The sequence below is a fragment of the Prunus mume genome, linkage group LG1 (assembly GCF_029339155.1).
Source record: "Prunus mume cultivar Tortuosa linkage group LG1, ASM2933915v1, whole genome shotgun sequence".
Lineage (NCBI taxonomy): Eukaryota > Viridiplantae > Streptophyta > Magnoliopsida > Rosales > Rosaceae > Prunus > Prunus mume.
In genome coordinates this window covers 20,021,188-20,092,202 of record NC_142698.1, presented here as the reverse complement: position 1 = coordinate 20,092,202, position 71,015 = coordinate 20,021,188, and the positions used below count along the sequence as shown (strand labels likewise).

The following is a 71,015-nucleotide window of genomic DNA, read 5'->3' as shown; positions in this document are numbered from 1 at the left end:
AGGTGAAATGTCTTTCATCCCTAATATGGTAGTACCTTTGGTCGGCCGGTTTGGATTGGATTGGAGTTGAGTTCAAGCGAGTTCTTATGAGTCTCATCCCTCTACATGGAACTTGTAAGATAATACATTGGACTCTTATTCATTTTAACAAGTTCAGTCCTAGCGCACCAAACAACAACTAAGGCTCTTGTTAATTTTAATTGAAATAGTCTAATCCAGTCCTAGCCACCAAACACGGTGTTAAGTTATTCCATCTGCAATCAATTATAGACTCGGTCGCGTATCAATCACATGAACCCAAAAAAAAAAAAAAACTATATCATTTGTTTGTCCATCGCAAATCTCGCTGCTTGGTGCTCCGGGCCTAGGGGATGCGCGTCAACACGTGACGTCCTTCTTTTGGATGCGGTGCGATTGTGAGCGGGCGTGCCAGCACGGTTTACCGTACGTCGAGATGATGATGAAGTTCGGGTAGAAGATGGTTTAAATGTTGCGCTTGTTTTGCATTCGACTCCTAATCAAACGATTGTGGCCGAGTGAGGAACGAATCTCGGCCGTCAGGTTCATGGCCTGAGCTACAAGGCCATTTAGTGATGGTGTTGGTGGCGGGTTTTAGGTGGTGCTCCGGCGCGTTACTCAGAGAGCGACGATCGTATGATATATGAGGTAAGTGAGGCGATAACAGAGATGGTGCTCCGGCGCTTTGAAAATCAAGGGTCGTATGATATATTGATGGATGAATTTTCCTTACAGTCTACTACTACTCTTAAGAAAGCAAATAAAGGTATTGAAAGTGCATTACAGGAAAATATAATTTGCTCCGTGGGAGGCTTTTGGTTTTGGTGTTTGAACCCTTTGAACGTAGTCCTGAGCTTAGTATTTATAGGAGTCTTGGAGGGACATTCGAGGCTGACAAGACCTGCGTGGTGGAGCCTGACCGGGACAAGTGGGTAGTCAAATCGGTATTTGGGATCGTGAAGTATGGTGGTCTGGGGTTGAGAAGCATGGTGGTGTGACCCCCATAAATCTCGGCAAATCTCGGCCACCGCCTTGATCGTGGGTTCTGCCCACTTGGCCGTGGGAACGCATTTAATGCCCTGGGTGGTGGTTGATGATCTGACCCTAAGTCGTAAGATTACTTGTGAGAATGTCTGCGCCTAACCACCCTGATTTCCATCACCAAATCCTGACTTCACTACTCCTCGTGCATTGAATGCTTCTAGTGGGTTTTGCTGCTAAGTCGAGGCATTACTTCATTAAATGGAGCGTGGGGCCCTGAGGCCACGTGGCGATTCAACCACAGCTTTTTCAGACCGTGTTTTTGCGGCCTTCGACCTCGGTCTTCAAAACTGCGATTGCGAGGCGGAGAGGATTTTCCCTTTGCAGCTTTTCTTTTGCTCTTACGAGGGTGAAATGCTTGACGAAACGCTAGGCGCCAGGGCCGAAGGGAAGTCCTTTCAATCAGTTCATGACCGTGTTTTATTAGGCATAAACATCATTTTAAAATACTAAAATATAACAAATTGAATTGAAAAATAAAATAAATGGATTTTGAAAATTACAAATAAAAACTAAAAAACACTAAATTTCTAAAATACTTTATTTCAAACGAAGAAAATAAATTTTAAAATGCATTCTTCTACCCTCTTTCTATTTTCAGCATTGCGTGAGTAAATGCCCAAGAGAACAATTAAATCATTACTCAAATTTATTTATTTTGTCAAAATCAAGTTTTAATAAATAAAAGACCGAAGCCAGTTACACAAAGGTAAACTCAATGTTCAACTAAATGCAACACAAAAAGGCATAGAGCCAACTACATTCATAAAACCAATGAGTGTGTTAGTTGGATTGTCCCATGCTTTTGGTGTGCTTCCAAATGGTCTCATGAATTCAAACTTCCATAGTATACACATGTGTAAGTTTCCTCACTCCCCGAGTTCCCGTTCCTAACTTTGTGTCACGAAAAAACTACACTCATAAAACTCACCAAAGGCACGATGCCTACGTAAAGGCACAAAGCCTGAACAATTAAATCCTACAAGTTCGGGACAAGTATTTGTGTGGAGGGCCCTAGAGAATACAGCCACCCCAGCCTATACTTAAATGTCTTTTTTTTCTTTCAATTGAAAGGTGTAGTTTAGACAAACAACCGAGATTGCAAGAGGCTTGTAACACAATTGGTTAAGAACATTTACCCATGCATCCTAGATTTGATTATCCCTCCCTCTAATATCGCTTTGTATAAAGGAAAAAAAAGAGGACAAACTACAGTTTACCTCTCAACCTATAGGATCATTTACAAGTTCATACCCGATTTTAGGGATATTTACCAGTAAATACTCAACGTCGTGGAAAACCTACAAATTGGCCTCTCCATTAGTCAAACCGTTAATGAATCTATTAAATGCTGACATGTCAAAAGTTGATGATGTGGACTTCCATGTGGACCAAAAATTAATAAAAAACAAGTTTACTGTTTAAATTATTTAAATTAATTTTAAAATCTCTCTCTCTCTCTCTCTCTCTCTCTCTCTCTCTCTCTCTCTCAACACCCAAAAAAGCAACAACTCGAAGACCTTGAACACTTCCAGAAGCACGTCGCCGATTGATTCTCTGACTTCTTATCTCTCTCGAAAGACTTCCTCCGACCCAATGCTCAATTGCATGGGTCCGGAAGCGCTCGACGTTTTCTCTCTGCGAGGCCAAGTTCAAGGTCGTTGATGGGTCGAGACCCATCCCAGATTTGAAGTGCCTAACATCAATCGCAAGAGTTTTTTTTATTTAAATGTTTTGCTTTATTGAAAATCCCTTAATAACGTTGAACTCTAGGCGCACATTAGCTCAAGTTTTTAGATTATTTTGCAACAATTGAAATTTGGGAAGATCAATCTCTGGTTTAAGTTGTGAAGGGGATTTGCAATGAGGAAAAAGCGTTGGACATTTGCAATGCGGTCTCGCATGGGTCGATTCAGTGGCTGAGATTGATGTCTCTGCTCTGGAGCAAAGATCAATTGGGGACAGCCCGGATCTTGGACCCAGAGGTGAGTTGGTGGGGAAGGGGAGGGTTTTGGTGTTAGGAGAGGTGGGAAGAGCAGATCTGATTAGCAAGCTTTGGTGATGCTGCAAAAGCGAGGTCTTGTTATTGGAGATTTGTTTTGCTACAATTGTCTGTCCTGCGAGCTGAAATTTTATCAGATGAAGTTGGAGGAGAGATAACATAAATCGAGGTTGTCCTGGAAGAAGCAGCTGAACTTGTTAATGAATCTGAACAAAAGAACCCAAGTTATTACAAGTGAGTTGAATTTATGATGTGTATTTAATGAAGAATCTGTATTTGAGTATTAAATTTTAGGATTAACTACACTTTAGTCCCTAGAGGTTTAGTGTCAGTATCAAAATGGGCCCCAAGGTTTCATTTTCATCAATTTCGTACCCAACATTTCGAAATATTACCAATTGACACCAGTCGTTACATTGACCGTCAAAGTCAGCCATTAAATGCTGACGTGGTAATCGTGGGACCCACCTCATAACCAAACAGCAATTAGAAAGAGACGAGACGATGGGCAATTTCGGAAAAAAAAAACACACACACGCATTCAAAGGCTTTGATTACCAGGTTTTGAAAAATCGAACAAAATCAGATTGATTGGATTCGTGTTTTCGGGAGCAAAAGAGCGAGGAACAAAGTGAAGGGAAACTGACGAAGAGGATCTGATTGGCTGGGCGAAATGAATGAAGAGGTGCCGATGTGTTGGTGCGGAAAGGCTGCTACAATTCGAACCTCTTGGACAGATTCGAATCTTGAGAGGCGATTTTCCGTGTGTGCAGCAAAGGTACGTGAGACTAAGAAGGGTTTTAAGGGCTATCAATTCTGGGCATGGTTTGATCCGGCCATGTGAACAGTGAGAAGGCGTGATTCTGAGCTTCTAAAATCGCGGAATAAGCTGGAGAAGTCAGTGGCAAAGGCAAGACAAAGAGAAAAGGTCGTTTGGGTGTTGTTGGTGGCTTCATGGGTTCTATTTGCAAGCATCATTTTGGGAGGGATGTCTGGATGTGGAGTGAACAAAAAGGGGAGCTTGGAATTAGCTTCTGCCATTGAATGAATGTATTTTTTGTGGGTTGGTTAGGGTATTTTCTGTGATTTAGCAAGTGTTGGGTTGTTAGTAGCATTTTGTAATGGTTTAATTGTTATGTAAGTGTTTAGGGTTATAGGGTTTTAGGGTTTTAGGGGTAAGGCTTAAGGGCTTAATTGCTGATTTTTTGTAAGTTGATGAAGTGAATGGAATGGCAAAATTTGTAGAAAATGGAATGGCAAAAACAATGTAGCAGGGAAAGCCAATTGTAGAAAATGTGTGAAGGTAAAATTTTTTCTATTCATGCCAATTGTACAAAAATGGATGCACCTGGAACAAAAAAATGGAATGGCAAAAATAATTCAATTCATCTACATACAAACAAAAATGGATGCACCTGGAACAGCCTGCTAGAATGACCAAAATAATGAAGCCAAGTGGCTGTAAAACTCAGAAAATTCTGCATTCAAAATGGGCTCAAAATAGCCAGATAATAACATTGCATATCGTATATATTTCATGTCCATTCAAATTCATTCCAAAACATCATCTTCAGTGGATGTATTTGCATTCACAGTGGTTGAGACTTATGTGAATGCCATTACATCCATACAAAAAAGTCAGCACTTAAGTTATACAAGAACTGCCAGTCTAACAGATCAAACCAAAATAAAAAACCTATTTATCAAAAACAAAAACCTCCTAATCACAAACTGCCAGTCTAACAAATCAAACCAAAATCATCAAATAGCTCTTTCAGTCAGCTTCAATGCACAACATTTGATCCTACAGTTGAAACAGAAGTTGATGCATGAGGACATGAAGGGAAGGTTGGTTGTGCTGCAGAAGTAGCATGTCCTTTCTTACTTGGTTTTGGCTTCCCTTTTTGCACACGCGTTGGAGGCTTGGATATTTGCTTTAAGGTGCTTGGACCACCAGCTAGAGTGGATGTGTCAGATGGAGTGGTCTACAACATAAAAACTACATGAGTTTGCAACAAAAGCTTAAGGTTATTAAGGGATAGAATTGAACAAGATTGAGTTGCTATACCTGGGTATTTTCAGTACCCCTCTTCCTCTTAGTTGCAGGTTCGGCTTTTGGGGGAAGATTCCTATGGCAAGTCTTCTTATTATGCCTTTTTTTACCACATTGGCCACATTTGAGAGAGTCCTGTGTGTTGGGAATGCAAGACAATGTAGTTTCAGATTGGTTGTTTGATGCCCTCATCTTCATCTTGCCCTTGTACTCTTCATGCTCTTTGTTTCTACATTTTCTTGGCCTTCCAGGCTGTTTAGAGTAAGAAGAAGGAAGACATGGAGGAAAGTCACTCCTATCCCACATATCCATCCCATTCATAGGCAGTATGAGATTCTCATATGTCTTCAAGTAAGTTGTTTTCAAATAGTAGTAATCCACAAAATCCATGACATTAAGACCCCCTTTCTAATTTATGGCTGCAATAGCATGAACACAAGGCCATCCCTGCAAATCCCAAGCTCTACAAGAACAAGTTCTCAATTCCAAGTCCATAATATATTGTGCATGGCCACCAGCTGACACTTGGAATTTACCTCCACCTGACCACATTGCCACACAAGCACCTGCCTTGGCTTTATTTCCCTCCACCTTCTTAAATATCCTTGGGCAGATAGGCTTGTTCCATTTCAGCATTTTGTCCATTCTTCCTTGTATTCTCCTCATCAACTTACATCTAATATACTCAAACATTGACAGAATTGGTCTATCCCTACATTCCAATATGGTAGCATTGAAAGACTAGCAAAGATTATTCAACAACATGTCACACTTCAAATGAGTGTTGTAGTGTGACTTGGACCAATGCCTTGGAGGTTTATCTGGACTGGTTAGCCATTCATATGCATCCTCTGACAGTTTTTTCAGGTCTTCCATGGCCCTTGTAAAGTGGGGGACAGTGGTTGCATATGATGCTTCCCAAAACTTGTCTCTGAGACTTTTTGCTTTGAAAAGCAGCATATAGTTGGAAAACAGTGTCTTGCACAGAACCGGTGGTCACAATTAGGGACCACTTCTGAAAAGCAAGCAGTAAACCTTTTTGTTTGTCGGATATAAAGGTGAAGCCAAATTGATTCACAATCTCACAGTCCTTAACCAATAGCTCCAGAAACCAAATCCAAGATTCCTTGCACTCTGATTCCACAACTGCATAAGCAATTACCTAGGTTTCATTATTGGCATTTATGCCCACAGCAGTTAACAGTTGCCCTGCATAAACACTCTTCAAAAAGCACCCATCTAAACCTATAATAGGCATGCACCCAGCTTTGAAGCCTTCCTTTGCAGCTCCTAAACAAATATACAACCTTTGAAACTTTGGTTGCCCCAGCTGTTGTTGGAAATCACACTTAACCATTGCTGTGGTTCCTGGGTTACTCTTCCTTAATTCCTCACAGTAATCCCAAATTCTTGAATATTGTTCATTGAAACTGCCCTCAATCAGCTTTAGTGCCTTATGTTTTGCCCTATACACTTGTTGTCTTGACACCCCTGTATTATAATCCTTCTCAACAGCCTGCTTGAATGACCTGACCGCCACTGGGATTAGCTTTCAAACTGTCAACATATTTCTTGCTTATCCATGTTGACTTCACAGTAAGGTTCTCCCATACCTGTGTATATGTGTGCTCACCTACATATGTCTTCACTTGCAATGTGTTGTCATGTTGCATTTTTGAATCATATATCATCCACCCACAATCTGGGTCCCCACAAACTGCCTTCAGCTTCAAAGCCTCATTCCTAATAAATACTACATCCCTATTCTGCAATATGAAGTATTCTCTGACAGCTGCCCTAAACACCTTACAATCACTAAACAACATCCCAATCTCAAACTTTGGATCTGCCATGTCAGTTGCAGCATTGAACTCTGGCCAATTCTTATCAACTTCCTCGTCAGAATTATACTTGGCATAATCCCTGCACTTTCAGAATCTTGAATCCAATTCAACATCCAGTAGGCCAATCAGGAGCAGCCTCATTCCCAGTTTCTTTAACCCCTGTCCATTCAGTTTGGTCATCCATCTATTCATCAAAATAAACATCATCTTCATCTTCACTGAAGTTTTTGGGAATCATATAATCTGAGTCCTCACTATCACTATCACAAGCATCATCATCTTCATCTTCAAAGTCTGCAGCATTTGTCATTCTTCTTCCACTTCTCAACATCATGGAATGCCTTTGAACCTTGGTCCTGACGCCATCAACCCTTCCTTCCACAACTTTGTCTTTATGGTGAACAGTCTTTGTCCTCCTCAAACTACCGCATTTTTTTTTTACCAAATGCACGCTTCACCCTATGTGACATCTCTTTATCCTTGCCTTTGCCTTTATCAGAACAACCTTGACTTGGCTTTTCTTGGCCCTTGTCAGAATTCTCCTTATTATTCACAGTGGCAGTTTCTTTGCCTTGTTTAGAAGCTTCATCAATCAACCCATCTTCATTCAGCCCTTCTTCATTCAGCCTTTCTTCATTCAGCCCTTCTTCATTCAACTCTTTTCCTTCTCCACCTGCTTCTTCATTCAACTCTTCTATTACAACACTTGTTTTTTTTCACCTTTTGCACCTTACCAACTCCCCCACCCACTGGAACAATGGCACCATAATTGTCATCAAGCTCTTGTAAAACTACCCCAGTATTGGTCCCCAAATCATTATCCAAATTTATAAATATGTTTGAACCCACTTGACTGTAAAACTGCTCTTGACTGCATGCCAAGACATATTCTAGGAATATATTTATCACCCTAGTGTCTGGCACAAATACTAGCATGTCTAAGACATCTATATCCTCACTCAGCTTAATTAGGCCACCAACAAAACTATCACCTAGAATACTGTACCAGTAGTTAATCAAACCTTCGTGCCCTAACTCCTTCACCATGGCATCTATCTCAGTCATTGACATTCTATCCTTATCACAATAATCAAACCAATCCACAGACCCATTCACATAATAGTTACCTCTTATTTCACCATTGTGGTACATTTGAATAGAAAATCCTGCCTCATCCCCTGCAGGTCGAAAGCCACACATAAATTTTACCAATTTTACCCAAAAATAATACATGTACTCCTGTTTACAAATACACACATACAAATACACATACAAATACAAATACATATACATATATACAAATGCATATATACAAACAGACAAATACAAACACACATATACAAATGTAGGTTTCTATGTCAGTCCACACATAAACAAAAGGTAAGATTCATAGTGGTTGTAGGACCACATACAAAAGCCAAAGTTTACTTCCGCATACCACCTACCATTCACACCATTCCATCCACCAATTAAATAGACAAAGTGATACCAACACCTAACTCGAAACTCACAATCCATTATAAAAGCGAAACTTTTAGTCGACACCAAACTCGAAACTGACTCTGTTTGAACAGTAAGCCATACGTACCGTAGAAAGGTTCTCCATATCCTTCCGGACGAAGTCCCCAACTCATATTCTTCAGATCTTTCAGAAACCTCCGATTCAGTATGTTTTTTGCAGTCTATTTCAAATTTCTGCACTCCAAAACACGAACAAACCATCAAACCTTCAAACCTTCTCCTCTATGTCATGTCTGTCTCAGACACGAACACAACTCGAAACCGAGTTTCTTCGATTTTCCAATCGTAATGGAAGCACGCCTTGGAACGCGTGTGTGTGTGTGTTTTTTTTTTCAAAATTGCCCATCGTCTCGTCTCTTTCTAATTGCTGTTTGGTTATGAGGTGGGTCCCACGATTGCCACGTCAGCATTTAACGGCTGACTTTGACGGTCAATGTAACGGCTGGTGTCAATTGGTAATATTTCGAAAGGTTGGGTACGAAATTGATGAAAATGAAACCTTAGGGCCTATTTCGATACTGACACTAAACCTCCAAGGACTAAAGTGTAGTTAATCCTAAATTTTGGGTTGCATGTTTTTAATGTTAAATTTGATATTTGACTTCTTTTTTCTTGGACTAATTGCAACACATATAAAATTTGGTATGTTCTAAGAAGGCAAGCAGATGGTTCATTAAGGTTCTGTGAAGGGGAAGTGCAAACACCATCATAACATTAGCCTAGTTACTGGAATGCATGAACCATTGTCTCTGCTCTAGAGCAGAGGCCGATTGGGGACAGCCGGATCTTAGACCCAGAGGTGAGGTGGTGGGGAATGGGGAGGCTGCTGGGTTTTGGTGTTAGGGGAGGTGGGAAGGGAGATGCAGATTGATGAGGACAGAGATCTTGTCCTTGGTTCTATACAACGACAACGAGGTCGGTGGCGATGGCTTTGAAGGCGGTGTATGCGGAGGAAGGTGGGTTGGTGGGGTGTGGGAAGAGGCGATCGGGTGGGTTTGTTGACGAAGGCTATGGAGGAAGAGAGAGAGAGAAAGCGTGTGTGTTGGGTCTGGGTTTTGATAGAAAAAGAGAGAGAGAGAGAGAGAGAGAGAGAGAGAGAGAGAGAGAGAGAGATTTTTTCAAATTAATTTAAATAGTAAAATTATTTTTTATTAATTTTTGGTCCACATCATCAAAAAAAAAGGGGTCCCACTTTTGACATGTCAGACTTAATGATTCACTAACAGTTTGGCTAACGAATGGGCAATTTGTAGGTTTTCCGCGACGTTGAGTATGTACTAGTAAATGTCCCTAAAATCGGGTATGAACTCATAAATGACTCTATAGGTTGGGGGGTTTATTGTAGTTTGTCCAACAACAAAAAAAAGACATTAATACCATTTAGGGCATGTTTACGTATCAGTAATGGAGAAAGTAAGAAATCAGAGAATTTAGGAATCGGAGAACTACTGAATCGATATGGGAAGAATCATTCCCATTAAACTGTTTACTAAACATATAGAATTAGCAAAGGAATAGGGTTGATTCCTATGTTATTGTATACTAATTTTCTTGAATCAGAATCCAAATTAATTTGATTACTAAAATGTCATGCACATTTTCACCACAACACATATATAATTCTCAAATTGGCTAAGAAAACCAAACTAATCCTGCAGCAAACCAGTAAAGCGGTGCAAACATGAGGAATCAATATGATGAACAAGATGAACAGCAAGAGCCCAGTTCAATGATAATGTTAATAACACCTTTGTCCAGAGCCAATTTCAAACGAAAAAATAAACTCCAATAAATATATATATCTTTCACTTACGTAACTAGTAAACAATTAAATAATAATAACCTGCATAATCTTCATACATTAAATACATGGAACTTCTTGGAAATGAGTTTTTATTTTTTTTTAGGGTTTGGGTTGTTTTGGAATTATGGTAAAGTGGTAATGGTATTTTTGGAAATTATTAAGGAAAACAGGAATAGGAATCGTATCGACTACTCCCCCGTAGTTGATCTGATACCTAAATATGAGGGATGTGATTACGGATTTTGAGATTGGGCCCATTTATTTTTTTCATTCATGATTGCAATTAAACACAGAGGAAGTCGAGTGAAAATCATTCTCTTTCCTCCCATACCATTACTGATACATAAACGTGCCCTTAATTTGATGTTCCCGTACCGCACCCAAGGCTTTACCCACTTATAAAAGGAAAGTTTTAGGTCACGTTCTGAAGGCTGGCGATCTAGGGTTTCGGTGCATGAGGGAGGTAGATAGAATCCGAACAAAGAAAGCTAATGAAACAAGAATTTCAACGAAAATTGGCAACCAACAGGGTATCCCGGTTACTAACAACTCTTTCCTCTCATACCCATTCTGATACATAAACGTGCCCTTAATTTGATGTTCCCGTACCGCACCCAAGGCTTTACCCACTTATAAAAGGAAAGTTTTAGGTCACGTTCTAAAGGCTGGCGATCTAGGGTTTCGGTGCATGAGGGAGGGAGATAGAATCCGAACAAAGAAAGCTAATGAAACAAGAATTTCAACGAAAATTGGCAACCAACAGGGTATCCCAGTTACTGACAAAGTAGTCAGACATAATATACATTACTTACGATTACAAAAATGCTTCTTTTTTCTAAGCACTAAGGGAACATTTCAACCTACAAGATCCGACTAAAGGTTCTTCATATATGGCCTGATCAAATTCTTAAAACCACGTAACAGTCGCTAACAAGAGTCATAATTAAAAAGATCATCGGCTTGCTAGATTTTTTTTACAAGGAACACTAATCAAGATGTATGAATAACATATTATAGCATATAAACTCATTCAGCTTCGAGTTCAGTGCCAAACTGCTCTAGCCGTGCAGTATCATCATCCAGATTACGGACCAAAGCATGGTTAATTAAACCATCATCCTCGCTTGCATGTATCTGCCTACCGCCAAACCTAAATTGACAGAATAGTAATAATCAAATGTAGAACCATAAAAAAAAAAGGGAAGACAATGACACATTGGAACAAAAAGGCAATAAGTTATGAGCAGCTCCATTCAGTGAGGTAGTAGGTTAGTGATTTCGACCCAACCTTACAATAGCTGCAATTTTAAATTACTAAACACAGCATATCAATTACCATCTTCCATTCATCAACTCTATGCACTTTTGAGCATCATTCCTATCCTTAAATCTGACCAAAACAACTCCCTGGGGATGATTCTCGCAAACCTACAAACAAACAAAACAGAAACCTGAGGAAATTAGGAAAGGAAAAGAAAAAAGAACATACATAGATATGCATGCACACACATATATCATGAAGAAATTCTGAATACAATTCTTCAAATCAAACATCCTTGCAAACTCCCCAGACAAAACTCCATAGGAAAAGGCTGAGAGAGAGAGAGAGAGAGAGAGAGAGAGAGAGAGATGCCCAACATTTCCATAGAAGCTATCTTACCTTCACGGAGTCCACTGGACCAAGCTTCAGACATTCCTCCTCAACATCTGCCTTTAATTCTGAACATAAATTTTCATCTGCCTGTAAACATTAAGAGAAAGGTACTCAGCAACCAGACAAGGATCAGTAAATGGCAAAACAGCCTTCTCCTTCTATAAGAAGCTCAGACAGGAACCATCAATTTCATTTGTAAAAATGTAAGTACATGAAAAATTAAAATAACAATAAGGTCCATAATAGCTCTACATGATTTAGTAAAAAGGCTTATACTGAAAAGGTTGTGCACGCAAGTAAGCAGCACCAAAACATTGATCCATTAAGACTTGTTATGCAATGAAAAGACAAGTTTTCCAATGATGTATAATTCGTTAATTAGTTATATGAACCTACCCTCATTTCAGCAGGAGTGAACATGTAACGAAGAATAACAGTAGTGGCAATTGACACCTTTGCATCATCACGGCCACCTGTTCCATACGGAGAAAATGTGATCTCACTATTCAGAACAGATAAGGTCATCCATAATAAAAATTGTAATAGAAAACACTGCATATGAACAAATATAGAAAATGTCCAGCCGCTTGTGATGAATATGGCACATGCATATGATCCACAGACATACAAGTCATAGATTCACACTATTCTTTACTGTAAAACTCCGAAATGCCCAGAAACTACTTGTGAAGCGTAGGCATGCGCATATGATCCACATACATTTCCTTATGATTAAAACAATGAACACAACTTGAGCAGAAGAAAAGTTAATTTGTAATCTAAAACGATTGATGTAGACAAATCTCTATATTGTAAACAACTAGCTGTAGACGCTATACATACTACATATGGAAACAAGATTAGATAATTTGAACATGACTGCATATTATATAAGATATTGCATTCCTGAAATAAATATGTTTGTTTCAAGAAGCCTCATATAAGATAAGAACCTACCCCAGCCAAGCATCTTCTCTTCCACCTTCTTCAGTTTCTTTTTCCTCTTGTTGTCTGCTTGTTTGGCAACAAATTTATCCCCTGCATGCATAACAACAGCTCATAAATTAAAAAGCACAGATGTTAACAGGCATCCTCAGTAGGCTAAGGGGCTTACGACCCCTCTCCCGGGCCCAAAGTTTAAAAAGAATATATTAGAATTCAAGGTTTTAAAAAATTGTAAATTACGTGGCCCCTTATTTGATAGTGAAAAAACATACATGTGTATGAACATTAACATCTCACCCATATCTACAATTAGTTTATCAGCAAATTTGATTTATTAATTTTGATGGGGCGACTGGCTTCTAATCTAAGGCATGCTATAATTTTTATAATACTGTGTAGATAAAGTTTCTAAAGTAGTTCCCTCATTTGTATGAAGTGTCTAGATCCCAACAGTTACCTTTCTGCTGAAACTTAGCTTGGGTGACCGACATAAGAATATTGCCACCAGGACGTAGAGGTGTTCCATCCAAAATTTGGGTAGCCAAAACAACCGACGGTTCCTATAGTACACACACACACACACACAATCAAGTACCCATATATGACATATTACAATCACGGAGACAGCAGAAGCAACTCAAAACATTCGTACCTTCAGATATGTAACAAGTGCATCTCCCTTTTTCTTTCCAGTCTCTTTGTCAACATACAGCTTCACACGTGGCTTTTTTGTTTCAGGATCCTGAGTGTTTATAAGATACGCAGTATGAGGAGATAATTATTATATCATAGTACAGAGTGTGGGAGACGTGCAACAAGGTTTACAAGTATAATGTTTCACAGAGTCTCATGATGGGAAAACAAGGTCATTTTGCAGTATACCATGGCAAACAGTACTCAGTTGTATTGTATTAGTTAAAGCCCTATTAATCAAACAATAACTCTAAGCAGGACTCTGAGAATTCGATAAATTTATGGAAACAAAAGGAGTATTAGCTTCTTCAGTTCAGTCACTGATAAGTACTATGCATCTTCAAAGTTTTCATTATAAAAAGTTCCCCAATCATGAGCTCACTTCTAAGCATCATTGAACCACCTTCGAAAATGGTAGTACTCAACAAATTAACAACATGAACTGTATCCACACACAAAAAAGGAAGCTTACTAGAACTACATGATGAGATAAGTTATTTGTTCTCGCCATTCTAGAAAAAGTCAAATGTTTATTTTATTATCCCTCATCTCGGGAAGAAAAAATTGATAATAATTAATGTAACCTATATTGTCAATGTATAGCACAGCATAACCATACTCAAATATTGGGAAATCATGGCATGCAAAGTAAATTGTCTATAACATGTAACAAATTCCTACCTCCTTTATAATTCCACACTTGGTAAACACCTCCACCACCTGCCAAATATCCCTAAATTAGTATTGTGCCACAAAAATAGTGAGGATGAAATAATGACAGTGACTTACTTCGTCAACCGTTACATCATCCGGTAATCCAGTCACATAAACATGTGTATTAACCTTTAACTCAAACCAACTATCAGGAGGTTTATTAGCTTCCTGCAAAATATAACAAAACAAGACAGAAGGGAAGTAAACCAGTACTGCTTCATAAATTCTATACACAGAAATTTCAAGCCCAGACTAGCATAACTAATCTATTAATAGGATCCAATCAGAGCCCATCAGAACAATAGCCTTTGATATAATAGACTTTAATCAATAAATGGTACACCATCAACAAAAGCAGAAGAACAATATAAAAGGAGCAAACCTTCTTGTTAGCTTCCTTATCTGACAATTTTCTCTTAGAACTTTGATCTCCTTCTTCTACCTCACTGCTACCATTAGCGTCTTCCTCTTTAGTGGGACCAGAAGCGTTTCCAGGTGCATTAACCTCTTCCCCTGCAGAGACCTCAGAAAAATTGACAGCCGGAAAAACTTCCTCTTCTTGCAAGAAAGTCATCTCTTCTACCCCAAACGTGCTATCCTATTAGGCATTAAATCAGTCAAAAATACATTCAACAAAAACAAGTGAGAAACTTATGATGGCTGAGGGCCAAAACATGAGCAATTCGATTTACTTGCGAGGTTAACATACTTATGGTGTTCCTTTACTAGGTTAATGAACAAAATATTCTCCGTCAAATATTATGTAAATATCCAAACTTACATAAAGATAGGACTTCAACCACATTGCAAATAATAACAAAGAAAAGAGACAAAACAGAAGCATGTCACTTTTAGATGCAAAATGTGGATATCCTTATTACTTTTGCTCGTGTTAATTTCAATTCAGCCTATTTTCGCTATCTCACCACCTATCTTCCTCCAGGAAGATAAAGTGGAGCACCAACTTTGGCAAGAAAAACTGAATGGTAGTCAGAGCCTACCAATTATCAATGTAACTGACTTGAGACTCAGGAAAAAAACCATAGATATACTGTTATTTTTATGAGTCACGAGCATCCTTATGGCCCTCCAAGTGAGCGATTTGTTTTCGGAGAAGAAATAAGCTGTGTTTCATACAGCCTACAAGTGCACAAACGTATTTTGAATAGGAAGAAAACAAAACCCAACACCCATAAAATTTGGAAGGAGAGAGAACATTTTACCAGGATTTCGGGTACTTGTCTAACTTTGAGCCTAGAACTACAACCCATATTGGTGAATGTAACATGAAATCTATTGCACAATCCAAACATCTGATAGATATTATAAGAATGAAATCACCAAATTATGATATAAGAGATTAGTCAAATGAAGCTCGTATGAAAGTCAGAGTTTGCCTCTCTTTACTAGGCGTTATTCTGACCAAGGAACTGTGCCGACTCTCTGACCAGAGCACTGGGTCATATGCGTATCTGACACATTCCATCTAATGGAAGAGCTCAAGAGAGCAGGTGCAGTCATGATAACCCCCATCTGATTTAAGGATTCATTCCCAACATGTAGATGGAAATGAATGTCTTAAAGTTGAGTTGAGATTCAAGATTCGATAAAGGAAATCATTTATATTCACAGGGGATTGTGAATCTGGAGGCATAATAAGAATTAAAAGTGACTTAAATAAAATTAACGTGTCTAAGTATATCAATTCCAATTAACCTTTAACAAAACCACTGAAAAAAATTAACTAAACCTCTAAAACTTGGCAGAAACCATGAACAAATGAAAGCAAAGGCATATTATATCTCCATGAACCAACCTGAGGAACCCAAGCCCTAAGACCACGATCCCACTTGTATTTAGTCCCATCGTCATCGGTGAATTCTTCCTCACCCTCTGGTGGCGTCAGAGGTCTGTCACTATCTGCTTCTGCTTCACCAAGCTGCTTCCGCCATTTCTCAAAGTCATCGTCGTTGTCATCAGTAGGGGGCACTGGAGAAGAAGAGAAACAAAATTGTAAGACCTTGTATAATTCATGGGATGGGACTGGTAGTCACAATTCCCATAAGGAAAAAAGAAAAAGAGAGAAGCATTCAATTGACCTGTGTTTGAAAACTGAGGTTCTTGGTCATGGCGAGATATTCCTGTGATCAAACCGGGAATTGCGGACAGTGACTGCCATGCGATTCTTCCTTGGGCCCAGACAAGTGTAGTGTGGGTGAGGTACCCATTTAAGAAATGCTCTGTCCAGGCGAAGTAAATAAGCAAAGTAGAAGTGAAATCGAACATGATAGAGATTGATGGAACAATAGTTCTGAAACTGAAAGAGTACTCTATCAGATTACCAGTAGAGCTGAAATTCAGAAGAACAAAACAATGCGCCAGTAAATTTAATTTTAGGAAGTAAGAGCAAAGAGCATGCATAAGATTAACTGAAATTTAATTTCTTCATTCAACATGACATAGTAATCAAGTGAATTCCAGACAATAGATGGAACCAAATTGATATTCATTCATCCTATCTGAATTCTAATATAATGGGAGGGCAATCAAACTCACCACGCAACTCTGAAAATGCGTATGGACCAACATGTTGTTGATTTTCACCAAGAATGAACCATCCTACTTCACTCAACGTTTCAGGCTGCCCTTCCATCCCCAAACTTTTCTGTTCCGAGCCTGTAAGCAAGCAAGCAAGAATCAAATATCAAAAATCAAATTTCCAGACCCTTTTCTTTCTTGCATTTTACACACACACATATATATTTATACAGGTTACAACAAGGCTTTTGGTCGAATCATCATCAAATCGAATCAAATACATAATAATTTTGCCAAAATGTAATTGCACGCACCCGATTGCTGATGCCGTTGCTCTTCTTTCTCTTTTTCTTCTTTTTCTTCTTCTGGGTGAGGGTGATGATTCTCCGAGCCGTTCTGCAACGACATCGTTCTGCCTGCCTCGGCGATTCTGACGAACGGACCAAGCCGAGAGCGTGCGTGTGGTGGTAATTGTGTAATAATACCCTCCGTCTGCTCTGCCCTCTGATTGATTGGAAAACTCTGGGCTCGTTCTACACTTGACCACGTTCGCAGGCAGGCAGCATGAGCTGACTTGGGTTCCATTTCTAGGCCATTGGTTGATTTGGGTTGGGTCCCAAACATTTCCACGCCAAACCCACCAAATTGAGGTCCAATCCAAACCCTTGTATTGTAATTCGTAATTTGCACCCAAACCCAAATTCATGAGTGTTTATCAAAAACAGCCAAAATTTAACCCCCAAATTCATAAATGTCAGTTTTTAAAAATACTTTCAAATATAGCCAAAAACTCACTTAAATTGACCCAAATGCCCTCTAAATTATAACTCAATTACACACCTAAAAGCTAAAACCCAAAATAACAGGAGCACAAAAACAAGATTGGCTTCGTCAACTTAATCATGCCTATGAATCCTATTATAAAAATGACAATGTAATTACCAAAAAGAAGAAGAAAAGTAACAGCCGATGTTTTCATAAATCCATGCAATAAAAATCATCTCTGCGACTATGGCTTGATTCGTGGGTTTGGGAGTTTTTTACAATAAAAAAAGTTAAAGTCAGTTTCTTGACATGATAAATTTTAATTGAGAAAAAAAGTTGAACTTTCTTGTAAAATTCGTATCATAAATAATGCTAGTCTGCATATGATATGGGGGTTAAACTTTCTTGCAAACCATCATATGTGCTGCTACCTTCCTTCAGCACAAGAGGTCTAGAAAAACTTGTCTATATTAACTTTGCTTTCCATTAAGGGTGATTGGCGAGGGGCAGTGTCCTTGTGTTTGAGGGTAGGCTTGGTGGAGAGTGAGGGTTGTGCTCAGTAGCTTACGGCTTGGAAGAGCATGTTTTTTGGTTAGGTTTTAATTTAGATGGCATTTGGGTCAATTTAAGTGAATTTTTGGCTATATTTGAAAGTTTTTTAAAAAACTGACATTTATGAATTTAAGGGTTAAATTTTGGTTATTTTTGTTCATTTATATATATATATATAACACTATTGCATCATCAAGAAAAATAAACTTGGATTATTTTGATTAGATTGAACAAAAAGATAGTATATATAATGGATTAGTTTGATTAGCATGTTAGATCGATGGCATGCAAATGCATTATCAATTACATTACGCAAAGCAACAACTATACAAATGCATTATCAATTATCATTATGCAAAGCAACAACTATCATCCTCTTGGCAAAATTCTACAATGAGGATGTTATATATGCACTTCTCATGTGGATTTTCATATTAGTCACATAATTATTTCATTAAACTTAAGTAAAGTTACTATTTAAATGAATAATGTGGTTAATATGAAAGTCCACATCTACAACCCATATATTGTACCTTCACCATCGAACTACTCCATCACCTTGGAGGTTGATGGTTGTTCATGAGTGTGAGTTTGGGCCAGATCAGATCTAATAGTAATAGGGAGTAGCGTGCGTGAAGCTGTTTTGGTCTTTCACTTGATTTGGGCTTTAATTTAGTGAATAGGCTGTTGGGGTATTGGCCTCAACTCAAATCAAATGAATGCCACCAGCAAAATTCAAAATTTTAAAAATCAAATGTATGCCACCAACCAAAAGAAAAAGAAATAAGAAAACGGAAAGCACTCGCTCCTCCTCCTCCTCTTACTGGGACTGTGAGTGGGAGACTTGTCCTAGTTAATTACTAAAAGCAAAATTAATTAACTAGCCGTTACAACAGCTTTCTATGTATATGCTAATGTGGGGTTGTAGTTGGGTCCCAACTCTAACGGTCATATTCTGACCCTCACACAACACACGCTTGACAGCAAAAGGAAAAATGACCGTTAGGCCTCACTGCCCTTTTGAGTACTATACTCCATGTTTATATATATATGTATCTTCCCCCACAATCTGAATCACATTCCTCTCTCTCTCTCAAACAAAATCAGGTTCACACATACCTGCAAATTCCAAAAGCCACCATTTTAGTTTCTGATCAGAGCTTCCAAATCCCAGCAGAGTAGTAAAGGTAAATTTAGTAGTTGAAGCAGAGGAAAGTAAGGATCTCAAGTAGAGTATAAAAATGGGTGGTCTGTCGATGAATATTTCCAACGGCGCAGGAGGAGCAAGGTCTGGTTCCCAGTACCACACCCACAAGGTGTTCCTGTTGTGCAACTACATTTTGCTAGGCGCGGCCTCCAGCTGCATCTTCCTCACGCTGTCTCTGCGGCTGCTCCCCTCAGTGTGCGGCTTCTTCCTCATCCTCCTCCACATATTCACAATTGGGGGGGCCATATCTGGATGCGCGGCAGCCTCCGCGGGGACGACGTCAGGCAAATGGTATGGAGCCCACATGGTGGCCACAGTGCTGACAGCAATATTTCAGGGGTCAGTGTCAGTACTCATCTTCACGAGGACGGGTGACTTTCTTGGGGAGCTGAGGTCGTACGTGAGGGATGAGGACGGCGCTGTGATACTCAAATTGGCTGGAGGCCTCAGTGTCGTCATCTTTTGCTTGGAGTGGGTGGTCTTGACCCTCGCCTTTTTCCTCAAGTACTATGCCTCTGTCCAAGGCACTACTACTGCTTCTCCTGCTATGAGGAGTTCCAAGGTGCAACAAGAGGAGGACTTGAAGGACTGGCCTTGGCCATTCCAAGTCTAAACATTCATTCAATCAATTATCATATCCATCTCCATCTGCTGCTTTCGTTTCATTCTATTCTATTGATTAAATCAAATTATATACATGTTGTTTGCTGTGTAATTCGTCGATTCGATTCGATTCAATTCAGTTGTTTGTTGTGAGGATCAGAAAATTGTACTTTCTTCATCTGTTATATGGAAGTTTTGTTCTATTTTCTTTTTACCTTCAATTAATTTCTTTCTTTCTATTAACTCATCCACAATAATTTCATTCGTAATTACGGAATTGGGAAAAAATTATTGACAAATTACTTGAGAAAGAGAGTAAGCACCATTCCATTGAAAGGGCATACAGAAGAAACACATTCTGAAAGAAAAACGAAAACACTCTTCTAAAGTTACTTTTAAACCTTTACTTCTCTACCAAAAAGCCAGCTGATTGGAACAGTGGATGATTGCTTGGCCTTTCCCTGAGCCCTCTCCTCCAACCTTCTAATTCTGGGCGGCAATCTACACACAAAATCCTGCGCTTTATGTCCCTCACCCGAAAGACCCGTCAACTTCTCTATGTTCCATCTTCCAACCAAAAACTCCAAAATATCAGCATAATCCCTAGCAGTATACACTTCAAGCCGCTGGGCAACAGCTGAGAAATGTTCAAAAAGGTTATCATCTTGACCATCGTACATCAAGTGGGCTGGCATTGATATTTTTTTTTTCATCATGTCAGCTAAAGCCAAGACAGTGCCATCTGGATCAATCTCAAAGAGCTTTTCCACAATCTTTGTATAGGCAGTTTCATGGCGTTTTTCATCCGAGGCAATGGTACCACATATCTGAGCCAATTTCAGGTCCCCGTGCTCTTTGGCTTGCCTGGCTGTGTTCCCATGGGAGATGAATGTTGCCCTCTCTTGAAATGAAGTATATATGAACCCAAGGTAAGGATTGTTTTCTGTTTTAGGATCCTACAAAGTACACAAAATTGAAAAGCAGGATATAATAAGACTGAATTAAAAAACAAGAAAATATCAGACAGTAGTTTGTAGTACTATAGTTTGTCCAAGTTACTGATCATAATCATCACCACAAATTGAAGCATGCCATATTTTGACATGAAGGAATTCATAATTTGGTGGAACCACCAAAGACTAGACTGCAACAAAACAAATTTAATAACATTTACTGTTAAAAAAAATTCACTAATTATTGTCTTTCCTATTGTGTTATACTTGGGAGTCGGGACCAACAACAGAAGATAAAAAGGAAATTGCACCTTACTCCGGCACTCAGATTCCTCAAAGATTGATATAAATCCTTAAGCTTTCCTATTATACCAAATTCCTAAGCATTGACTCAAAAAAAAAAATCATCATCAAGGAAATAATTAAAAACCGAAAAACAAACAAACAAATATCTCACCATTCCTGATCCAATAAGATATTGAATTGTCTTTTCAATTTGTTTCATATCTACTCGTCCCGAGAGATAAAGATACTTGTTTAGAAGGTCACCATGCCTGTTCTCTTCGGCAGTCCAGGCCCTGGTCCATATTGCCCAGGAAGTAAGGCTTGCACCAGTATCATCCCGAACTCCATCCAAGGTATTAAGCATTGTCTGATAAGTTGGTAGGGCTTCTTCAGTGATCATATCTCCAACCAACACAACAAAATAATCATCAGGAATTTCCTTTGCTCTTTCCCTCAACTCCTTAACTTGATCATAGAATCCATCGGATTCAGGCATTGGAAGAAAATCTTGTGGTTGCCAGCATTTCTCAACTGGCTTTAGGTGTACCAAGATGTTCTTATCAGCCCAATCTTCTAATGATTTGAAGATCTCAATCTGTTGAGGAGGCAGTGAATGTTTCACTTGAACATGTACCTCACGTGGAGGCAAAAAAGACTTCTTCAAATTTTCCATCTCACTACAACAAGCAGAAAAAGATCTTAAAATGATATACTTCAAATTACAAATCTAACAACCATTAAGTAAGCTTTCTAATTCCCCAAATAACTAACTTATAAGGGTATTCTATCACGTACTTTGGATTACATCATAATTAGATAAACTTACCTAGGAAACCACATACATCACCATCGAATAAAGAACAGAGAAGTCAAAGATACAGGCAGCTACCAAATTCAAAACTAAAACTGAACAAAACAAACTTTAATTGTTGCTGACAGTGCCACAGCTATAATTGAAAACATGAGGACAGACAAATGTAGATTTCACGGATGTAAGAGCATCCACAATCATGCTCTCCATTTTTTAGTTTAAATTTAGCTAAAAATATATAAAAGCTATTTTATGAGCTCTTAATAAAATTTAAACTCTAATCATGCTCTCTAGTTTAGGGAGTCATAAATGCTATAACACTGTTTTAATTGGTCCATTTCTATTAAAAAATAATATAAAAAATAGTTAGTATTAATTAAAGGTTTAAAATACTCTTATAAAAAAGGGACATTTTGGAAAAAGCAAAAGGAGAGAGAAAAATTTTAAAAGAAGCAAAAATGGACAAAAATGCCCTTATTTATTTTTAGATTTCCTAAGGAATCCAATACATTTGCATGTCTTTGATTTGAAAGTTGAGTGGTTTTTTTGTCTTTTTTGAAAAATCTTTGGCTTTTTCCAAAAGTGAAATTTTTTTTATGTCTAAAACCTAAAAAACCTTATAAAAAAAGCACCATTAAACTATAAGAAGCCACTATGAGTGCTTTCTCTCTCCTCAAATTTAGGAGCTCCTAGAAGGTCTCCCTATTTTAAGAGGTGGATAGGGAGCATGGTTGGAGTTGTATTTTTCCACTTCCCCCCTTAAAATTTGTCTAAGGAGGTAGTTTAGGGAGCCATTGTGGATAATCTAAACAACTGTCAATCAAAATACTATTAAACATGTTCACAAATACGGCACTACCACATTTGACAAGAGGGAAAGTGGGGGCAACAAACTTGAACAATATCGCATTATTCAAGCGCATGTGATAATTGTCAAACACAAGTCCTAGACACAAAAATGAAAAGAGAGAGATAGAGAGGTACACAGAAATCCATACAATCAGGAGACTACATTGTAGTAAACAATTGACAAACAAGAATAATGCATCGACTTAAACATTAAACAAACAAAAGAAGCTGAATTTAGTTGGAAAAAAATACCAAGTGTCCAACTAGATTCATGTTAGTCAAACAAGTGTAATCACTATGAAAGAATATGAGGAAAAGGGCTATAAATCACTCAAACACATAAACAAATAAATACATGTTTGAAAATATAAAACATCAAACTGTCAAAAAATGAAGACACGGGAAAACAAGTTTTACAATAACCACGGGACCTAGTTCCAAAAGAAAGAATTAAACACAAAAAATTCAGACCTAACTCTCAACAGATGTGAGACATAGTTAAATAAGAAACGCATATCTTCATATTGAAAAGGACAAACAGAAAACCTAACTAGCAATTTTCTTTTCTCTTTTAGGATAACCCCAGCGAGATCAAAACAAAATTTATTTCAATATCAATTATAAAATAAAGGAATTTTTTAAAATAAAAATATAAGGGAATAAGATTTAATCATCGACATAAGTAAACTGTACATGCTTTGTTTATACCATATTTGACCAAGCAACTAGAAGCAACTCTAGGCAAAGCAAAGAGTCCCACATTGGAATATTACAAGAAGTGAAGGCTCCCCCTCACCTATAAAAGGAGACCACTCTCTCCTTGAAAATGATCCCTTGGGCTGGGCTTGACCTTTAGTCATGACCTTCCCCTTTCTTACATTTAAGTTTGGGCCCAACCCCATGTACAAATGTAAATACACAATATTATAATAATGAGAATATACTTCTCCGTGGACGTAGCTCATTCATTAAGGGTGAACCACGTATATCTTGTCTTTTGTATGTTTATCACTTGCTCAAATCCTCACACGCTTGGTGAAGGTCCTCACCTTCACTCATCATCAATCACACCTCATCACTAAGTTGGGCTCAAAAGTGCCGAACCATTTTTGAGCGTCAACAGCTTTGGCGCCGTCTGTGGGAATCGACACAAAAGCTTCATTCTCCCTTCTTCAGCGTTGCTTTGGCAGTTCCTTCGGCGGTGCCCTTCGGCACCCGCAATCAGCATCTCCTAACTTGCCGAACAGCAATCTCATGCTGGAGCAACCATGAATGCTAAGGCAACATTGCAAAAGATGATATTTCAAGGAAAACCAATCAGAATGTGGATACCCATTTTGCATGGCTTGCATGACCAAACCACCATCTCAATTCAAAGTGCCGTTCGGCACCCCATTTGAAGAGAAAGTTTGGCACCCTTATAATCAACATTATCTAATTGTCATTCGACAATACCCATAGTGAGGCAACTTTGAATCACAAGGCAGCAACATGCAGAAGACAATTCAAGCCAAATGGAGGCCCACGTGGCCCACAATTCCATATGATAGGTGGCCTGTTCATAATTTTCTACATAAATTAGTATTGGAGGAAAGCCACCCATTTTGCATGGCTTGCATGGCTTCTGTGACCAAGTGTGGAACCATCATCTCTACAACAGCCAAAGCTGCCGAACGGCAGCATGTTGCCCAACAAAAGAGATAAGCAGACTTCCTCCTTATTAATATAATATGTTATCCAATTAAAATAGGCAAAAGCCAATTTTTGTTGCCTACATGCTTTTCAGCAGTACTACATCTTATCAAAATTCAACACTTGTTGTTTGGCAACCCAATAAACTATCTATGCAAAGAGGTCTCATGTTCAGCCAAATGACGAATACGAGCTCCGGGACCTTCCAGCTTGCTAGTTCTTCATCCACAACTAATCGGCAAGCTGACGACGGCACCTGCGAAGAGCTCCCAAACCATTTGTACCGTGCCTACCGAACGGTAGGCCGTCGACCAAAGGCCAACCTTGCCGAACAGCAAGGACACCCAACCACGAATTTTATCAGGATACCCAAAAAAAGAATGGGTTCATCCCCATCAAAAAAATATTACGCTTGCACCCCAATGACATGCCCATCGGCACCTCTCGTCGACTGAAAACTATCGGCAAGCCAACTACGGCATCTCCGCCTCAAAAAATTTCACCAAAACACCCTTGCCGAACGGCAAGGGCTGTGCAGAGGACACGGAGGAGGCGCAAGAAAGAAACCAGATCCGGTCACCTTGCCGACGCCATGGTCGCACGGAGCTGAATTACCAAAGCAAAAACACTCACGAAGGTACACGACGTGCTGAAGCCGAAGATGTGCTGGCACCACAACCTTCTTCCTAAGGAGATCTTGCCGAATCTTCAATGGGGAGTCACAATCAAAATATCCTTGCCTCACCGAACGGCAAGAGCTGCTGGAAAGGCAGCAGACTCACGAGATTGCTCCTTCCAAAGTCAAAGTGCCGAAAGAACAAGAATTTGCCAAACCTACGACAAGCTGCCAAAGCCACCTCCCAATAACAGAAGTGCCGTTCGGCAAGGGTGACTGGAGGAAGTTATTGGAAGGATTCGTGAACTGCCCGCTTCTTCAAGACACAGATCCGAACTGTCTTGCCCACCCCTTGGATACCTCATCAAAGCCAAGGACGTGCTTCGTTAAAGACACGAGTGGAAGTCGCAAAATGGGACCGGTCTTCTTGAAAGAATTCGGGGCTGAGATGGCAGACGTGGTTTTCCCTTTACTCTGAAGCTCTTTGCTGAACGGCAAGGCCTATAAGGGAGGTACTCAACGCCTTTTTCTTCCAAACCCTAATCCTAACAAAGGCTCAGCTCAATCTACAAAGACCCGGTTCTCTCTCACCGAAGCAAGGGCCTCACGATAAAGGCCCAAGCTCACCCCATCAAGAAATTCAAGAATTTTCTATGGACACCCATACAGCTACCGTTCGGTAGGACATGGTTGAGCCAAGTATCGTGCCCAGACCTCCACCTTCACAACTCAAAACCAACACTCAGATCTCTCAAATCAGCCCCAGATGTGCCTTACTGATCGGTAATAAGCTCCTCCAAATCACACCAGGCAGCACTCATAGCCACAGGAAAATTTTCACTCCACCCTTGCGAGCGGCAAGGGTCGATAAGGAGATGGTGGCCTCGAAAAACCTCCTTGCGATTCTCACAGAACCCGCCAACCCGACCAATTCTTGGGCGAAAATCAACCTAGCACAAAGCCGAACGGTGTTATGTAGGAAGGACTCCACCCTCCTCCCAAATCCTAAAGCCTTGCCTAGGCCCAAAAGCGGGCCCAGCACCTTGACTTCACAAAGCTCCCTTATCCAAGCTGCCCTTGCCGAACGGCAATGGCCATATCAAAGTCAAGACACTTCTTGAGGCCCACGAGTTGCTCCCCTGCTGAATCATTAAATCTCTAAACGGCACCCAGCTGCCATACAAAAGCATAACGACCAAGAGCTACCGTTCGGCACCCACAGACTGAGTAATTATTCAAGTAACCTTGGAGGCATCTCATCATCAATGCAAAGGCTCACGGTTTCGTTCGGCACCTCATCCTTCAAGCCAACCAATTGGCCAAACAAAGACCTCCACCTTGCTTATATTTCATGCCTTACCGTTCGGCATCCCGTCATCGCATGACAAGAGAGATGCCTTCGGCACTCTGTCATCATGTGACAAGAGAGATGCCTTCGTCACCATGTCATCATCCGACGAGCGATGCCTTCGGCACCACGCCATCATCCGACGAGCGCGCGCCTTGGCACCGTCATCGCATGACAAGAGAGTTGCCTTCGTCACCTGTCATCACATGACAAGAGCGATGCCTTCGGCACCGTCATCGCATGACAAGAGAGTTGCCTTCGCACTCGTCATCATTAGACGAGAGCGATGCCTTCGGCACCCGTCATCACCTTCGGCACCTCGCCATCATCCGACGAGAGCGCCGCCGGCACTCGTCATCGCATGACAAGAGAGTTGCTGCGGCACTGTCATCACATGACGAGCGATGCCTTCGCACCCGTCCATCGCATGACAAGAGAGTTGCCTTCGCACCTGTCATCACATGACGAAGCGATGCCTTCGGCACCGTCCATCGCATGACAAGAGAGATGCCTTCGGCACCTGTCATCATCCGACGAGAGCGATGCCTTCGGCATCCCGTCATCATCCGACAAAGCGTTGCCTTCGCACCTGTCATTATTAGACGAGCGATGCCTTCGGCACCGTCATCATTTGATGCGATGCCTTCGGCACCTGTCATCATTTGACAAGAGAGATGCCTTCGGCACCACATCATCCTACGAGGCGATGCCTTCGGCACCGTCATCACCTTCGGCACCGCCATCATCCGACGAGGCGACGCCTTGACTTCGTCATCACTCAAAGGCACCATCGACACTACACTACTTGGAAGAAGACTAAGGTGTTGCTCGGTCAATGCCGAAAATTGCAAGTCCTCAACCAAGGAGTACCTCCTTGCTGAGAACTGGGGACTTCGCTTATACCATATTTGACCAAGAACTAGAAGCAACTCTAGCAAAGCAAAGAGTCCGTTGGAATATTACAAGTGAAGGCTCCTCACCTATAAAAGGAGACCACTCTCTCCTTGAAAATGATCCTTGGGCTGACCTTTAGTCCATGACCTTCCCTTTCTTACATTTAAGTTTGGGCCCAACCCTACGCATAAACGTAAATACACAATATTATAATAATGAGAATATACTTCTCGTGACGTAAATTCATTCATTAATGAACCACGATATCTTGTCTTTTGATGTTTATCGCTTGCTCAAATCCTCACACGCTTGGTGAAGGTCCTCACCTTCACTCATCATCAATCACACTCATCACTAAGTTGGGCTCAAAAGTGCGAACCATTTTTGAGCGTCAACATGCTTCACAAGCAAAAATTGAACACTAAGCATAAAAATCAAACAAAAATAACTTACAACTAAAATTAAAAATAAAATAAAAACCCGTGGATTGCTGCATCTACATAGAGCATCGCGCAACATGCAAAGCTAAATGAAGAGAGAAGAAAACATAAGAGTAACATAATTCGAATAATCACCGACTTCAGTAACTACATGACAGTTCTCGAATTGAAAGAAAAATGAACGAGTGGCAAAGCACAAACTTCAAAAACAACCATGAGGAAAAGAAAAAAAAAGAATTAGAAGAGTATAAAAATAAACTCATATTTAAGAAATTAACCCCATATTCAACTGCATTGGCACAAAACCAAAAACCCCAGATCAACAGAATGGCTAAAAATTCATTCTTGACGATACCCATTTGCATTTTGCAAAGGGGCGTAATACAGTCGTGCAAAAACGAAACAGAAGATACAAATGAATGGAAAAAACAATAAGAAAGAAACTCACTTAGCGGGAGAGTGAAGAGTAGAGGCCAGGAAGATTTTTGGAGATCTGAGATTGTGGGACTTAGAAAGGAGGTTGTGAGATGGGAAAGTCATCATGGAATTGAAACTCAGAGCCATTCTGCTGTCTTTTCTTTCTTTCTCAGTTGTTGCCTTGTTTATTTATCTCTAGAATCCAAAGAGCTTTGCTAAATTGCTACTCAGTTGGTTGCTATTCAGTTGGTTTCAGCTTTATATTCAACCTCTTGGTGGGAGAGAGGGAAGAGAAGAGAAGAGGAGATAGAGACAGCCGCACGCAACCAAACGATGAAATGTCTGGAGAGAGAAACGGGAAGGTCATTGGTAAAGTTGGCCTCCTTTCGATAAGGACCAGTCATTTCCCACCTAATTACGTCGCTGCCACTTCAGTTACAGGTCGTCGTTACATTTTGTGGGTGGGGGAGGAGGGGGGCGGTTTTGAAAACATAAGCCAATTTATCCCAAGTTTTAGAGCATTTCCACCGTTCTCTCCCAGCCAATTTATCCCTAGGCCCTTGATCCCGTTTTCAGTGCCGAAATGTTGCCCAGGCAAGAGCTGGGCTTCACCAACTCGGGCGAGGCCCAAAGTAAAATCGGTCTGTTCTCCTGCCTTAAGGTTGTGACATTACCGCTGACGCCAAGATGGCATCAACGCACGAATTCAAATTTTTTACCGTTGGTGTGTGATATGCATGCGGGATTCACGTTCGTCACGCACGCCAATGGTAAAAAAAAAATTGATTTTTTCATTAGCACCTGCTTTCTACCAACGGATAAAAGCCACTTGAGGTGTCTGATCCATTGTTCCACTACCATCCAATAGCACAAAAATTGAAGAAAAAAAAATACCATTAAATTTTAATTTTTTTAAAATATAAATACATACCAATATTATTCACTTTATGCACCAAATCTTCACACAAATTCTTCTATGTTCGCCCTAAAACTAAACATATAGAAATAGAAGCAACTTACAGGTGACGTAGATGGTCTAAGGATCGATTGTGCCCTCGGTGTGAGCACATTCTTCCTTGGGATGCGATGCTAGACCTGGGCTAAGGGGAGAAACAACATATGAGGTCTAGAGTACCGGTATGGTACAAGTCGAAGACCCTCCGATGCTAAAGTAAGTTGAGAAAGAGCTTTGTTATTGACAAACGCTAAAGCATGAGAATCAAGCTGAAAGTCTTACCCTGTGTCTAGGGCGAGAGGCCCTATTTATAGAGAGTGCCTAGTATGCTTTTAGTACTTAGTTTCGATGTGGGACTCATAGGAGTGTCTTCTGGGGTCGACACGAGTCTCAGCAAAATATCAAAGTGGGGTGGGAGGGGTGGAGGTTTCGAGTTTGTCCCTTATAATCGGCACGATGCACCAATCGTATGTCCGAGGAGCTTCCAGGAGCTCTTGCCGATCGCGGGGAGGGGGAGGGCGACAGCTATGTCGGGTGATGAATCAATCGTGGACTCCGATCCATACATAACTGATCTATCAGTGGGCCGCAGTGTTCCCTAGCTTCATACTATTTCCACGTGTCATGATGTGAGTGAAGGGGTCAGATACGGTACAACATTCTCTTTCCAATATTATTCACTTTTCACACCAAATTTTCTAATACTAAATTTCATTTGTGTAAAAATACAAATAGCATCTTCCATCGAAGTTGGAGGGAAAGATGCGTTGGCAAAAGCGAGGGACAACATTCAAAGCGGCAAAAATCTTGGCAACGAGGTAAATTTTTTGTAAGTGTCGTTTTGTTAAATTTAACGTCATATATTTTTATATTTTCTTGCATTTCCAATTTGATTTTTTTTTTATTATAGATTATGCAAGGGCAAATGTGGTTCGATGGCACTGGCCAAGGAAAAAAATCTTTCAACAATCACCAATGTTATGAAGAATTGTTCGAGATTCAAAATTATTCTCACGGGTCCGACCATTGTGTTGAATGATACGCCGCTCCACAATTCACTTGCATCGAATTTGCCGTTAGACTCCCCGATGAATCAAGATTCGTCAATCCAAAGGGAGCCGAGTCCTATTGGGAGAATGCGACAAAGGCCAAGAAAGGAAGTACTTCGAATAATGATTGTGCAAAAAATTTGGAACAAATTGCTATTAATGGCACACTGAGAATTGAGAGAGACATGAAAAGAGATGAGGTTGACAAGGCAAGAAATGAAGCATTTGCAAGAGAAATTAAGTATGCACACAAACAAGACATGAACAAGAAAGATCAGGAAACCAGGGCCATGGATAGGAGCCATATGTCCCTTGAAACAAGAATCAAGGGATGTTATAAGAAGAAGTGTAGCACCCCATCCTAAAAATAATAATTTATTTATTTATTTATTGTGAAATTACATTTTTGCCCTTAGGTGTAGTGGCACTTTAGTCACTTTTTGTTCGGGAATGATTTTGGGGAATTGAGCAGCACCTTGCGTAGAGCTCGACAATAAGAGTTCGTAGACATGTGGCACGCCCAATTCTGAGTTGTAACAAAGGACGAAAGGTCTAGAAACGAAAAGGATGTAAAGGGAATTTTTAAATTTGTTACTACTACAATACCCGCTACAATAACCGGGGCTTTTTTTATTTTTTTCTCCTTCTTCTTTCTGTCCCCCTCCCCGACACTTCTTCTTCCTCTGTCCATTCGCAATCACTATAGCAAATGATTGTTCGACTTCCGACTATCAATAAACATCGTCGTGCACCGGTTGGCCATGCCTCGCTTCACGAAAAATGTTCCTCTCTTCCTCCCCTTAAAAAACCACCCAAGACCAGATCCGATTCGTTGACGGTGAGCTTGAATCGAAGCTAAGAAAGGGTTAGGTTTTTCTAGCGGTGTTCTTGCATTTTCCGGCGATTCCGGCATTAGTTTTCGTCCAGTAAGTTGCCTTCAGAATGTCTTTGGATTATTTTGTGTTCTCATGTTGAGTATATCTTCCTGAGTCATGCGAAGGGAATTGACGAATTATTTGCGTTCTCAGGTTGAGTATGTCTTCCTGAGTTATGCGAGAATTGACGGATTTGTCTACGCGCGTATGACAATGTGCCCACGAGTTGCGGGGATGCCCAAACCTTGTGGTGCTAGGATTTGCGTTCTCAGGTTGACTGGATTTCCCTAGGTTTGGCAAGGTATGCGTCTCAGACCAACCATGGGTCCCCTGAGTTTGGCGAGAAATGCGTCTCAGGCTGACCTTGTGTCCCCCGAGTTATGTGAGGATGTATCACACATGTGGCCACATGTGAAATACTTGGAATTGACGGTATATTATTGGAATTGATAGATAATGTTTGAGGTACATCTATGTGGAGATTAGTGCAGTATCAACGTGTAGTATAGTTAACAATATATTATTCCTCACCCTACTCATATTATCTACACAAGGTTGGCCAGGATCCCTAGCCATCTGCCCGACTTGTTTACACAGGTGGTTACCTTGTTTCCCATTCCTCTATTGCCTTTGGATTTTATGGTGTTTCGATATACCCCTTGTTGAGTGATTGCAAGATATATGTACCATGCAGATGATTGCATGTATGGCTTTTAAGTAAAATGTTTGGTTATGCAAGTATTTGGATGTACAATGATAAACTAGTTGAACAGTTAGGTATATGAGTTAATGGCATGATATTCAATTATATAGCTTGTGGAGACTAAGATAAAGAATGATTCCAGAATTTCTTTGTTGGTTACATTTTGAATATTTATGTACTATCTTAGTTGTGTTTCAGGGTAGAAAGAACTACGTCTGGCTTGGTCCCTCAATAAGGGTACGTAGGCATCCTAGGCTAACCTAGGTGCAGCCACAAGTTTTTGTTTGGTTTGTTATGTTATGTTCAGTTTCGTAAAGTTGAATTTGTTGAACGCTTGAGAGTTTGCTGTGCATGTAGATTTTTGAGTTTTGTCCGTTTTTCGGGAGACTCTGCGGTTTTCTGGCAGAAGTTAAACCCTTAAGTGTGTTTTCATTTTGCGAATCACGGCAAAAAGGATATTTTGGTCATTCGTGCACGGCACTTGCTAAGTGTTGGACACGCACGAGGTTTGACCTGGATTCCAAAGTGAAATTTGGTCGGGTCCTGTTAAGAAGGCTTTTCAGTGACAATGAACCTAGCAACACGGATTGATTAAATGATGAAAACCATTAGGTTGTATTGATAGAGTTGTCATTTCTTTATTAGTTGTATTGATTGTTTTTTATTAAATAAAGAAAGCATTCAATAATATAGCTATTTGTTTAAAACATTGCATACATCAAAATAAAGCATAATTTATTACGAAACACAAACATAACAAAGCATAATTCATTACAAAACACAAAGAAAACATAATTTAAAACTAAGCATTAAATTTGACTTTAGTGACTGTGATTGTCTCTCAGCGTCCATAAGTGCTCCATCAAGTCAACTTGATGTCTTTCTTGAACATAAGAAGATTGTATTTCCGTATAACGGTCAATAATATGATTGTTGTAACCACCATTCCTAATCAACGGTTTGTGCTCTCATGGTTGTCCATTTACTCCCACGGGATGTTTATAAATTCATGTGAATATCATATTCATGGGATTGGGTTCGAACATCTCTAGTTCAGCATAATCATACTCATCCTCCACAATCATGTTATGGAGGATGATGCACGTCATCATAACGCTCAGAAGCACCTCTTGATCAAACATATGAGTAGCCCCCCTTACGATTGCCCAACGAGCTTAAAGGAAACCAAAACACATTTCCACATCTTTCTTATAACCATCTTGATAGGTAGCAAAGTATTTTCCTTCTCCGATTGGGGATGCAGAATTATTTTGAGGAATGTCCTCTGCCTCGGGTAAATTCCGTCTGCTAGGTAATACCTACCCAAGTAAATGGTATGGTTGATTTCATATGTGATCTGAGAGGATTGACCTCTCAACACATCGTTGAACACCGGGGATTGACCAAGCACGTTAAGGTTGTTTTGAGATCCCGCAACATCCAAAAATGCATGTTAAACCCATGTATCAAATGATTCAACAGCTTCCAAAATGATATTTTTTTGCCCTTCTTATTCCTATAATCTCCTTGTCATGCAGTTAGGCAAATCTTCCACTGCTAGTGCATGCAGTCGATACTTCAAATCATACTTAGGAAACCTTGAGCCTTAGCTTTTTGTAGAAGCCTTTGGATGCCCCTAGGCATAAGTTTGCAGAGGTAATCCCTAGTGTATATAGTTTTGATTGCATCACAGAATCTAACCAATCTCTTTAGGATAGTTTATTTTCTCATCCTAGCAATCTCATCCATTGGTCTGCAGATGCGCCAAATGTCAGCATCCGTACTATAAGTTTTTCCTCCAGAAAAAGATCTAAAACCCTAGTAGCATCGTATTTCTGAACGAAGTATGCTTCGTAATTACAAACATCATGCATGATTTTATTAAACAAATGGGGATGCATTCTATATCGACCTTGAAAGCTAAAGTACAACCAATTTGGGATAAAGTAATCTTCCAAGAGATTCTTACCCCAAGAATGTCTATGTCTGTCCACGTTTGGGCCACAGCCGGGTTGTGAACCATGGTGGTGTTGGCCTGATTGATCGAGCATACCCACTACCACGATAACTTGATCATTATCTGCTTCCCATTCTCTTTCTTCTTCAGCACGTTTGCCTATTCTTTCTTTATTTTCTCGCTTGGCCTTCTCCAACAACCTCATCGTGCATGACATCGAAAGTATAATGTGTTTTGTAAAATCTAAGAAATGAAAGGATATAGAAGATATGGATGATTGGTGTGAGTTGAGGCTGTGGTTTTATAGAGGGATTTAGAAGATAGAGATGACAAGTGTCGCAATTGTAGCAACTGAAAATCCTATCTGAAATCTTATATGTGAATTTTATACTAAATATGGACACGTGGCAATCGAAAATCTTATCTGAAATGTAAGATGTGAATTTTATAATAAATATGGACATGTGGTAATCGAAAATCTTATCCAAAATATGATATGTGAATTTTATAATACATATTGACATATGGCAACCAAAAATCTTATCAAAATTATCCTTTTAAGTATAAAAAATAAAATTAATTTGTTGTAAATAGTAATTGCCCTTTGCCATGGCAATAGGTGGAAACCCAACAAAAAAAATTACAATGGCAGACATTATTCATGTGAATAGTAACAACCCTTGCCCTCATTGCCTTTTGCCATGGCAAATGGATGAAAATGCTCTTAGAGCACAACCTCTCTAGCAAACTTAGCTTAAGCACATGTATGCAATTTAATACATTTAAAGAGTGCTGCTATTTCTACCCTGTCTTATTTCCCCACCCGCCTTATATTCAAAATTTTAAATACAAATGTAAAATGACTTCTAAGCCCTTATGTCTCTTATTTGAGGTTTTGACACTTGTTCACTTTTTTTTTTCCATGAAGAAAAAAGAAGCTTTTATTAAAGCCAAATATGAACTTTTGCATCTGTAGCCAAACAATTAAACAAGCATTCTGGACACAAAAGAAGCCACCAAATGGGCGGCTTGGTTACATGCTCGTGGTGCATACATAAACCTCACCCTTCCTAATTGTAGGCCCAGCTCCCTAATGTCAAACACGATCTCATTGAACAAAAACCCCACCAACAAAGCCTCAACCGCCATCTTCCGATTCAGTACTGCGAAGAATTGAACAAAACCTCAATTTAAAAATGTTAGGTCTTATAAAAATTGAACCAAAAATTAACCGAAAAATGATAAACCTATCAGTTACCCACCCTATTGCAGCGGCGGCAACTCCTCCGCTCCTCACCACTAGCCAACCTCCTATATTTCTTTTTCCCATGTTTATCATTCAACTAAATAAAATTCTACCTTGGGTTTTCTGATTCAACTAAAAAATTATTCTTGAATATTAGAAATTGTTAATTAACCACTTGATTGTTAGGAGATGGAAAATAAGATGCATCAATTGACAATTAATTTTCATACTTTGTAGATTCAAATTGTTGGTAGGGTGGCGAAGTGGTGGCGCATGAGAGAGAGTAGAGAAGAGAGAGGAAGGGATGTATTAATTAAAGGGTATTTTAGGAATAATGGTGGGTGAAAAAATAGGATTGTGTTTTTTCAAATTTACATGGTAGGTGAGAAGATAAGGTGGGTAGGGAAATAGGACAAGGTGGAAATAGTAACACTCTATTTAAAAGATGCCTTGTTTGCGTTCTTACAATGGGCTTCCATTTCAATTCAAGGAAATGGTCGAAGTTGTCACTTAAGAGAAGTTCCAGCAGGCTGCCCTTGCCAGAGGAGGGGGCCCAAGCCCCAAATTCATCTTCTGGGGCCCACGAAACCAGGCTAAACGAGCTTGTGCTCTAGTTTGGGTTTGCTGACGTCAGCGATCAAAAATAAAAAATATAAAAAATCTGCAAAAAAAAATTTCGTATTCTTCACTTATCACACCAAAACTCTATATAAATTCATCTCCTCATATCTCATGTGAATAGTGGTTGATATGGCAATGGAGGGAAACACCACAACCTTTTACAAGAGCTGCCACTATTTATGTGAACAGTAACAACCCCTGCCTTGCCCTTGCCCTTTGCCATGCCAAATGGGTACAAGTGCTCTAATAACTCACATGCACAACCAGCCCCTTTCTGGAGAAAAACTTATTAGTTGCAATGTGGATAGCATTGTTTTGCTATCCCCGACCAGTAAAACTATGTCATTTGAAAGTGTTATTGTTGTTTTACTCGCAATTGTACGGGTCAATTAGTAGTATAGCAAGATAAGTACGAGGTCGTACCCACGAAGACTGAGAAGTTCAGATTAATTATGTACTTAGATTACCGAATTCTAGAAAATAGGAAGTTAAGTCTAAAATAGATTTTAAAATGAGATTGAGTTTAGAAACAAAAGAAGCAAAATGAAATTGGAATTTGAAGTGAGAGTACTTGTGATTGTGAAAACAAATGAACAAAATGAAATTACAAACGAAAACAAGTAAACAAGTGTAACAAAGATTGGAAAACATGACAGAACCCGACTCAAATTCCACTTTGGAATCTGCATCGAACTCTGTGTGTGTCCAACACCTGGCAGATATCGGCACAATTGTCCAAAATACTCCTTCTTGCCCTAGTCCAAAAACTACTTAAGGGTTTGATGTAATAACCCAAACCTTAATTAATATTTAACTATTAGTTTATTAAGGGGAAACGACAATTTTGCCCTTGGACTAAATTATTAAAGGAAAGTTGACTTTTGACGGAAGAAGAATTTGACCATTCCACTTGCATTGTTGCGTAGAGCGCGACGAAACAAGTCCGTAGACACGGAATGGACTCAAATCGGAGTTGTGACGAAGAAGTTATGATCAAAGGAAGTCTAGTGGCAGAACCGTAATTTTTGCAAAGCCAGTTTTTAAAAACCTGATCACTCTCTCTCCTCTCACGCAGAACCACCTCTCTATCTCCTCTGTTCAGGCCAGCCACGACCTTCGTGGCTTCCGATGAAGATTCCGGCCGCCTACGGCCACGATTTTGGATCTCTTCTCTTCGTCTCTCTCTCCTCTACACATATATACCAAATTGCAGCCCCAAATCTAAGGAAATTAAAGCCAAAATCCAAGCCAAAGTGAGCCCAAAAACGGGCTATTTCAAACAGTAAATTTCGGGGTATTTTTCGGTCATCTCTGGCCGCCAAAGGTCAGGTAATTGCACCTAAAGTACTCTCCTACCTTTCCTTTCTGTTATCCTTTGAAAACCCAGCGTGAATCCATTCCAATTTCTTTGATTTCGAAACTAAAATTTTCTAGGTTTTCAAGAGACAGAAAGCTTCGTTCGAGGGCTTTAGAGGTGGAATTGATCTTCGAGCCAAGGTATAAAGTTACTCCCCTTGATGTGCTTAATCCGTAGGTATGATTATTGGCCAGCGGTTTGGAGTTTTCCAATCACCGGAAAATTACTCAATGCACCCACCGGTGGTGGCGGCGCGTGGCAGCGCGTCGGCGTGGTGCCAAGGCTGGGTTTTTGTCCTAGAATGTTCTCCACATCGTCCCGAACACGACGGTATGCTCGGATTTCAATTTGGATACCGTTTGAGTCTCGAACGGATTTTTACATATTGTGCGTTATCCGAGTTCAATAGTTTCGAACCGTTGGATCATAATCATTTTCAAATATGTTAAACTAGACAATATTAGGATCGTTGAGGGTTCGACGGATTGTGAATCGGTATCCCGGATACTCCGAAATCGCGAACCCTAGGGTTAAGGCTCTAAGAACCGTTGATCGTGCGATTGTGACCAATCCCACCGTTCGATCGAGACCAGACTCACGGGACTTGTGTCCTAGGATTAAAAGAACGTAATGTGGGCATATGAATAACTTTAAATTGATGCACGCACTTTTAGAAGCCGGGGGTTAGGGTTTTATTTAAATATTTATACCGAGCAGTTTTATTAATATATTTTAATATGGTATTTGAATCAGGCACTCGGACACCAGTTGACCCACAAGAGGGACCTTCCAAAGGTCCAGCGAGCTCGGACCAACTGTGAGTGGACTCTTTGTTTTCATAAATGAATTTATGCAATTTAGTTTCAGTATTTGATTTTGGATAAGTTTTATTCAAAGAATAATGTTTTATAAGTGAGACATGCTTTTAAATATTTTGATTTGCATGCCGCCGAGTGGAATATCCTTTAGAGATATAGGAAAAGAGAATTTTAGTTAAACATCAGATAAATGGCAGCAGAGTCCAGCCTTAATAGAAATTCAGTTATTTATAAGATCTTTCAAAAACTTTGCTTATTATTATTATTATTATTTTCTAAGCCACCTTAGGTACCCATATATACAGATGTTGCCTTCGGATATGATGATGTCCACGAACATCCAGGTTGCCTTCAGATTTTATCAGATTGCCTTCGGTTTAGTCAGCATGCTTGACAGTTTGCCCCACAAGTTCTATGGTACCCGGACTCGTGTGGAGCGAGGACGCGGATCAGGTTGACCAAGGTCCCCTGAATCCTGCGAGGTTGCGGCTCGGATTGACTTTGTGTCACTGAGACCTGCGAGGATGTGTCACCAATGGTGATGCGAGAGGAATTGACGGATATCGGAATTGATGGTTATCGGAATTGACGGACTATCGGAATTGACAGATATCGAGGAATTGACGGAAATAAAGGGGTACACTTAGGTGGTAGTTTTAAACTGATTTCAGTACTTTTAAAGGATTAATATTGATCATGAGTATGATTGGTATATATATATATAGATATATGAATGCATTGATTTCAGTACTATATAATGAAGAGAATGATTTAGTTTTGCATAACCGTTTTTACAGTGGGGTTAGTATCTTCTTGTGTATTTTCTAAACTTTGCTTTTGGGTCCACTCACCTTTTTAATGTTTTGCGCCCCCAGGCTGTAGACGTGTATCCGAGAGCCACCACAGGCGCAGTTCCCGCTTCCCGCTCTCCCTCAGTTTGATGTAGGGATTCTTGGTTAACAAGTTGTTTCCTTCCTTGTAAATTAATCTGTTTGGTTGCTCTAATGTTGCTCTAGAACTTGTTTTACTATTGGAACGTACTTATTTTTGTATACTGGCAGTTGGTGTATATATTTAAGTGCTTGTTGACAGGTGTAAATTTTTGGGAATGTTCGATTTACAAGGAAGACTCACGAATTTTCGGTAGAAGTCAAGACTTAAGGGAAGTTAAATTTTTAACAAAAAGGGCAACATGGTCATTTGTGCTCAGCACCTACTGTGTCGATCACGCACAGGGTTCGCTCAGATTCCAAAGTGGAATTTGGGTCGGTCCTGTCATTTGACTTCTACCGGAAAACCGGCAGAGTCTCCCCTGAAAATCGAACATTTACCAAATTATTTTCATCGATACATATCATAGTTTAATATTTCCCAACTTCAACATGCATAATGCTAACACACTCAATTACCAGATGGGCCACCAGCCTCGAATTCAACCTTATCAAGGCAATGCCAACGTAATCTAGGAATTTGTTTCTTACTTTACAAATAGCCACAAATTCTAAAGCATAACTCAACTGTTTATTTGGCGGCTACACCTAGGTTAACTTCGGCCACTTACGAAAATAGTTGTGAATTATATAAAATCCTTAAAACTTAGAAAACTCATAATCTTTGTCTCATAAATCGGAAAACATGTATTAAACCTTTCACCAATAAGTACCAAGATACAATCATCAATTTTTAGTTTAAAACATCTCAAAACTCAAATATTCTCCACCTAGGCGTACCCCCGTTCAAAATCCGCCAATTCCACTAATATTCTGTCAATTCCAATTATGTTCTACCAATTCCAAGTACCATGTATATTACCTCATCGCAGAACTTGGGGGACACGTGGTCAACCCAAGAATGGATATCCTCATAGAACTCGGGGGACACATGGTCAGCGAGAACACATATCCTTGCAGAACTAAGGAATATATAATCAACCTGAAAACGTAAATCCTCGCACCACACGATTTAGGCGTCCCCGAGACTCGTGGGACATTATTATAAATTACTAAACTGTTCCAAAGGCAACTGGGAGGATACTCCTGTGGTGGGTCTGAAAACCATTTTCCGAAACTTATCTTAAAATTCTTTTGTTCCACAAATCCATTTCCAAATCTTTTCTCAACTTTCCAAAAATAAGTTCTTAAATAGATAATCTAAAATCCCTTTTTAAAACGAGATCAATCCCTATATTCCTTAATTGAATTTAACCATACATAATCTTTCAAAACTATTTTCAACTACATTTAAATATGCACCACATACTATTGAGAGATCTAGTATCCATAATTCATTGATTTCAAGCTATCGAGCATATATTTTATAATTAGGCATTTAATTAATTCTTTATTCACACCAAAACCCAGTTAACCAAGCCATTCCCAACTCCACACAATTAAACATAATATATTATACTTGGAAACTAAAAGCGATTGCAGTAATTCATAAACATTTAATAAAACTCAGTATGCATAATACCATTTTAAAACAAACCTCCAATTACAATTTCAACTACTAAATAGCCTCAACCGAACCGACATAGCCCACGATCTAAGTCAACTGGGCTCATAGGACCCACGACCTCAATTTGTTATATGACGATTCCTAGTTGTCCTTAACCATGAGTTCAACCCATTCTAGAAGTCTCATCACCACATGACGGTCAATTTGACCATGATCGTGGAATTTGACCATTTGGGCCCGCGATGCCCACAACCTCTGATTTCCAATCCGAACGTTCCTATAAGTCCAACAGAGTCTATTTAACACATCTCGAGAGCTTGGTCTCGATCAAGCAGTCGAATCGCTCTTGATCGGATGGTCACCGTTTTAAGAAATCTTTGAATCATTAATTCGGAGTATCCAGGACTTCGATTCTCGATCTGTGAGTTCATACACGATCCTAGAGGTATCTAGATTAACATATCTGGAAATGGAGCCAATCCAACGGTCCCAACATATCGAACCTGGATATCGCCTGATATGCGTAAATCTGTTTGACCTTCCAACGCTAACCAAATTTGAATCCGAGCATACCGCCGTGCTCGAAATGACATAGAGAACATTTTAGGATAAAATGAGCCTCCACAAAATCTCCCACGCTCCGGCAGAGCGTGAGTGTCTTGAGAAAATTTCAGCGACTAGAAAATTCTCAAAACACCAGACAATACTTATACCTATGTGTTTGTGACAACTAGGGGAGCAACTTTTGTTCTTAGACCACAGCCAAAAATTGGCCGAAACTTGCCGAAAAATCAAGCCAAAGACCAGTTAAAACTTAGGTTCTAGATTGAGCTTCAAAACTTCGAAATCGATCCTAACCAACCTAACCCTCAACTAGATCACATTGAGAGGGTGAGAAAACATACCTAGATCAACCAAAATGGTGGTCGAAATAGTCGGAAACAACACCGAAAAATGTTGAAGAAAATCAGAGTTTTCTTGTGCTCCCGCCGGCGAGACGCTGGTTTTCGATCGAAGAAATTGGATGGGTTAGGTAGAGGAGGAGGAGAGGAAGATTTTGCAAGTCATTTCGTCGGAAATGGTGGTCGGACGAAGCTGGAATCAATGCCGGAAGTTCCGGCTGTATAGACGGAGGAGAGAGGGTCGAGGGCGAGTGAGGAAGTGAGAGAGAAAAGCTTATCTAGTTATTTAAAAATTCAACTTTGAAATATTTACAGTTATGCCACTACACTTCCGTTGAGCGTAATTTCTTCCTTAAAACTTCAATTTGAGCCCACTACGTGTTAATGGACTCATATCGACGAGGTCTACGCATCAGTTCATTCAATTCCTCAAAATTCTACCAGATTAAAAAGTGAACAAAATGACCCTACCTCAAGGGCAAAATTGTAATTTCATAATTAAATAGTTTAAATGAATTAAATAAATCTCTAAAATTAGGTCGGGGTGTCACAAAACAGATTTAGAGAGTAGGGTATTCGATTTATCATAACAATACAATTCAAGTGACAAGTCTAATTCAGATTCAAAAATTGATTCTAGCTAAAGTATGATTAAGCTATGTTGTCTAGTCCTAGCCTTGTATTCCTAATTCCCTAATTATATTCTTGTTGTCGAACCTAAATTAAGCATTAGCAACCCATTAAGCATAGAAGAATGTTTTAAACAACCAAGCATGTATCTAATCATTGTTGTCGAATGTTCATACATACTCTTCCTATTCATAATTCAATTGGAATTAAGGCATATAGTGTCTACTCTTAATTCCAACCAAGATACACAAATCTGAATGGTAGCTAGGCATTCCGATTAGCATATAGGCAAGTAAGCATAATGAATAAGAACATGAATCATGAATTAAACTTGAAACCTGAAATTTATAAACCAAAATATTCATGTTAGGTTATATCGAAACCCTAGTTATAGATTTAGCTACTCATAATAGGAAAGAAATTTAAATATAAATGAGAAAACATAACGAATGCAATAAGAGTAGAAAACCCTTTTTATGAAGTTCTCGTGGTGAAGCTCTTGGAGAAGCATAAGATGTAGAGAAGCATTGGACACCATATCTAGAAAGATGAAATACGTAGGGAAATGGAAGAGAGGCTTGTTGGGACAGTTTTGGTTATTTGGGGTTGTTTAAAGCTTTGGGTTGATTGCCGAAGTGTTTGGGGTTGTTGGAGTGTTTGAGGGTGATTTCTCAATGTGTTTGGGGAATAATGGGAGTGTGGAGGATGGAATGAAGGATGGATGAATTGTGGGAGTGTGAATCCTAGGATGTCTATTTTTCTTTGGTGTGGAATGGATGTGGTATTTATAGGGATAAGGAAGTGAGAAATCTAAATTGAGTATGTCTTTCACCTACAACACCCACTTCACCAATCCTACCTAACACACAAATGTAATTGAAAATCAGTTTCTTTTCTTATTTGGTTGTTAGTCTTCACCATGAAATCTCACCAGAAACCATAGCTCATGCATAGCTCATCATGACTAAGCAACAATCAGTTCATCCTTAGGTCAGCATGACCAGGAACTTCATGGACTCACGGATTAGGCTTCTCTTAAGCAACTGATGACTTCGAGCCATCCATCTTGAAGTTCAGATTATCATATTTCCAACCACATGTCATTTTGGCCAATCCAAGGTTAAAGTAATGCATTAAGGTTGAAATGAATTGTTAACTCAATATGCATGTTTTTGCACCATTTTGCATCTTTTCCTATCCAAAGCCATCAATTCTACCTTAAGCTCAATAAATTGAATGATAAACACAAAAGAGATTAAAAGCACAAGTTTAACTCAAAAACATAACAAAATCATACATTAGAAATGTTCAAAATGATATACAATTATGAACTGATTAAGTTATCATGCATATCATAACGTTATTGACTTCAGATAGCAAAATAGTGCTATCCTGGTTTCATATAAGTCTTTCTCCTCTCTCTGTTTTCATATAAGTCTTTCTCCTCTCTCTGTGGCCATAATGGTTTGCTCTGGTAAGCGTGCAATATTCATAGGTGGGTTGTGGCAGCTATCACATCTTGGCGGTCTAAGCTTTTAGGCCGCGCCTCTATTTTGAATTTTGATTGATAGAGAGAGATACCGATGATATTCCAATTAAATCACATACATACGCTTATCTGGGACTCACTTTAAAAACTGACTCAATTGTGGTAATCTAGTTGTGATTAGATCTGCTTATCTTCAACTGCTTTTTGCATGCTTCTCTCTTGGGTTGGGTTTTGTTCCTAAAATTGATGATACGCAACGCACACATACATATGTAGTGATAATTGGGTCAGAATTGGAATTCTCTTTTACGACTAGCCGAAGAAATAGATGAAGCAAGCAATCAAACAAGAACAATTATGCTGGACTTCAAATATATGCAGTGAGTATCTAAATCACAAAGCTCAAATAATAGATAGCATGAGTTGATTTTGCAAAGAGTATAAAACAAGGGTCTGCTTTCCGGAAAAGCATTCTTCCTTGACAAAGAAATGTTTTGACGGATAATTCCTTCCATTACTTTAGATAAGCTCACCATTGGCAGCAGCAGGTACTCTTACAGAAACACATTTTAAAAGGAAAAAGGAAGATACTTACTCTTTTTAGTTTCTAGGTTGAACATAAACACTTGTACGAACAACTATAGTTCACTCGACCCAAGACCAACACAAGAAAACAGAGTATCTACAAAAGTCTTCATCACACAGAACTTCCCAACCATCTCACACAGAGAAGAGAGCATCATAATGACAAGACCAAAATGTAGATTGGCAAATTCTATCTATTACTCTACGAGCCAAGATAAGATGGGGGCCAATGCTAACCACATGCAGCAGCACTTATACCTTTATTTCTCTACCAAAAATCCAGCTGAATGGAACAGTGGATGCTTGCTTCGCCCTTCCCTGAGCCCTCTCCTCCAACCTTCTAATTCTTGGCGGCAATCCACACACGAAATCTTGTGCTCTACGTCCCTCACCAGAAAGACCCGTCAACTTCTCTATGTTCCATCTTCCAACCAAAAACTCCAAAATATCAGCATAATCCCTAGCAGTATACACTTCAAGCCGCTGGGCAACAGCCGAGAAATGTTCAAAAAGATTATCATCTTGACCATCGTACATCAAATGGGCTGGCATTGATATTTTTTTCTTCATCATGTCAGCTAAAGCCAAGACAGTGCCATCTGGATCAATCTCAAAGAGCTTTTCCACAATTTTTGTATAGGCAGTTTCATGGCGTTTTTCATCTGAGGCAATGGTACCACATATCTGAGCCAATTTCAGGTCCCCGTGCTCTTTGGCTTGCCTGGCTGTGTTCCCATGGGAGATGAATGTTGCCCTCTCTTGAAATGAAGTATATATGAACCCAAGGTAGGGATTGTTTTCTGTTTTAGGATCCTAAAAACGAACAGATAATTGAAAACTAGAATCTAATCATAATCATAATCATAATCATAAAAAATATATATATATATAAGGAGAGAAGAGGGTGCAGCTATGTTTCAAGTGTGTGTCATATAGCAGTGAATCAGGCATAAACTAGACTGAAATTCCACTCTAATTGACATGCAGATGTTCTCTGAGTAACTAGAATTATGGAGATATGATCATAAAGGGAGACTTCCAGAAACAGAAATGACATAGAAAATTTAAGATCATGATGTACTTTTTAACATTATATAACTGGTTCTTGTCTTTCCCATACTTATGACCAGCTAAAAGGTCTTAAGCTTCTTAATCTGTAGTCAAGGGGAATGATGTAAAAGAAAAAAAAAAAAAAAGGAAAAAGAGAAAAAAGAAGATAACAATTACATTGCACCCTAGTCCAGCAGTTAGCATCCTTTATGATTAGTATAATTTCAAAAGCTTTCCTACAATGCCAAAATTCTTAAGTGTGGACTCAAAAAAGTATCCCAAAAATATTATTGTTCAGAAATAACCAAAATTGAAAGAAAGAAAAAAAGAAGAGAGAGAATAAAAAAAGATCTCACCATTCCTGATCCAATAAGATACTGAATTGTCTTCTCGATTTGTCTCATATCTACTCTTCCCGAAAGATAAAGATACTTATGAAGAAGGTCACCATGCCTATTCTCTTCGGCAGTCCAGGCCCTGGTCCATACTGCCCAGGAAGTAAGGCTTGCACCAGTCTCATCCCGAACTCCATCTAAGGTATTAAGCATTGTCTGGTATGTTGGTAGGGCTTCTTCGGTGATCATATCTCCAACCAACACAACAAAATAATCATCAGGAATTTCCTTTGCTCTTTCCCTCAGCTCCTTAACTTGCTCATAGAATCCATCTGACTCAGGGAGTGGAAGAAAATCTTGTGGTTGCCAGCACTTCTCAACAGGCTTTAGGTGCACCAAGATGTTATTCTCAGCCCAACCTTCTAATGATGTGAAGATCTCAATCTGTTCAGGAGGCATTGAATGAGTCACTTGAACATGTGTCTCACGTGGAGGGCAATAAGACTTTTTCAGATTCTCGGTCTCTCTATAACAAGCAGAAACAGAAGATATTAAAATGGTATACTTCAAATGATAAATCTAACAACCATTACGAAAGCTTTCTAATTCCCCAAATAACATACTTCAAGTTACATTACAATTAGATAAGTATTCCTAGGAAACCTCATATTTCACCTATATACAATTCTATATAGGTGAGGGAGAAAACGTACATATACAAGAAGCATACGAATAGATAATGAAAATAAGAAACAAGCAAAAGAATACGAATACCAACTTTTGGGGAGAGAGAGAGAGAGAGCATTTTGCTTTTAAAAGTATGCTCATCTAATAAGACACAGGAGAAAACTTGAGAACATGACAAAGATAGATTTCATGTATACCAATGCAAATGACAATCAAAATACTATTAAACATGCCAAAAAATATGACGCTTACACATTTGATAAATGAGAAACCAGGGAAAAATATACTTGAATAATATTGCATTATATGAATAATAGACTATGATAATTAATTCAGGTGCATGTGATAATTGTTTAGCAGAACTCTTGAACATAAAGACGGAGAGAGAAATAGAGTTTAAGAAATTCATACAAGGAGCTGACTACCTACATTGCACCAATCCATGATAATATATACAATTGAAAAAAAGAAAATAAAAAAGTAAAAAGTATAGTGCAAAGACTCAAACATTAAACAAACGAAAGCAGCTGAACTTAATTGGAAAAAGAGACCGAGTATCCAACTAGAGTGACAATTGTCAATCATACAAGTTGAATATCCGGGGTGGATACAATAATTATTCAAACACAGAAATAAAAAAATAATTTAAGCATTGGAGAAAATATAAAACATCAAACTGCCAGAAAATGAAGGCACAGGGGACAACAAGACATCAATCTTTGTATATGAAATCACATATTATTCAATAATATGATAAATAAATGAAACTAGTCCACCTACAGAACCTAGTTCCAAAAGAAAGTATAAACCCAAGCAATCAGACCTACCTCTCAACAAATGTGAGAAATAGTTTCACAGACAGCACAAGCACACCTTCAGAATTCAGATTGAAAAGAACAAAAAGAAAATCACCGTATCACTTTCAAAATCTTACCCGCGAGATCAACACAGATAAAATTCAATAGGAATAAAAGCATAAAATAATTCTCTTTAAGAAAAAGAAACTAAAATAGGATTAAAAAATAACATTGAATCATCATTGGAAGTTCTTTTGTATGTTTCCCCAGCAAGGATTGAACAGATATACATACATGCAGTTAAAAGAAAAATCCAAAATAATAATAAACAAGAAGAAACTAGCTTACAACCTGATCCCATCAAAGAAGTGCCCATGAATTATATCTACATAATAGAGCATCATGCAACTTGCAAAGCTAAATGAAGGGAGAGGACAGAATAAGAAAACATGATTTCAATTATGTTTCACCGATCTCAATAACCACATAACATTTCTCAAAATACAATCTGAATGAGATTTATTTAAAAAACAAACCCCAAAATTCAAAAAACACCATCAGAAAAATAAGAAACAGAAGAGTTTTTCTTTCTTTATTTTTTTCTAAAACAACGCATAGAGATTAAGAAATTAACCCCATATTCAGCTGCATTAGCATAAAAGATTTTAATTTTAAAAAATACAGATCAACAGAATGGCTAAAAAATCATTCTTGAAGATACCCATTTGCATTTTTTGCGAAGGGACAGATAACCCAACATGATCAGTCACGCAAAAATTATTTAAAAAACAAAAGTAAAGATGGAAACTCACTTAGGGGAGGAGTGAAGAGTGGAGGCCATGAAGATTTTTGGAGATCTGAGATTGTGGGACTTAGAAGGGAGGTTGTGGATGGGAAGGTTATCATGGAATTGAGACTCAGAGCCATTTCTGCTTGCTTGCTTTCTTTCTTTTTCTCTTTCTTGAATCCAAAAGAGCTTTGCAAAATTGCTTTGCTGTTGAGTTGGTTTCAGTTCAGCTTATATGACGTGTTTATTTCTTAAAAAGTGGGTGTGGGAGAGAGAGGGAGAAGGCAACACGAAGAGATGAGAAAGGAACAACCGCAACCAAACGAGGAAATGCTTGGCGAGAGAGACGGAAACTTCATTATTAAAGTTGCCGTATTCCCAGAAGGACCAGTCATTTCCAACCTAATTACGTTACTTGCCACTTTGATTTTTGGTCGGTTTGGTTTGGTTGCTCCTTTGGTTATTTCATTTTTATTGTTTAGGCCCGCAAGCCAAATCTAGTCTTATATTCTGTACAGTGTAGATCTCAAATATCTATCCCCCAACAAAAAAAAAAAAAAAAATCCCAAATAATAATACAACACGGCAGTGCAGGAAACAAAGCCTAGAAAGAATATAGGTTGCAATTCTCAGTTCCATTTCTCCACCAAGTATGTTTCCGTTGATTGATACGAGGCTCACTGTAGGAAGCCTTTGTTTTTATAAAATATATATATATATATATATATCTGTGTCTGTGCGGGGGTTTTAATTTGGTTGTTGACAATAATTAATTAGTGTAAATCTTTGAAGGGTTACCCCTTGACTTGAAAACGTTTGGAGATGCGTGCTTGTAAGTTAAGACCGATGAATTAAGGTGTTGTTTTTTCCGTAAACAAAATCTGAGAGAGCCAGAAGCAGCCACCACTAAATTTTCATGGGTGCGGTGGGTGGGACCCAAAACGAGAAAGAAGATCAAGATCAAGAAATAATATTCCTACATGGCTTACTTGCTGTTGCTGCAGCGGAGAGAGCTTGGCATAGCATGGCATACAAATACAATAGCCTCATATCATATCCTCCAGTCCAGGTGAGGTGACACCCCATAATGAATAGAATAGTGAATATTCATCTCCTCTGATTCTTTGCGTTTTGTTGTCACATCCCAATATGAGATGAGATGCAATGTGATGTTTTTTTTATTTATAATTTTTTTCTTTTATTTCTGTCTCTTTGTAAACAAAATTATTTTAAGGAGCAAAACCATAACAACAAAAGACAAGTAAGCAGAAATTTTCATGGCGATGGACATGGATGGTTGTAGTAAATACTAAACATTGTACCAACGAAGGAACCAAGTTCCCCAATTAATGACATTTAAAAGCATATGTGTTAGGCCAACAGAGATCTCAGGTTTTTAATTCCTACGACATTATAGTTATGTATGTGTGAGATATCCCTCTACTCCTTTAGTTTCGACAATCTATCAAACCAAACTTCAAGTTAGGGGTTGGGGGTTGGGTGTGTGCCCACCACCCCGCACAGCCCCAGCATAAATTATGAACAAAGGCAAGAGCAAGGGCGGCAAGGACGTCCAATAAATAAACCAATCTCCCACCTGTATTTTCCTTCAGTTTTAATTGTCTAATTAGCTCTCTCAGGTGAATGTCAATAAGCTTTTATTTTTGTGCCTTATATTTCATTTTTGTTTTATGTATGTCCCTTTAAAATAAAGTAAATGTATTTAAAGAATATTTGGTGAACAGAGCAGTTTTGAATAATTTCAACCATAATATTATATAGGGGGCGGATTCGTGGCACTATATTTTTTACACAAGGTTTTGACACAAATTTTCAACTATTAGATTGAAATAGATTGAATGGCTAAGATTAACTAAACTAATGATATATTTTTAAGAAAAATATATATTAAAAATAATTATTAATTGACTTTCTCTTTCTTATTTATCTATTGTCTCAATCAATGTTTTCTAAAATCTTCCTATTTCGTATCCTCTAGAATTCTTCAGTTACCATCATCCTCCTCTTTCTTCTAGAAGCTTTACAGGTTTCTAATTTTTTTTCTTCTCTATCCCTAACTCTGTTTTTGGCCTTTTTTTTTATTGCTTATTTTTTGGGTTGTTACAGTTATACATAGATTATGACTCTCGAAGTAAAGGCTTGGGGATAACACCCCATCCACACACACAATGAACTGCACAGCAAACTGTCTTTTGCCATATATTTTTTAATGTTATTATTAATCATAATGAATAAAAGCTTGTAAGCCATTAAGATGTTAGAAGAGAGAGAGAGAGAGAGAGAGAGAGAGAGAGAGTTAGATCAACCAAACGGTAGAGAAGAAATATTGCAACAAATCTGGGCTTTTTCTTTTTTGGTTAAATATTAATATCTTATTTTCTCTTCAATATAGGTAGCTTGAGACAGATTTTCTATACCGTGGAAGAATGCTCGATTGGTGTAGATGACAATGGCAAGGAGAAGGTAATGGTGGGGTTTCGCAGGTTATCAATTGAGAAGATCATGATAAGAAAACTAAAAGGGGAAAGATAATTGAGTGATTTTCGGGATTATCATAATTAATAAATAAAAATGAAATTTACTTGGCATTAGAGATTTAATTTAATTTAAGTAATTAATGAAACATAATCTCAGCCATTCAAACCATTCTAATCTAATGGTTGAAAATTTGTGTCAAAACTTGTATCAAAAATATAATGTCACGGATCCGTCCTCATATATATATATATATATATATATATATATAACTATGGACAAAATCCTGAATGTTTCTTGTCAAAGCTTTTCCACCAATAACGTACCCATATATATAAATGCAAATGACTCAAGATACTTTCCCAAAAGCCAGAAGCCAATTTACGTTAAAAAGTCACGTGTAGATGTTTATTTCAACAACTAATTGCTGCTCTTTAATAAAGGCAAACTTTGTATCCAATTCATAGTCAGTCAGTCAGTCAGTCAGTCAGTCTTCGTAATCGTAAAATGATAGTTAGATATCAAGCAAGCAGCAGAAGTAGAAATTCCTAGCCTATTGAATCTGTTTTACTTTCTGAAACAAAAAAAGAAAGTTTACACCAAACCTCTATGGGATTTGGATTGGGACAATCTGGGTATCTGCAGCCGATACATGCTATGCTATTGACCGAAAAAACAGCCCATAAATCCATTCCATATATTACAAAAAGAAAAAACAAAACGAAACAGCAACCTACGGGCGTTCATATGTGCAACTCTGCTGCCCTTGTCCAAAACAACCTGGCTTCACAGCTGGCTGAGGTGACTTTTCATTAGGATTGAAACATTTACCAGTAGGCGGCAAGCACCTTTTCGAGAAAAATGCAGCAATACTCTTGGTCTGCCCAGCTCTCTTTTCTGTTAATCACAAAGGAATATTAGTCTTAAAGAACCAGATTCATTATGGTAATTTGAGGATGGTCAGGTCAAACATACCAGGAGATATTGACAAGCCAACTTTGTCCAAAATTTCTTTCTTCACCTACATTACAAGATGAACATGAGCCCCTTTTTTAAGACACGACACTAGTGAATGCTTGTTCTGGGCCTAAGCTCAACACAATCGAGCACCAGAGGGCACAGGCACATAAAAATTCCATAAACAATTGTGCCTAATTGAAATATCACGCAGATGGCAGCACAAACCATTTTACATCTCTACTCCTGAGTGACCAAACTCTGAGATTTCAAATATTCTAGACTTGAGTGTGTGTGTGTGTGTGTGTGTGTGTGTGTGTGAGAGAGAGAGAGAGAGAGAGAGAGAGAGGGGGCGCTGGGGTAATGGCAATTAACCAAGTTATGAGTCATTAACTTGCCAAACTCTGAGATTTCAATTATTCAAGACTTGTGTGTGTGTGTGTGTGTGTGTGTGTGTGTTGGGGAGAGGGGGGCGGTGGGGTAATGGCAATTAACCTGCCAAACTCTGAGATTTCAAATATTCAAGACTTGAGTGTGTGTGAAATATTCAAGACTTGAATGTGTGCGTGTGTGTGTGTGTGTTGAGGAGAGGGGGGCGGTGGGGTAATGGCAATTAACCAAATTATGAGTCATTAACCTGCCAACGGTTATCTGCAAAATCTGATATCTCACGCACTTTATTCCTTAACTGAGACTTCGACATATCTGGGAACTTTTTCTGCAAAGTTTGTAACACTTTATTGATGCCCTGTGAGCATGACTGAATGGCAGACACCTGAAAATTGCAAGATTATAATATTCTTAGCAGCCAACTATTGGCACTGTCAACAAGAAAGAAATTCATAGCAAAGCAAAATATTTATGAAGCTAACGCTCTCCCTATTTATAGTTCATACTGTCACTAAGTTTAAATTGGATGCAGTACTAATGAAACAGCTCGTGTAAAATTGAAACCTCACACAAAGGTTTCTGATTCAAGATGTATACACTACTTACTATTGTAGGCAAATCCGATTCTGGTATAACAGTCACAGAGGAAATTGATTTAACACAGGGCGTGCCATTTGAAAGGCAAACTTCTTGGTCTTCTTCTGGTAAGCCATCAACTGATATCTCCACAGGTGAACTGCCAGGAAATACGTGCATACTAAGAGCTTGCAAGCACATCTGTTCGAGCTTAAGAATACCATTAAGATCTTCAGCTGTTAGCAAAGAGACCTTCTCATGCATCAAATTTGATATAATTAAAGGCTGATTTTTCTGAAGAGAGCGTTCAGTCAAATTTCCTAAATATTTTTGCTGTCGAAGCAAAATAGAGAATTTCTCGCTCTCTAAATCTTGCGTAAAACTAGGTGAGATTCTGGTCTCCTCATATGTTATATCAGTTTCCATCCTGTCAACTTGTACTCCCTGCATGCAGAAAAAAAGGCAAGTTTCATAAATAGGTACTTCAACTTTTTGATTACATGGTGATCATTTCAGCCAAATCGTTAACAATGTGTTCGTCTATTTATTTGATCAAACATAGATGCCTCAGTGGTTTCCGGTGGGGCTGACTTTTTTTCAACAATATCCTTAAATGGACTTTAAAAAATACAGTTCGGATAATGAATTTATAAGCAGAGTGCGACCCACAAATAGTATTACATGAGGAACCGTCAACTCAAGCCCACTGTACATATATTATATTACGGTAACCAGTTGAGGTATTTCCAAGCTATGGGGTAAACTTGCCTCAAAAAGCGTTTTACATGCAGCATTCTCTGAACGTAAAGGAACAGCTCAAACATTTCAATTACGACCTTTTTAGACCAATACACATGAACCTCTTTTTGAGGGACTGAAACATAAATGAATCCTCGTCAACTAAAATTAGATTTTTTTTTATTAATCATAAGTTTTCAGGTCTTCAGGACTTCTAGCAAGAATTTGATTTTCAAATAACATCACACAAGGGAGAGTTGAAACAATTAATTTTAGCCGGACATGTAGTTCAACAATTTGACAAGAGTACTTAGCAAATGGCTTAAGACAATACAAGCACAAGTCTTACACAAGTCAGCTAGGATAAGCAAAAAGAAGTTTAAGGAATGTAGGCAACTAATAAAATATTTTTGCAAAGTAAATCATTCACGTTATACTCACCAATTGTACCTGTAAATGACTAGAAGGAAAGGAAATGAAAATGTAAATGACTTAGATATCTCCGTACAATACTAATTGAGTACAATTAGATGAGAATTGTGAGCATTTCGATACTATAGAAGTCTGAAAATTATGTAACTAAATGAAAACTCATCCATGAAACTGAAATACAACTATCAACCACTCTTTACTTTTTATTCTGTGAATGAGAATGGACAAGATTTCACTCATTAATGACAAGTAGAACAATTTAGAGAGGAAAATGTTATGCCTAAAGAGTTACTCCATGACATTAGCTCTTACAATGGCCTACACACATAGCACACCAACCAAATTTGTAGACATACTCAATGATCATCCAAAATATTATCACAAGGGTAAAAAGTAACTTCGCAACTTCAATCATCAAAATTACTGACCTCGTTTTCTGAGAGATATCCATCAGGTACAAAAAAGCCATCTTCACTTTCATCTTCATCATCAGCTTTTGAACACCCCTCTTCTAAGCTTTCCTCTTCATCGTCTTTATCACAATCAGACAGGCTTTCACCAGGATCCTCCTGGATAATGACAGTCATTACTGACAATTATCGCCTACATATCAACTACATGGTATGAAAAAGAGTCTCATATTACCTCTTCCCACTCCTCATCGCTATCCACATCATAATCCAAGTCCGGGTCCTTCCTAAAAGGGTGACAGGGTCGAACAACATGACTGAAAACCACATTACAACAAATATAATCAGTCTAATATTTCCGCCGCAATTAGTTGAGCCTTCTAGGGGCTAGGCAACCAGGAAAAAAAACCTTTCTATACTGAAACATAACACAAAGTGTTATGAGTTAATTCCACTATTGCATAAAAAGACAACAGAAAATTCTCATTCACAACAATATGCATTGTGTAAATTTAGATCCAAATAGACAAACAAAAACATGTAAAGCACTCAAATGCTTTACTTTCTTGCTCCCCTTTTACTATTGTAACCTAGCTACCAGATATTATAAACAAACATGGCATGTTTCCAACCAATTACTTGGCAATTGACAAATGATATGTTGCTTTCTCAAACTTCAAGCAGTCATCCAAGTTGACTGATCAAATAGCGGACTCTTTGAGGGTGCCTATTTTAGACCTCCTTTCAGACACAATTTGGGCTTAATATATCTCACTTAAGTCTCACTCTCCCACAACCAAAATTCATGAAGGAGATGAACTCACCTTTTCTTAGGCCATATACCATAGAATGCAGGTCTACAGCTCTTATCAAATTGTAGCAACTGCTTTCCCCGTTTGTACTTTTTAACATCAGTAAGAGAAAAATCTGTATTAGCCTGACATGATTTATCATCGGAAACATGTTCTCTCCATCTATCTACAAGTTTCTCTGTACTTAAATCATCACCACGAACTAGTCCTTTACTGGTTGTGAGCTTAAGTTCCTTAAATAGTTCAGTCTTAGGCTTCTGCCGTATGCCCCAGTGTTGGTTTCTGTTTGACCGAATAGAATGGCCTAAGTGGCGCCAGGAAGACATGTGCAACCTGCAATGTATGAAGAAATTATCATTATAAAATGAGAAGAATGCATCTTTAATGGTTATATGGTTTGAACATTAATGATGCCAACCTGCGGATATCCTCAGCAACAATCTCCTCATTAGATGAAAGAGTATGATCCATTGACTGGGTGACTACCTCATGCATATTTTCACTGTTTTTACTCAACAAATCAGACATAGTTGCTTTAGTTGGAAATTGGTCACTCTGGCATGCCACGATGGTTTTGTTTCTTTTGACAAAACGTTCCATGATTGAAGCTTGCTTTTTTATGGATAGTTGCTTTTTCAACTCAGCTTCTTCTTTTTCTCGACGGCGTTGTTCTTTTTCAGCATCTTCTTGCTGCTTCCTCTGCAGTTTCCTCATTTCAGACTCTTCTTTTTCACGACGCTTTTCATCTTTTTCTGACTCTCCTTGAAGCCGCTTTAGCTCCTTCTCCTGAAATACTTCTACAGTTAATCCTGACAAGAAAACTAGGTAGCCCAGAGGGTGTCAACAAATAACTTACACTTAACCATTCTTCCTTTTGACGTTCACGATCCAATCTTTTTTTCTCTTTCTCAGACACTCGTTTATCTCTCTCCATTTGTTTGATTAATAATTTTTCTTCTCTTTTAGCCTCTTTCTTTGCACTATGACAACAGTCAAACAAAAAAAAAAACTTATTAGGAAATAAAATGAAAATTGAATATACTCTTTACTCATACTCACTGAATATACATACATGTCTGCACCATTTTTCACTGATAAGCGATCCATTAATGAGCGGATCTTTGCCTCGCACAGCGCTTTATCAAGCTGTTCGGATGCCTTCATCAGGTCATGTATGTAATTTTGATCGCTCTCTGGCTTTTGTAATGCCATTGCCATTGCTAGCACAAACATAAATGTCAGTAACTCACCTCACAATCCAAAACTAAATGAATGTAACAAAGACGACAGTGTAGTATTTAAAGGTGCAGAATGTTCAAATCAGGATCATGGACACCGCTACACTAACTTATATTTCTTTTCATAGTCAAATGAAAATGAATTAGATAAAACATACATCAATGAGCTGAATTTATGTGTACAGTGTATAAACTAACAAGACACTAGATGCGGGCTCTAAAACTTAAAGAAACATGGTCAAAAGGTATAAAAGATTTGTCACATCAGCGTACAAGAGAATAGGACTCCAGCTTGCACCACCTTTAATTACTCCACGCTCTCAGCCATTCACTCAGACCTTGGAAACATTGAACAACCTTTTCTCCAACATAAAGAGACTTTTTTTTTTTACCATGGCATGTCACTACCCAAAAAAGATAAAAGAAATCGAATATAAGTTACAACGATAATCTGTAACAATGTGGCACCACCCCTCCCAAAGAAGCATTTCAGAATTTCTGATTGTTGATTGGAAACATCAATCTAGAGCAAACAAGTCACTTCCTGTCTTTATTCTTCAATTTCTATGCATCGTTTGCTTTTCTACATTTCCATTAATCAGCTTAGAGTAAATGAAAGGCTACCCAACCCCTTTTCTTATTTTTGCTTCAAGAGGTGTTTATGCATGGCTAGTCATATCACAACTAGTAAGCATTGAGTTAGTGCACCAATGCTCCCCAGATACATCATGTGCATGACAAATCATAATATGATTTTTCTCTTGGTATAGTCTCAGGGAGCATTCAAATTACAAAAAACAGAGGACAAGGAAATCGACTAGATTGCATTCTTCTGTTTCAGCCAAACAGCAGTAACATGTTACAAGGTTTTTAAGGATGGAGGTAAATATTTCGGTGATGTATTGACTGAGAATAATGCTGAAGCCAATATTTATGTTGACAATCAGAATTAAGGTGAAACCCATCTGGCATGTGATGACAATACAACTATCATGTGATTCAATTATAACACAAGTGAAAAAGACAAACAAATCCATAGCATTATTGGTCATCATTATGTAATGCGCAAGACACCCAAAACCAGTCATTTAATTAAGGAAGCATATATGTACCAGAAACCGCAGTAATCCTCTCATGGATCTTTCTTCGACAAGTGCGCCTAATATTCAACACTCCGCGCACAGGTGCTGGCATCAACTTTACATCCCTTGTCTATGCAAGAGGTAAGAAAAGATAAAAACTTAATAGACCAAAGATCAAGTAAATAGAGAAGTACAGAAAGTTGCCAAACAGCAAGGATTAGTATGCCCAACAAAATATGCAAGCAAGAAAACGGTAAACACTCAACATATCAGAAAAAGAAAAAGAAATGTGGGTAAAAAAACAAAATCCTTTTATACACACATCGAAGGCAGTCAAATTAAGAACATGAAATATTCATTTATTCAAAAACAAAGAAAAGAAAATAAGAAACAAAGGCAAACTGACAGGGGCATTCGGTATTCCCTCCCAGCGCCAAATTAAATACGCCCACAATAGAACTGCAATTAGATGAAGACCTATACATACAAAAGAAGCACAATAATCTAAACAAAATTAACCAAAACATAAAGTAACAAGCAAGGTTCACAAATCTATCAACAATTCAGGAAACCACATAAATTGAACATACTCAGTTATCAAAAAACCAAAACCAATACAAATGGGCACAAATTGAACATTCAAAAAAATTCAATAGTAAAAAGAACCATCACCTCCCAACACCAAAGACACGACTCGGACTCGTCCTCCAACACATCAGCATCAACATTCGGCACACCGTACATCACTCTTTGTCCAACAAAGAGCACAATGCTCTTCACATAGGCCAAAGTCACATTGCCAAAAGCCTCATTTCCGTTATTGACCTTCTCGAAAACCTCCTCAACAAGCTTCGACAATGGCAGCCCACTCTCTTCGATCAAAGCCCCAATGACCGAATTCATATTGTTACCACATTGCTTCACATCCAAATCGACTCTCTGACCCATCACTTCCTTGTAGAAACCAAACAACCCATCAAGTTGTTTGCGAAAAGATCCAATCTGAACCTCTTTTGCCTCAAGTCCCAAATATTCTGGGCTCAAGCTAGCCCTCTTTCGCTTCTGGGTCTTCCTCACTCGATCTTGGTCGTTGGATTTCCGGCCACTTGGGTTATCTCCGCCGTCAATTGCCACCACTTCACACATCATTTTCAAACTCTAGGGCTAGAAAAGTCCGATTCACTCAAACACATATGAAAATTCACAGATCAAAAGCCCGAACTCCTAGATAATCTGAACCAGACGGAAAAACGACGCTACTTGGGTCCAATGGACTGGGGATTCAGAAGAAAACGAATAGGACAAGTGAACAGGTGAGTATTTCAGAAACCCTAATGAGAGAAAGAATGGCTTTTCCAAATATCTTCACCGTCTTTTCTTCTTTTATATTTTTTAAACAAAGAAATTCTTGGATATATTGAAAAGATGGGTGGGAGTTGTAGAGACAGAGCGGCAACCAGATATATAAAGTAACAATTTTTCCAACAGCTATGAATAATTTTGAAGACGAAACATATTTATTTATTTTTTCTGTTTTCTATAAATAATTAAATAAAATGGTCTTGGAGAATACTATTACCAAAAGGATTGCCATACTTTTATTTTTCCCGCCAAAAAGGTTTGCCTCCAAAATTGCGAAAATAACGCTTTTTATGATTTTCGTTTTTCGCGCCTCTGGTGTTCGTTTGCGCGGGACACCGGAAAATGAGACGCGTGGGGGACGCATGGCATTTGCCAGTACTCGTGGCGCCTGAGGAAGATAGTATAATTAAATTCCATGCAGAACAATTTAGAAACATGGTTAACAATTTTGCCACAAAATAATTAAACTTAAATATTTATGTTTTTTTTTCTTCGAAAATGTGTCCTTTTTTTCTGTAATTTTCCCTTTATTACTCGAAAGTAGACTGGTTTTCTTGGATGTCGAAGACTAATAAGAAAGAGAATAGCAACAAACAGGGAGAGATTTTTATTTTTTAAAATCTTATGTTCAAAATGAAAAAATTGTGGGAAATTCTGTAGAATGATGAAAAGAGTAAGGATAGTATGTAAAATGAAGGATGAAAAGAATGTAGGAAATTAGATAAAATGTTGAAAAGAACGTGGGAAATTATGTAGAAATAAGGTTGGTATTTATAGAAGAAAAAAATAAGGATTTTTTTAGATTTTTTTAATATTAAAAAAAGACCAATTTTTATGATTTTTTTAATGGAAAATGATAATGATGGCTACCTGACGTCACGTGGCCTGAAATAGTTTGCCTCTTCCGCATGCTAACTAAGTTTGGCCCAATGGCATGACATATTGGGAGCTTCTACAATGAGGAGTTAAAGTGAGGAGACCGATCCGACCGTCAAAACATTTAAAATATTTAAGTCCTATGATTTCTTTACATTTGTTGATGGTGGGATTTGACCTCCTCAAATAACCTCCTCACTTTAAGCCCTCATTATAGCCTTTCCGTGACATATTTAATCCACTTGTTGGAGATGGCTTTTAGGTGTGAAATGGCTAAATTTGTGAGATGGTCATCTCCAACTTTAACGAGCTAAACGTCAAATTTTGGTTTTTAGCCTAAAAACCTTCTCCAACCCATGTATTGCATGGGCCAAAATATTGTGTAATGGATTGCATGGACTGAAAACTGGTGAACCCCACAAAGAAAGAAAAGTAGCCCACATGAACGAGTGAATAAAGAGGGCCCCGTCTAACGCAAGCACTGACATCGACCAACGCTAGTGCGCTTTGCGTGGCAAGATCAGGTGAAGTAGTGGTATATATGAGAAAAAATGATCACATGATATGTATTCTCAGTAGTGCACTTGTCAAACATAAAAATGCAATTTCATATCCATTTTCAAACTTGTAAATCTTGAATCAAACATGCCATGAGTTAGAGGCTAGTTCATTGATCATATTAATTTTTGCTTGAATGTATTACCTTAGATCGATACTTTAGCAAAACAAACATTTGTCTTGGTTATAACAAAAGGTGATCAAATTTTCAGTGATTGTGGTTTGGCGGCCCATTTATACGTTGGTCGCCGTCGCTGTGGTTTGGCCCATTTGAGAACTAGCAGCTGGAAATGGCGTAAAAAACACCTGGCAAAAAAGAAAAGAAGGTAAACTTACTCTACAAAAATGGAACTGAGAGAGCCCAAAAATCAGAATAGTAATATATTCACGAATTGATAATCAGGTGCTGTGCTGTGCTGGATCTTGAAAAAGGGTGGTTGGCACACCTCGATCGCTTTTCACTTATCTTTTGTAAGTGGACAGGACTCTGGTGGGGTGTGTGTGTCCGCCTCCATAAAAAAGAAGATGATATATGTATGGTATTTACGTGTGAATGTTTTATATTATGATTATATATATGGAATTTGATTGGCAATTATGTTCTAACTTACAAGAGATAGAAAAAGGGATTTTTTTTTAAAAAAAAAGTGGGTCTACTTGCTTCATGCGTGCGATGGATAGGTTTAGAGAGGCGGAGGAGGAGAAGGGAGTTGTGGTTTGGCCACAAAGCGAATCATTTCCTTATTTGGAAGGTTCTCCGGTGACCAATGCTTTATGTATCTCGAGAAATCAAAGTATATAAATTGATGGGCGACAATTGCTGAACATCCAATCCAAATTGATTCTGTATCCCTTTGTTCCTTCGTTTTTTGGCTACGCACGCAGTCTTTGTCCAGCTTTGATTCACTCACTTGTCCTTTTTAAAAAAAAATAAAAATTGATCGGTTGGAACTTGGAAGAAGAATAATGAAAACATGAAATGAATGGAATGCAATTATCCCAATTCCCTCGAGGGCTTTCAACAACTAGTACTAGTACCTAAAAAAGAGTCGGGCTAAGGCCCTCTCTTGCTCATCAGTCAATTCTGTATCTATCTATCTTTTTCTTTTCTTGTGTTTGTGCGGCCTCATCCTCTCACTCCCACACCCAAAAAAGTGACAAGCGCACACCACAATGTCAATATGCAGGGAAGGCCCTTTGCGCATTGCTTCCTCTCAATCACAATAAAATTAATATTTTTTTTAAAATTTCTCTAAGTAAAGGAAAATTTGGTACATATATATATATATATATATATCTGGAAGGAATGAGGTCATATATACAATAACTATACGTAGGTAAGACAAGAGAAGTCCGTACAAGGACTATATAATCAGTTGAGAAAGGACGAAAAGAAAAAAAAAAGTTGTAAAAAAGTAATGAAAATATCTGCCATATAGCTCGATCGTCGTGATCTTTTGACCTGTCCAAATGAGCACGGCACTGGATGGAGACGGATCGTTGGGTCTAACACTCTTAAGGAGAGAGATTCGGCAGTTGATAATAATAATACATGTACGTTCATGTATTTAGCAGATGAGATCAGAGACAGACAAGACAACCGATGTATAGTGGGGAATGGGATGGAAGTGCATGCGTAAGGTAGTAGGTGATGGTGGTGTGGTGTTCATGATGTATATGTCTGACTGACTAATCACTGCTCACACCTACTGACGCGCGATATATAAGTATATAAACCAGTGACATGATATGATATGATGATATGATGAATATATAGTTTATGAGTTGGCAGTGTGCAGTGGAACCTACAGTTTTGAGTTCATGAGCTACCAAATAGTACAAGTACCACCAAAGACAGGCTACAGGGCTACAGGGCTACACCTACAGATACAAGGAGGAAAGATATGTATGTATTCATCGTCAACTATGTCGAATCTCATAATCATGTATGTCCACACTCAAAATTAACCACATTCACGCGATTCTTCTAAACCCTTTGGTCCAATTCATCACGTCCACACACGTAGTCATTCCAGACTAGCTACTTTGTTTGAATCCACCAAGATTCCCTGAGAAAGCGATCTGCCACTGCCTCGCCTCGCCTATGCCACACAACCCAATAACAAAACTTACGCTTTAATTTGCTTTTCTTTCTCCTTTTATGCACTCACACGATCACATTATCTCAAATGTAAGAATAATTATTATTCTTAACCAATTCAGTTACAAGTCTCTAATCGCTGACTATTTCATACTATATACATATATAAATATATATGTGTAAAGAAAAAAAGAATTTGAATAAGTTGAGATTGCCAGGTCGCTAGAATTTTCTTCTGGAGGGGAAGAGCAGATTTTGACAACATGTACGATGATGGGGGAGCTTTTTGGACCGACAACGCATAAAGTGATGAATGGGAGAATAAAGAGTGGTGGTCCACTACTTGACTTTACAGGTTTGATGAAAGAGAGGAACTTAGTAAGAATCAAAAGAAAATAAAAATATCGAGCAAAAGGCAAAAGCGATCCACGGAGCAATCAGAATATCTTTTTAAGTTACTGGTTGCACAAGAACAAAAACAAAATGGGCAGCAGCATGCAGCAGAATATAAATAGCCAATGGCCCTCTCGAATGGAATCACCAAACCTACTCGATCTTCTCAATATCAAATCCAACTAGTTCTTTGGATACTTTGTGTTTGAGTTTCAGTTTCAGTTTGAGCTTCGTATATATATTTATTCGTCAAAAGATAAAAAGAAAGAAAGGAAGAAAATGCCTAGGGACAGGGACCCGCTTGTTGTTGGAAGAGTGGTAGGTGATGTTTTAGACCCGTTTACAAGGTCTGTTTCTCTCAGGGTCACTTACGGTTTGAAGGAGGTTAACAATGGTTGCGAGCTCAAACCTTCCCAAGTTGTCCAACAACCTAGAGTTGATATTGGTGGGGATGATCTTAGGACTTTCTACACTCTGGTAAGTAAAGTAATTAACGTTTAATTAATATACTATTACTACTTTATTATAATTAGCTCTCTCTATCTACTTTCTTCCACTCCATCTTATTTTGCATGATTAAGTGCAGACGTACGGTGTCAATCCATCCTCTTGCTTGCATGCTTTTTTTTTTCATCACTCTCACTCTCCAGTACATATGATACATTAATTCATTGTTGCAGGTCATGGTGGATCCTGATGCACCCAGCCCAAGTGACCCCAACCTAAAGGAATATTTGCATTGGTGTGTATTATTTGTAGCTTCTCTCTCCCAAGGAATAAAGACATCTCTCTCTCTTTCTCTCTCCCTCTTTTCCATAGAAATTTGTCCTATCCCAGCTATATCGATTCACTATATCTTCCCCCTTTGGCTTAAGCAATTTGCCATCAAAGTTGAGGTTTCAAGCTCAAATCTTCGTGCCTTTTTCAACCAAATATATATTGGGGAAATAGTATATATAGACGAAGAAGGATTTGCTTAGGAAAAAGAAGAATGTTCATTCATTCATTCCTGGTTATTTTCGGAATATCAGTTAAATGTTGGTCTTATACTTCTGATTGTGCCAACTTTTCAGGTTGGTTACGGATATACCAGCAACAACTGCGGCAAGCTTTGGTAAGTAGTTTCTATTATATTATAGTCAGAGTAATGCCAGACTTACCAAATTTTTATACCACACTGTGTATCACCTCTCAAATAGAGTGGAGCCCAAATACAATATGGCTCACCTCTATTAGAGATGTGATACATAATGTGGTATAAAAAGGTGATAAATCTAACATTTTCCTTCTAGTTATTGGGCTTTTTTTCTTGGTTTGGGGGGAGGCGGAGAAATACTTCTCTCCTTACCATATAAGTATAAGCTCCTACATTCCTGCCAATAGTAATGTGACATATGTGCATAAAATTTTCAAAGAAATGTTCAATTGGGCTAGTCTACAGAAGGCATAATTAATTAACATTTGATTATATTTTTGGATGCAAGACCAATTTATAATGAAACCCCATGTACGTACATTTATTGATGTAGGGCAAGAGATTGTGTGTTATGAAAGCCCACGGCCAACGGTGGGGATTCATCGCTTTGTTTTGGTGTTGTTTCGGCAATTGGGTAGGCAAACAGTGTATGCTCCAGGGTGGCGCCAGAACTTTAATACCAGAGACTTTGCGGAGCTTTACAATCTTGGATTACCGGTAGCTGCCGTCTATTTTAACTGCCAAAGGGAGAGCGGCTCCGGAGGAAGGAGAAGATAATTAAGTTTGATATTATTAAGCGTGTCATACGTGTAATATTATTAAGGAAGCTAGTTAATTTATATATAACGTGGAAACTAATAATAATTTAGCCAGCTAGTGGTAATCAATCTCCTACTAGCTAGCTAGTCCATGCCTTGGCACTAAGGCACTAAGGCACTAGGGCACTGGGGCACCAGGGCACCAGGGCACCAGGGCACCAGGGCACAGCATGTTGTATGCTTGTTTGAGATGAGACTACATCTACGTACGTCTCCACTTTCCAATTAACAAGACTAGCTATATATATAATAATTCAGTAAATGTCAAAGTTCTCTTCTTTCGGTCTAAGGGGATGTCGACTCGTTATCTATCTATATATATAAAGCAAAAGATAGAAAATGATGAAATATTTAAAATACCATAAAATGTCATTCGTTAATTCAAACATTAAGAATTGAAATTATTAATTAAATGAGAATAATTTAGTAACTTCACATTTTTTATATATTAAAAAAATTATAATTAAAAACAAAATCAAATAATAGGTGTTACTTTTATGGAATATAACTACACATGTTATCTTTTCTTAATTCTAAAAATAAAATAAAAAATAAAACCAATTAGCTCACACATGTGCTAAGGAACTAATACTTATAAATAATACAAAGTGTGAGGGTGTAATTGTCGATCAAATATTCATAATATATTATATTTGCCATATTTATTATAGAGATCAATTCAATTGTCGAATGATGAATTATTATGTCCTTTCCATTCCATGCATGTAACATGTTGTCGTCTAGTGCTGGTCAGATGACATCGCGGTCAGCTCATGCATCATTTGTGCCAAATTCTGCACTATAATTCCCATTAATTCTCACATCCCATGAGTTTGACTAACACCAACAAAATATATTTTTTTTGTCATACCTAGCTAATAATAAACACACGCAATTACGAATCTGGCATTTTTTATTTAGACAATAAATATATGTTTTTCAGTATGGCATTCCGTACTGTCTATATATATATGTTGTAAAAGAATCAATACAAAACAAATAAACTATAACTATATGTAATATATACTAATTAATGCACCTTTTGGCCAGATGTATTATACGTAGAGTTCTTCCGATATAAACTCTTACAACTACTATATCCTAGTTATATACTCATTTCTTTTTAAATTATTACTGAAAACTCAATTTAAAATAGGTTTCCATGTGAGATAGATTTTTCATAGTATTATTAACTAAATTACATTATGTGCCACATACCTTCATATTTTATTTATAATTTAGTTTCGAGCATGTTATTAACTACATTAATTATAATTAATACTTCCTATTAATAGCATATCAATCACCCCATTTATTTTGGTTGGCATTCCCTCTCCAATCCCTAAAATTTCAAACAAACAAAAAATCCCTAAATTAGATATCCAATAAATAATGTAACTATACAAAATATAAATATGTATATAATAACTTTATTTACAATTTTTTTTTTATAAAAAAAGGATTCGTTACTTTGTAATTGAAATTTCTGTAAATATTTTTAATGTACATTATTTATAAATTAATTTTTTTTTTGCCAGAAAATAGGTACGTTATGTAATTGAAATTTCTGAAGTACGGAAAATAGGTATATTATTCACAAAAAAAGGGTGGAAAAAATAGGTACATTATTTTATTTTAAAACATTATAGGTATATTAAATGTTTCTTCATAATAGGCCCTAAACGTGAATTTTTTAGATACTGAATATTATTATTTTTAAAAGAGCAAAAACTTACCTTAAAAATTCCTAAATTTAAGCCAATTTAAAAAACCATTTTTCTATCCAACAAAACACCATTTTAATATTACTGATATTGAATTGCAGTTGTTCAAAGTATATTCAGCACAATCAATGGAGAAAACAACAATTGCAAATACGTGGGGGTATTTTGGGAATATAAAAATTACAATAAATCATATATTGAGCTTGGTAATGTAACTTGAAGAGGTGAATCATAGTCATGAGTTTTTACTTATAAAAAACGGGTTTTAGTAATAGGAACAAAATGTAATGAATTGCAGTTAAGAAAAATTCAATTCGGAGGAGGTAAGCCAAATCTACTATTATATGTGTATTTGCTTCAAGAAGGCTAATATAGCATACAATACAATACCACACGGTCGTTCTTCTCTTAAACTTTAACCTCCATCTTCGGAAAATCGTAATCAATATACAATACCCAGCTAGTTACACACATATAGATATGGTTCCATGCAACAGCATGTTATTTACAATATATATGTGTTTTCTTTATTTATATATATATATATATATATTCAATCATCTAATAAGAACTTGTGGAAGAGGGCTTGGAACTTTTGCATTTCCTTATGAGGAAGCGCCACCAAAATATTAACCCCAGCAGCACCAGCTCTTCCAGCCATAGTAGTAGTATTAGTAGGTGAGGTTGAGGATGTATATTCATGCATATCTTGTTGTTCAGGAAAGAGCAAAATGATATCCTTCCTGTGATATACAACGGGACAGCTGTACCTGGGTTTCCCCCAAGGATACTCCACGTCAGCAAAGCCCAATCTCCACCAGGATGAGACCAGCACCTCCCCGTGAGGAAAGCCCTTGTGTAGCTCTCCCCAGTCGATGACGGATCTTGCATACTCATCTGTCATCCTTGTTGCTCCCTCAGACACCATCTCCACCATTCTCGAGAAGGGCACTTCCTCCAGTTCCCTGCACTTGGCAGAAGCGTAGGCAGTCAGCACTGCATTCCCAGTGTAGGCTTTGGGCAGCGGAGGCTTCAGCCTCGGCCTTATGTCCACCGCATAAAGAATCCTTGATTCTCTACTACTACTACTACTTGCCGCCCTCTTGTAATTAACATCTTCATCATCGTCTGATGATGACGACGACGATAGTGCCTTGCACCGCCAAATGAGGGCCGTGACCACGTTAAAGCTACTACTAGCAGTGGTGGATTTCGCCTTGTCTTTGAGGCGAGCAACGTCGGTGGCAGTGAGCCGGAAGATGTTGAAGTCAAGCTCTTCTTGGGTGGCTTCAAACACTGTAGGGTTTAAGTCATCGAGGGTGGACATATTCTTGAGCTCTTGTAACTCAGGGTGGAGGAATGGGACATGGGGTGGGGATCGAGCAGCTAAGATATGACGGTCATTGTAAGGAATGGCTACCAAGGGCTTGTTCGCAGCCACCGCAGCCAGATTGTCCAAGAACAGTCTGAAGCTTAAACCATCAAATGTTGTGTGGTTGTTTGATATGCCCATCGCAAATCCACCACACTTAAATGTTGTCACCTGTTCAATTCATAATTAATTAATTCTTCAATCTAAGTTCAAACCACAAACTAACTAATTAAAACCACTACTGACTGAATATTTCCCTATATATATATATATATATATATAAAACATATTAATTGCAAAAAGAACTTACTAGTGTACTAGTTTGAAGTATTTACTCTTCATGCAAGGTTCTAGGTTTGAGTTCTAGCATGTGTGTAGTGTGTGTGAGTTTAGTATATTATACCCTCTCTCAATAGGAAGGTCATAATATCTTGACAGCTTTCAATTATTACAGAGTTAGAGAGGCCAATAAGGTGAAGAGCCCAATCTACATCCGCACAAATTCAATAGTCCGGTGGTGAATAGCCTTTGAACTCAGCTGAGGAGTGAGTGGTAAAAATAATTTTTTACTAATGTAGCCAGTCCTACTAGCCTGTGAATCCTTTACCATTGATTATTTGGGACTCAATTTTTTAAATTTTTCTGTGAGAGGAGGAAGAGAAACAAAATGGAGAAGCGTGAGAAAGGGGAGAGAGGTGTGCACGCATATAGAAACTAACGGCAAAGGAGCTAGCCTATATCCAAAACGGTGTGTTGGTGAAAAAAATATATAGTTATATACTGATGTGGCTTAATGAAAGAATGGTGGAGGTGTTAGAGAATCTATAATGGGCTTCCTAAATCATCCTCCTTAGACAAATTTTAGGGAGGATTTAGAAAAATACAACTTCAACCATGCTCCCTATCCACCTTCTAAAATATGGAGAGTTCTAGAAGCTCCTAAATATGATGAGAGAGAAAGGACTCCTAGTAGCTCCTTATAATTTAATGAGTATTTCAAACCTTTAATTAATGGTAATTAATTTTTATATTAATAGAGATTGACCAATTAAAAAAGAGTTATAGCATTTATGACTCCCTAAACTAAAAAGCATGATTGGAGTTTAAATTTGATAGAAAGTTCCTAAAATAACTTTTATATATTTTTAGCTAAATTTTAACTAAAAAATAGATAGCATGATTGTGTATGCTATCTATTTCATGTATCTATTTTTTAGCTAAAAACACTATAAAGCTATTTTAGGAGCTCTCTAAAAAATTTCAACTTCAACCATACTCCCTAATTTGGAGAGTCATAAATGCTATAACTCTTTTTTGATCGGTCCACCTCTATTTAAAAAAAAGAAGAAGTTAGCATTAAATTATAGGGAGTCACTAAGAGTCCTTTTTCTCTCCTCAGATTTAGGAACTCCTAGAGAACTCCATATTTTAGGAGGTGGATAGGGAGCGTGGTTGAAGTTGCATTTTTATAATTTCTCCCTAAAATTTGTCTAATGAAGTAATTTAAGGAGTCTATTATGGATGTTCTTAGATCTCTTAATTGGGAATCCAGATTCCAGATCAATCTATGCATAATGCATGCACCTACCCCCGTGGCCCGTGTACGTTACAATGGACGGAAAGTCATAATAATGCATGTGCAACAGTGCAAAGTGAAGGGATGTCATATTTGTCAGTCTCCTATAGGCTGATGAATATCAAAGACCAAGATTATGGCTCATATGTATTGTGGTAGATTGAAAGGTGTAACATCACTTTTAAGGGTAAGGGTAATATGTACCACTCAATGAGGCAGCATATGTGGATGTACCAAAGAAAACCAAATGGCACTGAATTAGAAGATGTAGCTTTATGCAGGATAAATGATGGTGAGATCAAAATAAAAAATTAATACCTGCAGAATAAAAAGTGGCTGATCATGATCATCGCCAGCAGCAGGGTTCAGAATACGAGAATCCATAGCGGTGCAAACCAGTTGTGCAAAAGCTGAATTAGGATAAACCAAGTCTCCAATCTCATCCAAAGCATACTCACTAGAGGCTACCACGAAGCCTGCTCCGGCTGCATTGCAGTCGATCTCTAAGCGACTTGTGTTGGGGTTCAACTTCAATCTTCCTGCCAAGAAATCATAGGGCACCAATATCTGGGCAAGGGCATCCTGGACTTTTTCAGCTACAATTTGGGATTGAGGAAAATCTTTGTGTGCGCCAAAGAAATGAACGGTTTGGACATCGAAATTGAGAACTTGGTCTATGTTTGATAAGAAGACGGTTTTTTTCTGTGTTTGTTGGGATGGGAAAATCAGGCATGAGTGGTGGACAGTGACCTTGAGATCTTGGAGGAGAGTGAGTTGATCATGGAGACTTCCCATGTTTCACTTAATTAGTGTTGGTATTGCCTTTGGCCTTGTAGAATTCTGATCATATTTATAGATATGATTTCGCACCAATTAATTAAAGATGTTTAAGAGCTGATGACAAATAATAAAGTCAAATAATTTGCATGATGTTCACAACCAACATAATTAATTATGGTTGAATAAGTATGACGATTTTGCAGGCAGTTTTTAATGATAGACAGCAGCTAGACATGACTTGTAAATCATAATCTTCAAATGCTAAACAAACAGTATTTAGATTTTAGACAACTTAAACGACAAGACATCCTAATATAATCTAGCTAATAGTGATGTGTGATCCATAAATTGATCATACAAAAGGTCAAGCAACTGACAAATTGAGTAAGAGCAAACTTAAACTTGTCATTATAAAATTACTACAAGTGAAGTGATGATCATCCCACCACCCACATTTGTGTAACATTAATTTCCTTGTTTAGACAATAATGTAGTCGAGTCGATATCAATAATCAATAGTCGCTCGCGGTTCCAACAAATCACGATCAAAGACGGGGATGGGAAAATTGGGAATGGACCGGCAGGGCTTTGCTCAACGTATAAAACCCTAAACTTTAAACTTTATATAAAAGTGGGAGCTGTCCACATTAACTTCCCTAACCACTTTCATCAGCTAATTAATTAATATTGCTTTTCACTTTGTTGTTCGATGTATATAGTAAAATCACCATCCATCATGAATACTGTTCTTCATGCATTGCCGTTTTGAAATTTTAATTATTTGTACATATGTTTCCATAGAATTTATTGGCAGTAGCTGTTCTAGGTGATGCGTCCATCTTTTGCGTGTCGATCAAGAGAGCCATCGTCCAACTCAAGCACGTGAATATACAACAAACAGTATCATCTGCGACATTGACAATTTCACATCTCATGACTCATGACTCATGACTCATGTATGTATACTTGTAACTTGCCTTGCCTTGCCTTTACAAACATGGACAACCATCCGATTGTCCATTACGTTGCGTCTATGTGTGGACTGTATATGTTTGATATCAGGCCCGTCGGTCAGATCATGAATAATTCAAAATTTATATAATATCATACGATCAAGGCTGTCTGTTTTATTATTTATGCATGCTTGACAGGCTTCAAAAGCTCCACATATGCGAGAGAGAACAAAATAATAAAGCATCCTTCCATCTTCCTTATCCGCCTGCACCATCACCATGTGGCCCCCCATATGCATGGGTTGCCCTTTAGCGCTTTATCTAGTACATACAATCATCTTACCCACCCACATCGCTCCAAAAAAATATCTTAGTCTCATTTGATTCATGAAAAAAGAGACTTGGAAATGAAAAATTAATTATTTTTTTCATATTTGGTAAGTATAAGGGAAAGTGAAGTCATCCTCCCCTCCTTAAGTTTTGTTTTCCTTTAGAAGAACTCCATTTATACGCCTTATGAGGGGAGTTAGCAGCTACTATTCACGGGAATAGTAGTTGCCCTTCAAATTAAATTTTGTGTTTCCACCCGTTGTCCTTGCTAAGGGTAGTTACTATTTATTTTTTTGTTTTATTCACAATTTTTTTTACCTCAATAATTAATTTGGATAATATTTTAGGATTAGATTTTATGGTTCCTACATGTCAATACTATTCATATCTCATAATCGGATAAAATTTTCAATTTCAAATTTCAGATAAATTAAAAAAAAATTGGCTGGTATTTATAGAAAAACATTCATTAATTTTTGGGCATTTTTAAAAAATTTCCGAATTTT

General features: G+C 38.2%; 7 protein-coding genes and 1 long non-coding RNA gene across 10 annotated transcripts; 3 read left to right on the top strand and 5 right to left on the bottom strand.

Moving 5' to 3' along the window:
* Positions 1-11,020: 11,020 nt before the first annotated feature.
* Positions 11,021-17,385, bottom strand: ELF9 (RNA binding (RRM/RBD/RNP motifs) family protein). 2 transcript variants are annotated; one of them, XM_089047503.1, is made up of 14 exons: positions 17,142-17,385; positions 16,846-16,965; positions 16,389-16,529; positions 16,106-16,278; positions 14,672-14,887; positions 14,365-14,457; positions 14,257-14,295; positions 13,535-13,624; positions 13,340-13,442; positions 12,895-12,975; positions 12,334-12,410; positions 11,944-12,024; positions 11,620-11,711; positions 11,021-11,433 (listed from the first exon to the last, which is right to left on the bottom strand). In XM_089047503.1, the coding sequence occupies exons 1-14, from the start codon at positions 17,233-17,235 to the stop codon at positions 11,310-11,312; spliced, it is 1,524 nt and encodes a 507-aa protein (XP_088903629.1). In that variant the 5' UTR covers positions 17,236-17,385; the 3' UTR covers positions 11,021-11,309. The 2 variants fall into 2 exon arrangements, with proteins under 2 accessions (XP_088903629.1, XP_088903667.1); XM_089047541.1 differs by having other exon boundaries at positions 16,389-16,606; positions 17,142-17,384.
* Positions 17,386-19,216: 1,831 nt separating this feature from the next.
* LOC103318830 (uncharacterized) lies at positions 19,217-20,168 on the top strand. The gene has a single exon (XM_008220269.2). It carries the CDS (start codon positions 19,386-19,388, stop codon positions 19,962-19,964), a length of 579 nt encoding a protein of 192 aa, XP_008218491.1. The 5' UTR covers positions 19,217-19,385; the 3' UTR covers positions 19,965-20,168.
* A 55-nt stretch (positions 20,169-20,223) lies between these two features.
* Positions 20,224-28,708, bottom strand: LOC103318885 (stearoyl-[acyl-carrier-protein] 9-desaturase, chloroplastic-like). Its single transcript, XM_089047409.1, has 3 exons — positions 28,291-28,708; positions 21,365-21,869; positions 20,224-20,910 (listed from the first exon to the last, which is right to left on the bottom strand). The coding sequence occupies exons 1-3, from the start codon at positions 28,404-28,406 to the stop codon at positions 20,350-20,352; spliced, it is 1,182 nt and encodes a 393-aa protein (XP_088903535.1). The 5' UTR covers positions 28,407-28,708; the 3' UTR covers positions 20,224-20,349.
* A 7,995-nt stretch (positions 28,709-36,703) lies between these two features.
* LOC103318829 (uncharacterized) lies at positions 36,704-38,939 on the top strand. Its single transcript, XR_016127915.1, has 4 exons — positions 36,704-36,994; positions 37,100-37,352; positions 37,776-37,839; positions 38,716-38,939. It is a non-coding gene; the product is annotated as an uncharacterized LOC103318829 (long non-coding RNA).
* A 4,871-nt stretch (positions 38,940-43,810) lies between these two features.
* LOC103318884 (stearoyl-[acyl-carrier-protein] 9-desaturase, chloroplastic) lies at positions 43,811-47,895 on the bottom strand. The gene is made up of 3 exons (XM_089044977.1): positions 47,585-47,895; positions 45,310-45,814; positions 43,811-44,716 (listed from the first exon to the last, which is right to left on the bottom strand). Exons 1-3 carry the CDS (start codon positions 47,611-47,613, stop codon positions 44,156-44,158), a joined length of 1,095 nt encoding a protein of 364 aa, XP_088901103.1. The 5' UTR covers positions 47,614-47,895; the 3' UTR covers positions 43,811-44,155.
* Positions 47,896-50,552: 2,657 nt separating this feature from the next.
* Positions 50,553-58,209, bottom strand: FAS1 (chromatin assembly factor-1 (FASCIATA1) (FAS1)). 2 transcript variants are annotated; one of them, XM_008220268.2, is made up of 12 exons: positions 57,363-58,209; positions 56,721-56,820; positions 55,443-55,590; positions 55,227-55,350; positions 54,789-55,156; positions 54,383-54,703; positions 53,794-53,875; positions 53,577-53,717; positions 52,009-52,422; positions 51,650-51,787; positions 51,031-51,076; positions 50,553-50,952 (listed from the first exon to the last, which is right to left on the bottom strand). In XM_008220268.2, exons 1-12 carry the CDS (start codon positions 57,837-57,839, stop codon positions 50,789-50,791), a joined length of 2,523 nt encoding a protein of 840 aa, XP_008218490.2. In that variant the 5' UTR covers positions 57,840-58,209; the 3' UTR covers positions 50,553-50,788. The 2 variants fall into 2 exon arrangements, with proteins under 2 accessions (XP_008218490.2, XP_088903499.1); XM_089047373.1 differs by having other exon boundaries at positions 51,689-51,787.
* A 4,050-nt stretch (positions 58,210-62,259) lies between these two features.
* Positions 62,260-63,733, top strand: FT (PEBP (phosphatidylethanolamine-binding protein) family protein). Its single transcript, NM_001293253.1, is given in 4 exon segments — positions 62,260-62,457; positions 62,661-62,722; positions 63,054-63,094; positions 63,510-63,733. Coding segments are annotated over 4 exon segments (525 nt in total).
* A 2,089-nt stretch (positions 63,734-65,822) lies between these two features.
* Positions 65,823-69,310, bottom strand: GLC (HXXXD-type acyl-transferase family protein). The gene is made up of 2 exons (XM_008220265.3): positions 68,765-69,310; positions 65,823-67,041 (listed from the first exon to the last, which is right to left on the bottom strand). Exons 1-2 carry the CDS (start codon positions 69,239-69,241, stop codon positions 66,052-66,054), a joined length of 1,467 nt encoding a protein of 488 aa, XP_008218487.2. The 5' UTR covers positions 69,242-69,310; the 3' UTR covers positions 65,823-66,051.
* Between the last annotated feature and the right edge of the window lie 1,705 nt (positions 69,311-71,015).

Excerpts from the sequence above, each read along its gene's own strand:
- LOC103318884 (XM_089044977.1), bottom strand. The coding sequence starts at position 47,613 with ATGGCCTCCACTCTTCACTCCTCCCCTAA. Across the intron at positions 45,815-47,584 it reads ACTCTTCACTCCTCCCCTAA|AGAGACCGAGAATCTGAAAA; the intron begins GTGAGTTTCCAT and ends TGCTTGTTATAG. Across the intron at positions 44,717-45,309 it reads ATCTTATTGGATCAGGAATG|GATCCTAAAACAGAAAACAA; the intron begins GTGAGATCTTTT and ends GTTCGTTTTTAG.
- FAS1 (XM_008220268.2), bottom strand. The coding sequence starts at position 57,839 with ATGATGTGTGAAGTGGTGGCAATTGACGGCGGAGATAACCCAAGTGGC. Across the intron at positions 55,591-56,720 it reads GAGGATTACTGCGGTTTCTG|CAATGGCAATGGCATTACAA; the intron begins GTACATATATGC and ends TGTTTGTGCTAG. Across the intron at positions 51,077-51,649 it reads TTGCAGATAACCGTTGGCAG|GTGAAGAAAGAAATTTTGGA; the intron begins GTTAATGACTCA and ends CTTGTAATGTAG.
- GLC (XM_008220265.3), bottom strand. The coding sequence starts at position 69,241 with ATGGGAAGTCTCCATGATCAACTCACTCTCCTCCAAGATCTCAAGGTC. Across the intron at positions 67,042-68,764 it reads AGCCACTTTTTATTCTGCAG|GTGACAACATTTAAGTGTGG; the intron begins GTATTAATTTTT and ends TGAATTGAACAG.
- LOC103318885 (XM_089047409.1), bottom strand. The coding sequence starts at position 28,406 with ATGGCTCTGAGTTTCAATTCCATGATGACTTTCCCATCTCACAACCTC. Across the intron at positions 21,870-28,290 it reads ACTCTTCACTCTCCCGCTAA|TGAGATGGAAAATTTGAAGA; the intron begins GTGAGTTTCTTT and ends TGCTTGTTGTAG. Across the intron at positions 20,911-21,364 it reads ATCTTATTGGATCAGGAATG|GATCCTAAAACAGAAAACAA; the intron begins GTGAGATATTTG and ends TGTACTTTGTAG.
- ELF9 (XM_089047503.1), bottom strand. The coding sequence starts at position 17,235 with ATGTCGTTGCAGAACGGCTCGGAGAATCATCACCCTCACCCAGAAGAA. Across the intron at positions 11,712-11,943 it reads GTCCAGTGGACTCCGTGAAG|GTTTGCGAGAATCATCCCCA; the intron begins GTAAGATAGCTT and ends GTTTGTTTGTAG. Across the intron at positions 11,434-11,619 it reads GAGTTGATGAATGGAAGATG|GTTTGGCGGTAGGCAGATAC; the intron begins GTAATTGATATG and ends CTGTCAATTTAG.
- LOC103318830 (XM_008220269.2), top strand. The coding sequence starts at position 19,386 with ATGGGTGGTCTGTCGATGAATATTTCCAACGGCGCAGGAGGAGCAAGG.